The sequence below is a fragment of the Centropristis striata genome, chromosome 13, assembly GCF_030273125.1.
Source record: "Centropristis striata isolate RG_2023a ecotype Rhode Island chromosome 13, C.striata_1.0, whole genome shotgun sequence".
NCBI classification, from domain to species: Eukaryota; Metazoa; Chordata; class Actinopteri; order Perciformes; family Serranidae; genus Centropristis; species Centropristis striata.
This window is the reverse complement of record NC_081529.1, coordinates 37,915,504-37,987,592: the sequence shown is the minus strand read 5'-3', so window position 1 is coordinate 37,987,592 and position 72,089 is coordinate 37,915,504. Positions and strand designations below refer to the sequence as shown.

The following is a 72,089-nucleotide window of genomic DNA, read 5'->3' as shown; positions in this document are numbered from 1 at the left end:
TCATACAAGTCTCTAGGACAAACGGTTCATTGGTTATGAAAGGGGGCGTGGCTAATCAAAAAGGGCGGGAATTTATGAAATATTGTTATGTATAAGTGGTCAGTGATGAACCATCATCATGCTTGACAAGTTTGAGGAAGATTGGACAATGTATGGTCAAGTTATAAGGTCTCATGTTTTATGAAGAACAACATGTCTGTTTACTTAGAGTAAACTGACAGTTATCAGTTAGAATGTCTGTGTTGGAGGAGGGGAGGGGGGAGGCTTTGGTAGCTAAGCAACCACGTGGCCAGGTGGAGTCGACCAATAAGAGCAGAGCAATCAACTGAAATTAACTGCTGTTGGAGAAAGTTCCGCAGACAGAGGTGGACAAACTGAAATTTCTGGCCTCGAACAGAAAGCATTTTTGGCAAAACCATAATACCTATCATTGATCCGACTTCACTTTGAGCGTCCTGAGTTCTTCCTGAACATCTACATATGTTTTTTTTTAAGAAAAATGGAAAAATAGCTTTGTTAGAGCGATTTTAAAAAACTGTTAAATTTTTTTTTTGAGAAATCTTCCTTCATTTTTAATATGGGAGCCGATGCGGCAGTTGGTGCATTTTGTTTGAGCATCTGTGCGTCCTGCGCCAAAACTATAACTCTGACAGCTTTACCAGAGGATTGTGAGTGAGAGGACAAATTTTCCTACGTTTCTATGTATAAATTATTTCTGTAGAGTGAAATTTGCGGCCTGGAGCGCAGTTTTCAAATTTATTTTTTGACAATTCTTTCTCTCCCTCTACACTCTGTTTGATAACTTCCCCACTCTAGACTCTCCATAGGGTTACATTGGGGGGATTTTTTGACGTGTTTTTTCCCAATAATTTGAAAACCGTTTGTCGAAACCCTTATAAAAGTCATAGCACACTTGTCATGGGCGAGCCGGTCGATTTGATACCTTTTTTGTGTAAGTGCGACCAAAACTCTGGGAGGAGTAGTCGACCGAAAAATGACACGGAAGAAACGGAAGAATAATAAAAAGAAGAATAAACTCGGTGAATAGTAGTTAGTGTGCTTTTGCAAGCAAGCACACAAAATAACTAGAAACAAAATTCCAGGGAAATTTTGGAGTGCCACGGGACTACTGCCGGATGATTCTCGTGGATTAAATCAGCAGTTAAACCGAGACTCTGTCCTGAGTTCACAGACACCTCATACAAGTCTGTAGGATAAACGGTTCATTAGTTAGTAAAAAGGGGCGTGGCTACTCAAAGGGGGCGTGGCTTCAATCACCAGTCAAACAGGGACTCTGTCCTGAGTTCACAGACACCTCATACAAGTCTGTAGGACAAACGGTTCACTAGTTAGTAAAAGGGGCGGGGTTATCAATCAACAGTTAGACAGGGACACCATGCTGAGTAATCTGACACCTCATACAAATTTTTAGGACAAACGGTTCATTAGTTAAGAAAGGGGGCGTGGCTAATCAAAAAGGGCGGGAATTTATGAAATATTGTTATGTAGACAATCAGTGATGAGCCATCATCATGTATGACAAGTTTGAGGCAGATTGGACAATGTATGGTCAAGTTAAAAGAGTTAACTGTTTTCAGTTAAAATGTCTGTGTTGGAGGAGGGGAGAGGGGGGGGGGGGGGGGGAGCTTTGGTAGCTAAGCAACCACGTGGCCAGGTGGAGTGGACCAATCATAGCAGAGCAATCAACAGAAACTAACTGTCACTGACAATGCTTTGCTAAAGTGAGCAGCCAGAGGTGGCCAAACTGAAAATTCTGGCCTCGAACAGAAAGCATTTTTGGCAAAACCATAATACCTATCACTAATCTGACTTCACTTTGAGCGTCCTGAGTTCTTCCTGAACGTCTACATATATTTTTTTTTAAGAAAAATGAAAAAATAGCTTTGTTAGAGCGACTTAAAAAAACTCTTACATCTGATTTTTTCAAAAATCCTCACGTGTTTTTAATATGGGACTCAATGGGGCAGTTGATGCGTTTTGGTGGCACTTCTCTGTGTCCTGCGCCCAAACTATAACTCTGACAGCTTTACCAGAGGATTGTGAGTGAGAAGACAAATTTTCCTCCGTTTCTATGTATAAATTATTTCTGTAGAGTGGAATTTGCGGCCTGGAGCGCAGTTTTCAAATTTATTTTTTGACAATCCCTTCTCTCCCTCTCCACTCTGCTTGATGACATCACCGCTCTAGAGTCTGAACATTCCGCGCAATACACACACATGGGAAAATCGGCCTCCCCATTAGTTTGGAAAAATGGAAATGTTTTCGCACTTCGTGCGAAAACTATACGTGCAATCACTTTGAAATTTCACAGTACTCGAGTTAAATTCAGGCCCTACAACTTTCTAAATCGGTTCGGAATTTTACGAGCAACGGTTTGCGAATGGTGAGGCCCCAAAGTTTGCGCAATGCGTTCCGGATGGGCCAAAAAGTGCACGTTTGTGCACGTTGTGCGAAAACGTACGCGCCGATCGCTAAAAAAAGTCATTCCACACGATTCCCGATTAGGGCGCAACTTTTGACGTTTTTACTTTTCGCGATTTCTCAAAGCTGTGAGACTAGTTACGCGCCAAAGTTTTTACGGAAGAATAATCTATAATAATAATAATAAACATGAGCAATAATAAGAGATGCCTCGAGCTTCGCTCGAGGCACTCATCCTCACTGCTTGCAGTGAAGATGAGTGCCTCGCTGCTCAGCCGTGGCACTAATAATAAAAATAGTCCCGGTGAATAGTAGTTAGTGTGCTTTTGCAAGCAAGCACACAAAACTAGAAAATTTCTAAAGAAATTTTGATTGTGTGCTTGCCTCTGGACCATCATTCTCGTGGCTCAAATCAACAGTCAAACAGGGACTCTGTCCTGAGTTCACAGACACCTCATACAAGTCTGTAGGACAAACGGTTCACATGTTAGTAAAAGGGGGCGTGGTCACTCAAAGGGAGCGTGGCTTGAATCAGCAGTTAAACAGGGACTCTGTCCTGAGTTCACAGACACCTCATACAAGTCTCTAGGACAAACGGTTCATAAGTTATGAAAGGGGGCGTGGCTAATCAAAAGGGGCGGGGTTATCAATCACCAGTTAAACAGGGACTTCATGCCGAGTAATCAGACACCTTATACAAGTTTCTAGGACAAACGGTTCATTAGTTATGAAAGGGGGCGTGGCTAATCAAAAAGGGCGGGAATTTATGAAACATTATTATGTATAAGTGGTCAGTGATGAACCATCATCATGCTTGGCAAGTTTGAGGAAGATTGGACAATGTATGGTCAAGTTATAAGGTCTCATGTTTTATAAAGTCTGTTTACTTAGAGTAAACTGACAGTTATCAGTTAGAATGTCTGTGTTGGAGGAGGGAGGGGGGAGGGGGGGAGGCTTTGGTAGCTAAGCAACCAGGTGGCCAGGTGGAGTCGACCAATAAGAGCAGAGCAATCGAACTGAAATTAACTGACAATTCCGTCACAGTGAGCAGACAGAGGTCGACAAACTGAAAATTCTGGCCTCGAACAGAAAGCATTTTTGGCAAAACCATAATAGCTATCATTGATCCGACTTCACTTTGAGCGTCCTGAGTTCTTCCTGAACGTTTACATATATTTTTTTTTAAAAAAGGTGAAAAAATAGCTTTGTTAGAGCGATTTTAAAAAACTGTAAAAAAAATTTTGGGGAGAAATCTTCCTGCATTTTTAATATGGGAGCCAATGAGGCAGTTGATGTGTTTTGTTTGTGCATCTGTGCGTCCTGCGCCAAAACTATAACTCTGACAGCTTTACCAGAGGATTGTGAGTGAGAGGACAAATTTTCCTACGTTTCTATGTATAAATCATTTCTGTAGAGTGAAATTTGCAGCCTGGAGCGCAGTTTTCAAATTTATTTTTTGACAATTCGTTCTCTCCCTCTACACTCTGTTTGATGACATCACCGCTCTAGACTCTCCATAGGGTTACATTGGGGGGATTTTTTGACGTGTTTTTGCCCAATAATTTGAAAACCGTTTGTCGAAATCCTTATAAAAGTCATAGCACACTTGTCATGGGCGAGCCGGTCGATTTGATACCTTTTTTGTGTATGTGCGGCCAAAACTGTGGGAGGAGTAGTCGACCGAAAAAACACCACGGAAGAAACGGAAGAATAAAAATAAGCCCGGTGAAGAGTAGTTAGTGTGCTTTTGCAAGCACACAAAACTAGAAAATTCCTAAAGAAATTTTGATTGTGTGCTTGCCTCTGGACCATCATTCTCGTGGCTCAAATCAACAGTCAAACAGTGACTCTGTCCTGAGTTCACAGACACCTCATACAAGTCTGTAGGACAAACGGTTCACATGTAAGTAAAAGGGGGCGTGGTCACTCAAAGGGGGCGTGGCTTGAATCAGCAGTTAAACAGGGACTCTGTCCTGAGTTCACAGACACCTCATACAAGTCTCTAGGAGAAACGGTTCATTAGTTATGAAAGGGGGCGTGGCTAATCAAAAGGGGCGGGGTTATCAATCACCAGTTAAACAGGGACTTCATGCCGAGTAATCTGACACTTTATACAAGTTTCTAGGACAAACGGTTCATTAGTTATGAAAGGGGGCGTGGCTAATCAAAAAGGGCGGGAATTTATGAAACATTGTTATGTATAAGTGGTCAGTGATGAACCATCATCATGCATGACAAGTTTGAGGCAGATTGGACAATGTATGGTCAAGTTATAAGGTCTCGTGTTTTATGAAGAAAGCCATGTCTGTTTACTTAGAGTAAACTGACAGTTATCAGTTAGAATGTCTGTGTTGGAGGAGGGGGGGGCTTTGGTAGCTAAGCAACCACGTGGCCAGGTGGAGTCGACCAATCAGAGCAGAGCAATCAACTGAAATTAACTGACGATGGAGACAGTTCCATCAAAGTGAGCAGACAGAGGTGGACAAACTTGAAATTCTGGCCTCGAACAGAAAGCATTTTCGGCAAAACCATAATACCTATCATTGATCCGACTTTACTTTGAGCGTCCTGAGTTCTTCCTGAAGATCTCCATATGTTTTTTTTTAAGAAAAATTAAAAAATAGCTTAGTTAGAGCGATTTTAAAAAACTGTTATTTTTTTTTTTTGAGAAATCTTCCTTCATTTTTAATATGGGAGCCGATGCGGCAGTTGGTGCATTTTGTTTGAGCATCTGTGCGTCCTGCGCCCAAACTATAACTCTGACAGCTTTACCAGAGGATTGTGAGTGAGAGGACAAATTTTCCTACGTTTCTATGTATAAATTATTTCTGTAGAGTGAAATTTGCGGCCTGGAGCGCAGTTTTCAAATTTATTTTTTGACAATTCTTTCTCTCCCTCTACACTCTGTTTGATGACTTCCCCACTCTAGACTCTCCATAGGGTTACATTGGGGGCATTTTTTGACGTGTTTTTGCCCAATAATTTGAAAACCGTTTGTCGAAACCCTTATATAAGTCATAGCACACTTGTCATGGGCGAGCCCGTCGGTTTGATACCTTTTTTGTGTATGTGCGGCCAAAACTCTGGGAGGAGTAGTCGACCGAAAAAATGACGGAAGAAACGGAAGAATAACTAGAAAATTTCTAAAGAAATTTTGATTGTGTGCTTGCCTCTGGACCGTGACTCTCGTGGCTTATCAAAAGGGGCAGGGATTAAACAGGGACTTTCTGCTGAGTGCACTGACACCTCGTACAAGTCTCTAGGACAAACGGTTCACTAGTTAGTAAAAGGGGGCGTGGCTAATAAAAAGGGGCGGGGTAATCAATCACCAGTTAAACAGGGACTCTATGCCGAGTAATCTGACACCTTATACAAGTTTCTAGGACAAACGGTTCATTGGTTATGAAAGGGGGCGTGGCTAATCAAAAAGGGCGGGAATTTATGAAATATTGTTATGTATAAGTGGTCAGTGATGAACCATCATCATGCTTGACAAGTTTGAGGAAGATTGGACAATGTATGGTCAAGTTATAAGGTCTCATGTTTTATGAAGAACAACATGTCTGTTTACTTAGAGTAAACTGACAGTTATCAGTTAGAATGTCTGTGTTGGAGGAGGGAGGGGGGAGGGGGGAGGCTTTGGTAGCTAAGCAACCACGTGGCCAGGTGGAGTCGACCAATAAGAGCAGAGCAATCAACTGAAATTAACTGACGATGGAGACAGTTCCGCAGACAGAGGTGGACAAACTGAAAATTCTGGCCTCGAACAGAAAGCATTTTTGGCAAAACCATAATACCTATCATTGATCCGACTTCACTTTGAGCGTCCTGAGTTCTTCCTCAACGTCTACATATATTTTTTTTTAAGAAAAGTGAAAAAATAGCTTTGTTAGAGCGATTTTAAAAAACTGTTAAATTTTTTTTTTGAGAAATCTTCCTTCATTTTTAATATGGGAGCCGATGCGGCAGTTGGCGCATTTTGTTTGAGCATCTGTGCGTCCTGTGCCCAAACTATAACTCTGACAGCTTTACCAGAGGATTGTGAGTGAGAGGACAAATTTTCCTACGTTTTTATGTATAAATTATTTCTGTAGAGTGAAATTTGCGGCCTGGAGCGCAGTTTTCAAATGTATTTTTTGACAATTCTTTCTCTCCCTCTACACTCTGTTTGATGACATCACCGCTCTAGACTCTCCATAGGGTTACATTGGGGGGATTTTTTGACGTGTTTTTGCCCAATAATTTGAAAACCGTTCGTCGAAACCCTTAGAAAAGTCATAGCACACTTGTCATGGGCGAGCCGGTCGGTTTGATACCTTTTTTGTGTATGTGGGGCCAAAACTCTGGGAGGAGTAGTCGACCGAAAAACAACACGGAAGAAACGGAAGAATAATAAAAAGAAGTAGAATAAGCCTGGTGAATAGTAGTTAGTGTGCTTTTGCAAGCAAGCACACAAAACTAGAAAATTTCTAAAGAAATTTTGATTGTGTGCTTGCCTCTGGACCGTGACTCTCGTGGCTTATCAAAAGGGGCGGGGATTAAACAGGGACTTTCTGCTGAGTACACTCACACCTCATACAAGTCTCTAGGACAAACGGTTCATTGGTTATGAAAGGGGGCGTGGCTAATCAAAAAGGGCGGGAATTTATGAAATATTGTTATGTATAAGTGGTCAGTGATGAACCATCATCATGCTTGACAAGTTTGAGGAAGATTGGACAATGTATGGTCAAGTTATAAGGTCTCATGTTTTATGAAGAACAACATGTCTGTTCACTTAGAGTAAACTGACAGTTATCAGTTAGAATGTCTGTGTTGGAGGAGGGAGGAGGGAGGGGGGAGGGGGGGAGGCTTTGGTAGCTAAGCAACCACGTGGCCAGGTGGAGTCGACCAATAAGAGCAGAGCAATCAACTGAAATTAACTGCTGTTGGAGAAAGTTCCGCAGACTGAGGTGGACAAACTGAAATTTCTGGCCTCGAACAGAAAGCATTTTTGGCAAAACCATAATACCTATCATTGATCCGACTTCACTTTGAGCGTCCTGAGTTCTTCCTGAACATCTACATATGTTTTTTTTTAAGAAAGATGAAAAAATAGCTTTGTTAGAGCGATTTAAAAAAACGGTTAAATTTTTTTGGGGGAGAAATCTTCCTGCATTTTTAATATTGGAGCCAATGAGGCAGTTGGTGCATTTTGTTTGTGCATCTGTGCATCCTGCGCCCAAACTATAACTCTGACAGCTTTACCAGAGGATTGTGAGTGAGAGGACAAATTTTCCTACGTTTCTATGTATAAATTATTTCTGTAGAGTGAAATTTGCGGCCTGGAGTGCAGTTTTCAAATTAATTTTTTGACAATTCGTTCTCTCCCTCTACACTCTGTTTGATGACATCACCGCTCTAGACTCTCCATAGGGTTACATTGGGGGGATTTTTTGACGTGTTTTTGCCCAATAATTTGAAAACCGTTCGTCGAAACCCTTAGAAAAGTCATAGCACACTTGTCATGGGCGAGCCGGTCGGTTTGATACCTTTTTTGTGTATGTGGGGCCAAAACTCTGGGAGGAGTAGTCGACCGAAAAACAACACGGAAGAAACGGAAGAATAATAAAAAGAAGTAGAATAAGCCTGGTGAATAGTAGTTAGTGTGCTTTTGCAAGCAAGCACACAAAACTAGAAAATTTCTAAAGAAATTTTGATTGTGTGCTTGCCTCTGGACCGTGACTCTCGTGGCTTATCAAAAGGGGCGGGGATTAAACAGGGACTTTCTGCTGAGTACACTCACACCTCATACAAGTCTCTAGGACAAACGGTTCATTGGTTATGAAAGGGGGCGTGGCTAATCAAAAAGGGCGGGAATTTATGAAATATTGTTATGTATAAGTGGTCAGTGATGAACCATCATCATGCTTGACAAGTTTGAGGAAGATTGGACAATGTATGGTCAAGTTATAAGGTCTCATGTTTTATGAAGAACAACATGTCTGTTCACTTAGAGTAAACTGACAGTTATCAGTTAGAATGTCTGTGTTGGAGGAGGGAGGAGGGAGGGGGGAGGGGGGGAGGCTTTGGTAGCTAAGCAACCACGTGGCCAGGTGGAGTCGACCAATAAGAGCAGAGCAATCAACTGAAATTAACTGCTGTTGGAGAAAGTTCCGCAGACTGAGGTGGACAAACTGAAATTTCTGGCCTCGAACAGAAAGCATTTTTGGCAAAACCATAATACCTATCATTGATCCGACTTCACTTTGAGCGTCCTGAGTTCTTCCTGAACATCTACATATGTTTTTTTTTAAGAAAGATGAAAAAATAGCTTTGTTAGAGCGATTTAAAAAAACGGTTAAATTTTTTTGGGGGAGAAATTTTCCTGCATTTTTAATATTGGAGCCAATGAGGCAGTTGGTGCATTTTGTTTGTGCATCTGTGCATCCTGCGCCCAAACTATAACTCTGACAGCTTTACCAGAGGATTGTGAGTGAGAGGACAAATTTTCCTACGTTTCTATGTATAAATTATTTCTGTAGAGTGAAATTTGCGGCCTGGAGTGCAGTTTTCAAATTAATTTTTTGACAATTCGTTCTCTCCCTCTACACTCTGTTTGATGACATCACCGCTCTAGACTCTCCATAGGGTTACATTGGGGGGATTTTTTGACGTGTTTTTGCCCAATAATTTGAAAACCGTTTGTCGAAACCCTTAGAAAAGTCATAGCACACTTGTCATGGCCGAGCCGGTCGATTTGATACCTTTTTTGTGAATGTGCGACCAAAACTCTGGGAGGAGTAGTCGACCGAAAAATGACACGGAAGAAACGGAAGATAAAAAATAACTAGAAAATTTCTAAAGAAATTTTGATTGTGTGCTTGCCTCTGGACCGTGACTCTCGTGGCTTATCAAAAGGGGCGGGGATTAAACAGGGACTTTCTGCTGAGTACACTGACACCTCATACAAGTCTCTAGGACAAACAGTTCACTAGTTAGTAAAAGGGGCGTGGCTTATCAAAAGGGGCGGGGTTTTCAATCACCAGTTAAACAGGGACTCTATGCTGAGTAATCGGACATCTTATACAAGTTTCTAGGACAAACGGTTCATTAGTTAGTAAAAGGGGGCGTGGCTAATAAAAAGGGCGGGAATTTATGAATTATTGTTATGTAGAACTGCAAAGTGATGAACCATCATCATGCATGACAAGTTTGAGGCAGATTGGACAATGTATGGTCAAGTTATAAGGTCTCGTGTTTTATGAAGAAAGCCATGTCTGTTTACTTAGAGTAAACTGACAGTTATCAGTTAGAATGTCTGTGTTGGAGGAGGGGGGGCTTTGGTAGCTAAGCAACCACGTGGCCAGGTGGAGTCGACCAATCAGAGCAGAGCAATCAACTGAAATTAACTGACGATGGAGACAGTTCCGCAGACAGAGGTGGACAAACTTGAAATTCTGGCCTCGAACAGAAAGCATTTTTGGCAAAACCATAATACCTATCATTGATCCGACTTCACTTTGAGCGTCCTGAGTTCTTCCTGAACATCTACATATGTTTTTTTTAAGAAAAATGAAAAAATAGCTTTGTTAGAGCGATTTTAAAAAACGGTTAAATTTTTTTTTTGAGAAATCTTCCTTCATTTTTAATATGGGAGCCGATGCGGCAGTTGGCGCATTTTGTTTGAGCATCTGTGCGTCCTGCGCCCAAACTATAACTCTGACAGCTTTACCAGAGGATTGTGAGTGAGAGGACAAATTTTCCTACGTTTCTATGTATAAATTATTTCTGTAGAGTGAAATTTGCGGCCTGGAGCGCAGTTTTCAAATTTATTTTTTGACAATTCTTTCTCTCCCTCTACACTCTGTTTGATTTCATCACCACTCTAGACTCTCCATAGGGTTACATTGGGGGGATTTTTTGATGTGTTTTTGCCCAATAATTTGAAAACCGTTTGTCGAAACCCTTAGAAAAGTCATAGCACACTTGTCATGGCCGAGCCGGTCGATTTGATACCTTTTTTGTGTATGTGCGACCAAAACTCTGGGAGGAGTAGTCGACCGAAAAATGACACGGAAGAAACGGAAGAATAACTAGAAAATTTCTAAAGAAATTTTGATTGTGTGCTTGCCTCTGGACCGTGACTCTCGTGGCTTATCAAAAGGGGCAGGGATTAAACAGGGACTTTCTGCTGAGTGTACTGACACCTCGTACAAGTCTCTAGGACAAACGGTTCACTAGTTAGCAAAAGGGGGCGTGGCTAATAAAAAGGGGCGGGGTAATCAATCACCAGTTAAACAGGGACTCTATGCCGAGTAATCTGACACCTTATACAAGTTTCTAGGACAAACGGTTCATTGGTTATGAAAGGGGGCGTGGCTAATCAAAAAGGGCGGGAATTTATGAAATATTGTTATGTATAAGTGGTCAGTGATGAACCATCATCATGCTTGACAAGTTTGAGGAAGATTGGACAATGTATGGTCAAGTTATAAGGTCTCATGTTTTATAAAGTCTGTTTACTTAGAGTAAACTGACAATTATCAGTTAGAATGTCTGTGTTGGAGGAGGGAGGGGGGAGGGGGGAGGCTTTGGTAGCTAAGCAACCAGGTGGCCAGGTGGAGTCGACCAATAAGAGCAGAGCAATCAACTGAAATTAACTGCTGTTGGAGACAGTCCCGCAGACAGAGGTGGACAAACTGAAAATTCTGGCCTCGAACAGAAAGCATTTTTGGCAAAACCATAATACCTATCATTGATCCGACTTCACTTTGAGCGTCCTGAGTTCTTCCTGAACATCTCCATATGTTTTTTTTTAAGAAAAATGAAAAAATAGCTTTGTTAGAGCGATTTTAAAAAACTGTTAAATTTTTTTTTTGAGAAATCTTCCTTCATTTTTAATATGGGAGCCGATGCGGCAGTTGGTGCATTTTGTTTGAGCATCTGTGCGTCCTGCGCCCAAACTATAACTCTGACAGCTTTACCAGAGGATTGTGAGTGAGAGGACAAATTTTCCTACGTTTCTATGTATAAATTATTTCTGTAGAGTGAAATTTGCGGCCTGGAGCGCAGTTTTCAAATTTATTTTTTGACAATTCTTTCTCTCCCTCTACACTCTGTTTGATGACTTCCCCACTCTAGACTCTCCATAGGGTTACATTGGGGGGATTTTTTGACGTGTTTTTGCCCAATAATTTGAAAACCGTTTGTCGAAACCCTTAGAAAAGTCATAGCACACTTGTCATGGGCGAGCCGGTCGATTTGATACCTTTTTTGTGTATGTGCGACCAAAACTCTGGGAGGAGTAGTCGACCGAAAAATGACACGGAAGAAACGGAAGATTAAAAATAATAAAAATAGTCCCGGTGAATAGTAGTTAGTGTGCTTTTGCAAGCAAGCACACAAAACTAGAAAATTCCTAAAGAAATTTTGATTGTGTGCTTGCCTCTGGACCGTGACTCTCGTGGCTTATCAAAAGGGGCACGGATTAAACAGGGACTTTCTGCTGAGTGCACTCACACCTCATACAAGTCTCTAGGACAAACGGTTCACTAGTTAGTAAAATGGGCGTGGCTTATCAAAAGGGGCGGGGTTATCAATCACCAGTTAAACGGACTCTATGCTGAGTAATCTGACATCTTATACAAGTTTCTAGGACAAACGGTTCATTAGTTAGTAAAAGGGGGCGTGGCTAATAAAAAGGGCGGGAATTTATGAATTATTGTTATGTAGAACTGAAAAGTGATGAACCATCATCATGCCTGACAAGTTTGAGGCAGATTGGACAATGTATGGTCAAGTTATAAGGTCTCGTGTTTTATGAAGTCTGTTTACTTAGAGTAAACTGACAGTTATCAGTTAGAATGTCTGTGTTGGAGGAGGGGGGGGCTTTGGTAGCTAAGCAACCACGTGGCCAGGTGGAGTCGACCAATCAGAGCAGAGCAATCAACTGAAATTAACTGACGATGGAGACAGTTCCATCAAAGTGAGCAGACAGAGGTCGACAAACTTGAAATTCTGGCCTCGAACAGAAAGCATTTTCGGCAAAACCATAATACCTATCATTGATCCGACTTCACTTTGAGCGTACTGAGTTCTTCCTGAACATCTACATATGTTTTTTTTTAAGAAAAATGAAAAAATAGCTTTGTTAGAGCGATTCTAAAAAACTGTTAAATTTTTTTTTTGAGAAATCTTCCTTCATTTTTAATATGGGAGCCGATGCGGCAGTTGGTGCATTTTGTTTGAGCATCTGTGCGTCCTGCGCCCAAACTATAACTCTGACAGCTTTACCAGAGGATTGTGAGTGAGAGGACAAATTTTCCTACGTTTCTATGTATAAATTATTTCTGTAGAGTGAAATTTGCGGCCTGGAGCGCAGTTTTCAAATTTATTTTTTGAGAATTCTTTCTCTCCCTCTACACTCTGTTTGATGACTTCTCCACTCTAGACTCTCCATAGGGTTACATTGGGGGGATTTTTTGACGTGTTTTTGCCCAATAATTTGAAAACCGTTTGTCGAAACCCTTAGAAAAGACATAGCACACTTGTCATGGGCGAGCCGATCGGTTTGATACCTTTTTTGTGTATGTGCGGCCAAAACTCTGGGAGGAGTAGTCGACCGAAAAAAACACGGAAGAAACGGAAGAATAAAAATAAGCCCACGGAATAACAATTAGTGTGCTTTTGCAAGCACACAAAACTAGAAAATTTCTAAAGAAATTTTGATTGTGTGCTTGCCTCTGGCCCATCATTCTCGTGGCTCAAATCAACAGTCAAACAGGGACTCTGTCCTGAGTTCACAGACACCTCATACAAGTTTCTAGGACAAACGGTTCATTAGTTATGAAAGGGGGCGTGGCTAATCAAAAAGGGCGGGAATTTATGAAACATTATTATGTATAAGTGGTCAGTGATGAACCATCATCATGCTTGGCAAGTTTGAGGAAGATTGGACAATGTATGGTCAAGTTATAAGGTCTCATGTTTTATGAAGTCTGTTTACTTAGAGTAAACTGACAGTTATCAGTTAGAATGTCTGTGTTGGAGGGAGGGGGGAGGCTTTGGTAGCTAAGCAACCAGGTGGCCAGGTGGAGTCGACCAATAAGAGCAGAGCAATCAACTGAAATTAACTGCTGTTGGAGAAAGTTCCGCAGACAGAGGTGGACAAACTGAAAATTCTGGCCTCGAACAGAAAGCATTTTTGGCAAAACCATAATACCTATCATTGATCCGACTTCACTTTGAGCGTCCTGAGTTCTTCCTCAACGTCTACATATATTTTTTTTTAAGAAAAATGAAAAAATAGCTTTGTTAGAGCGATTTAAAAAAACAATTACATCTACTTTTTTATGAAATCTTCCTGCGTTTTTAATATGGGAGCCAATGAGGCAGTTGGTGCGTTTTGTTTGTGCATCTGTGAGTCCTGCGCCAAAACTATAACTCTGACAGCTTTACCAGAGGATTGTGAGTGAGAGGACAAATTTTCCTACGTTTCTATGTATAAATTATTTCTGTAGAGTGAAATTTGCGGCCTGGAGCGCAGTTTTCAAATTTATTTTTTGACAATTCCTTCTCTCCCTCTACACTCTGTTTGATGACATCCCCACTCTAGACTCTCCATAGGGTTACATTGGGGGGATTTTTTGACGTGTTTTTGCCCAATAATTTGAAAACCGTTTGTCGGAACCCTTATAAAAGTCATAGCACACTTGTCATGGGCGAGCCGGTCGATTTGATACCTTTTTTGTGTATGTGCGAGCAAAACTCTGGGAGGAGTAGTCGACCGAAAAATGACACGGAAGAAACGGAAGAATAATAAAAATAGTCCCGGTGAATAGTAGTTAGTGTGCTTTTGCAAGCAAGCACACAAAATAAAAATAGTCCCGGTGAATAGTAGTTAGTGTGCTTTTGCAAGCAAGCACACAAAACTAGAAAATTCCTAAAGAAATTTTGATTGTGTGCTTGCCTCTGGACCGTGACTCTCGTGGCTTATCAAAAGGGGCACGGATTAAACAGGGACTTTCTGCTGAGTACACTCACACCTCATACAAGTCTCTAGGACAAACGGTTCACTAGTTAGTAAAAGGGGCGTGGCTTATCAAAAGGGGCGGGGTTATCAATCACCAGTTAAACAGGGACTCTATGCTGAGTAATCTGACATCTTATACAAGTTTCTAGGACGAACGGTTCATGAGTTAGTAAAAGGGGGCGTGGCTAATAAAAAGGGCGGGAATTTATGAATTATTGTTATGTAGAACTGAAAAGTGATGAACCATCATCATGCATGACAAGTTTGAGGCAGATTGGACAATGTATGGTCAAGTTATAAGGTCTGGTGTTTTATGAAGAAAGCCATGTCTGTTTACTTAGAGTAAACTGACAGTTATCAGTTAGAATGTCTGTGTTGGAGGAGGGGGGGGCTTTGGTAGCTAAGCAACCACGTGGCCAGGTGGAGTCGACCAATCAGAGCAGAGCAATCAACTGAAATTAACTGACGATGGAGACAGTTCCATCAAAGTGAGCAGACAGAGGTCGACAAACTTGAAATTCTGGCCTCGAACAGAAAGCATTTTCGGCAAAACCATAATACCTATCATTGATCCGACTTCACTTTGAGCGTCCTGAGTTCTTCCTGAACATCTACATATGTTTTTTTTTAAGAAAAATGAAAAAATAGCTTTGTTAGAGCGATTTTAAAAAACTGTTAAATTTTTTTTTTGAGAAATCTTCCTTCATTTTTAATATGGGAGCCGATGCGGCAGTTGGTGCATTTTGTTTGAGCATCTGTGCGTCCTGCGTCCAAACTATAACTCTGACAGCTTTACCAGAGGATTGTGAGTGAGAGGACAAATTTTCCTACGTTTCTATGTATAAATTATTTCTGTAGAGTGAAATTTGCGGCCTGGAGCGCAGTTTACAAATTTATTTTTTGACAATTCTTTCTCTCCCTCTACACTCTGTTTGATGACTTCCCCACTCTAGACTCTCCATAGGGTTACATTGGGGGGATTTTTTTACGTGTTTTTGCCCAATAATTTGAAAACCGTTTGTCGAAACCCTTAGAAAAGTCATAGCACACTTGTCATGGGCGAGCCGGTCGATTTCATACCTTTTTTGTGTATGTGCGACCAAAACTCTGGGAGGAGTAGTCGACCGAAAAATGACACGGAAGAAACGGAAGATTAAAAATAATAATAACTAGAAACAAAATTCCAGGGAAATTTTGGAGTGCCACGGGACTACTGCCGGATGATTCTCGTGGTTTAAATCAGCAGTTAAACAGGGACTCTGTCCTGAGTTCACAGACACCTCATACAAGTCTGTAGGACAAACGGTTCACTAGTTAGTAAAAAGGGGCGTGGCTACTCAAAGGGGGCGTGGCTCCAATCACCAGTCAAACAGGGAGTTCTGTCCTGAGTTCACAGACACCTCATACAAGTCTGTGGCACAAATGGTTCACTAGTTAGTAAAAAGGGGCGTGGCTACTCAAAGGGGGCGTGGCTTCAATCACCAGTCAAACAGGGACTCTGTCCTGAGTTCACAGACACCTCATACAAGTCTGTAGGACAAACGGTTCACTAGTTAGTAAAAGGGGCGTGGCTTATCAAAAGGGGCGGGGTTATCAATCAACAGTTAGACAGGGACGCCATGCTGAGTAATCTGACACCTCATACAAGTCTGTAGGACAAACGGTTCACTAGTTAGTAAAAAGGGGCGTGGCTACTCAAAGGGGGCGTGGCTTCAATCACCAGTAAAACAGGGGCTCTGTCCTGAGTTAGCAGACACCTCATACAAGTTTCTAGGACAAACGGTTCATTAGTTAGTAAAAGGGGCGTGGCTAATCAAAAGGGGCGGGGTTATCAATCAACAGTTAGACAGGGACGCTATGCTGAGTAATCTGACACCTCATACAAGTTTCTAGGACAAACGGTTCATTAGTTAAGAAAGGGGGCGTGGCTAATCAAAAAGGGCGGGAATTTATGAAATATTGTTATGTACAACTGGTCAGTGATGAGCCATCATCATGCATGACAAGTTTGAAGCAGATTGGACAATGTATGGTCAAGTTATAAGGTCTCGTGTTTAATGAAAGAACGCCATGTCTGTTCAGTGAGAATGTCTGTGTTGGAGGAGGGGGGGGGGGGGGGGAGTAGGAGGTTGGGGGAGGCTTTGGTAGCTAAGCAACCACGTGGCCAGGTGGAGTCGACCAATCAGAGCAGAGCAATCAACTGAAATTAACTGAAGGTGGAGATAGTTCTGCCACACTGAGCAGCCAGAGGTGGACAAACTGAAAATTCTGGCCTCGAACAGAAAGCATTTTCGGCAAAACCATAATACCTATCATTGATCCGACTTCACTTTGAGCGTCCTGAGTTCTTCCTGAACGTCTACATATATTTTTTTTTAAGAAAAATGAAAAAATAGCTTTGTTAGAGCGATCTAAAAAAACGGTAAAATCTGATTATTTCAAAAATCCTCCTGTGTTTTTAATATGGGACTCAATGGGGCAGTTGTTGCGTTTTGGTGGCACTTCTCTGTGTCCTGCGCCCAAACTAAAACTCTGACAGCTTTACCAGAGGATTGTGAGTGAGACCACAAATTTTCCTACGTTTCTATGTATAAATTATTACTGTAGAGTGAAATTTGCGGCCTGGAGCGCAGTTTTCAAATTTATTTTGTGACAACTCCTTCTCTGCCTCTACACTCTGCTTGATGACATCACCAGTCTAGATTCTGAACATTCCGCGCAATACACACACATGGGAAAATCACCGTCCCCATTAGTTTGGAAAAATGGAAATGTTTTCGCACTTCGTGCGAAAACTATACGTGCAATCGCTCTGAAATTTCACAGGACTAGAGTTAAATTCAGGCCCTACAACTTTCTAAATCGGTTCGGAATTTTATGAGCAACGGTTTGCGAATGGTGAGGCCCCAAAGTTTGCGCAATGCGTTCCGGATGGGCCAAAAAGTGCACGTTTGTGCACGTTGTGCGAAAACGTGCACGCCGATCGCTAATAAAAGTCATTCCACACGATTCCCGATTAGGGCGCAACTTTTGACGTTTTTACTTTTTGCGATTTCTCAAAGCTGTGGGACTAGTTACGCGCCAAAGTTTTTACGGAAGAATAATCTATAATATATAATAACTAGAAACAAAATTCCAGGGAAATTTTGGAGTGCCACGGGACTACTGCCGGATGATTCTCGTGGATTAAACCAGCAGTTAAACCGGGACTGTGTCCTGAGTTCACAGACACCTCATACAAGTCTGTAGGACAAACGGTTCACTAGTTAGTAAAAAAGGGCGTGGCTACGCAAAGAGGGCGTGGCTTCAATAACCAGTCAAACAGGGGCTCTGTCCTGAGTTCACAGACACCTCATACAAGTCTCTAGGACGAACGGTTCACAAGTTAGTAAAAGGGGCGTGGCTAATCAAAAGGGGCGTGGCTACTCAAAAGGGGCAGGGTAATAAACCACCAGTTAAACAGGGACTCTGTCCTGAGTACACAGACACCTCATACAAGTCTGTAGGACAAACGGTTCACTAGTTAGTAAAAAGGGGCGTGGCTACTCAAAGGGGGCGTGGCTTCAAACACCAGTCAAACAGGGACTCTGTCCTGAGTTCAGAGATACCTCATACAAGTCTGTAGGACAAACGGTTCACTAGTTAGTAAAAGGGGGCGTGGCTACTAAAAGGGGCGTGGCTACTCAAAAGGGGCGGGGTAATCAACCACCAGTTAAACAGGGAGTCTGTCCTGAGTCCACAGACACCTCATACAAGTCTGTAGGACAAACGGTTCACTAGTTAGTAAAAGGGGGCGTGGCTAGTCAAAAGGGGCGGGGTTATCAATCACCAGTTAAACAGGGACTCTATGCTGAGTAATCTGACACCTTATACCAGTTTCTAGGACAAACGGTTCATAAGTTATGAAAGGGGGCGTGGCTAATCAAAAAGGGCGGGAATTTATGAAATATTGTTATGTAGACAATCAGTGATGAGCCATCATCATGTATGACAAGTTTGAGGCAGATTGGACAATGTATGGTCAAGTTAAAAGAGTTAACTGTTTTCAGTTAAAATGTCTGTGTTGGAGGAGGGGAGAGGGGGGGGGGGGGGGGGGGGCTTTGGTAGCTAAGCAACCACGTGGCCAGGTGGAGTCGACCAATCAGAGCAGAGCAATCAACAGAAACTAACTGTCACTGACAATCCTTTGCTAAAGTGAGCAGCCAGAGGTGGACAAACTGAAAATTCTGGCCTCGAACAGAAAGCATTTTCGGCAAAACCATAATACCTGTCATTGATCCGACTTCACTTTGAGCATCCTGAGTTCTTCCTGAACGTCTACATATATTTTTTTTTAACAAAAATGAAAAAATAGCTTTGTTAGAGCGATCTAAAAAAACGGTAAAATCTGATTATTTCAAAAATCCTCGTGTGTTTTTAATATGGGACTCAATGGGGCAGTTGATGCGTTTTGGTGGCACTTCTCTGTGTCCTGCGCCCAAACTAAAACTCTGACAGCTTTACCAGAGGATTGTGAGTGAGACCACAAATTTTCCTACGTTTCTATGTACAAATTATTACTGTAGAGTGAAATTTGCGGCCTGGAGCGCAGTTTTCAACTTTATTTTTTGACAATTCCTTCTCTCCCTCTACACTCTGCTTGATGACATCACCAGTCTAGAGTCTGAACATTCCGCGCAATACACACACATGGGAAAATCTCCCTCCCCATTAGTTTGGAAAAATGGAAATGTTTTCGCACTTCGTGCGAAAACTATTCGTGCAATCGCTTTGAAATTTCACAGGACTAGAGTTAAATTCAGGCCCTACAACTTTCTAAATCGGTTCGGAATTTTACGAGCAACGGTTTGCGAATGGTGAGGCCCCAAAGTTTGCGCAATGCGTTCCGGATGGGCCGAAAAGTGCACGTTTGTGCAAGCTGTGCGAAAACGTGCACGCCGATCGCTAATAAAAGTCATTCCACACGATTCCCGAATAGGGCGCAACTTTTGACGTTTTTACTTTTCGCGATTTCTCAAAGCTGTGGGACTAGTTACGCGCCAAAGTTTTTACGGAAGAATAATCTATATATAATAATAATAATAATAAACATGAGCAATAATAAGAGATGCCTCGTGCTTTGCACGAGGCACTCATCCTCACTGCTTGCAGTGAAGATGAGTGCCTCGCTGCTCAGCCGTGGCACTAATAAACATGAGCAATAATAAGAGATGCCTCGTGCTTCGCACGAGGCACTCATCCTCACTGCTTGCAGTGAAGATGAGTGCCTCGCTGCTCAGCCGTGGCACTAATAATAAAAATAGTCCCGGTGAATAGTAGTTAGTGTGCTTTTGCAAGCAAGCACACAAAACTAGAAAATTCCTAAAGAAATTTTGATTGTGTGCTTGCCTCTGGACCGTGACTCTCGTTGCTTATCAAAAGGGGCAGGGATTAAACAGGGACTTTCTGCTGAGTGCACTCACACCTCATACAAGTCTCTAGGACAAACGGTTCACTAGTTAGTAAAATGGGCGTGGCTTATCAAAAGGGGCGGGGTTATCAATCACCAGTTAAACAGGGACTCTATGCTGAGTAATCTGACATCTTATACAAGTTTCTAGGACAAACGGTTCATTAGTTAGTAAAAGGGGGCGTGGCTAATAAAAAGGGCGGGAATTTATGAATTATTGTTATGTAGAACTGAAAAGTGATGAACCATCATCATGCATGACAAGTTTGAGGCAGATTGGACAATGTATGGTCAAGTTATAAGGTCTCGTGTTTTATGAAGAAAGCCATGTCTGTTTACTGAGAGTAAACTGACAGTTATCAGTTAGAATGTCTGTGTTGGAGGGGGGCTTTGGTTGCTAAGCAACCACGTGGCCAGGTGGAGTCGACCAATCAGAGCAGAGCAATCAACTGAAATTAACTGACGATGGAGACAGTTCCATCAAAGTGAGCAGACAGAGGTCGACAAACTTGAAATTCTGGCCTCGAACAGAAAGCATTTTCGGCAAAACCATAATACCTATCATTGATCCGACTTTACTTTGAGCGTCCTGAGTTCTTCCTGAACATCTCCATGTGTTTTTTTTTAAGAAAAATGAAAAAATAGCTTTGTTAGAGCGATTTTAAAAAACTGTTAAATTTTTTTTTTGAGAAATCTTCCTTCATTTTTAATATGGGAGCCGATGCGGCAGTTGGTGCATTTTGTTTGAGCATCTGTGCGTCCTGCGCCAAAACTATAACTCTGACAGCTTTACCAGAGGATTGTGAGTGAGAGGACAAATTTTCCTACGTTTCTATGTATAAATTATTTCTGTAGAGTGAAATTTGCGGCCTGGAGTGCAGTTTTCAAATTAATTTTTTGACAATTCGTTCTCTCCCTCTACACTCTGTTTGATGACATCACCGCTCTAGAGCCTCCATAGGGTTACATTGGGGGGATTTTTTGACGTGTTTTTTCCCAATAATTTGAAAACCGTTTGTCGAAACCCTTATAAAAGTCATAGCACACTTGTCATGGGTGAGCCGGTCGATTTGATACCTTTTTTGTGTATGTGCGACCAAAACTCTGGGAGGAGTAGTCGACGGAAAAATGACACGGAAGAAACGGAAGAAGAATAAGCCCGGTGAATAGTAGTTAGTGTGCTTTTCCAAGCAAGCACACAAAATAAAAATAGTCCCGGTGAATCGTAGTTAGTGTGCTTTTGCAAGCAAGCACACAAAATAATAAAAATAGTCCCGGTGAAGAGTAGTTAGTGTGCTTTTGCAAGCAAGCACACAAAATAAAAATAGTCCCGGTGAAGAGTAGTTAGTGTGCTTTTGCAAGCAAGCACACAAAATAAAAAGAAGTAGAATAAGCCCGGTGAATAGTAGTTAGTGTGCTTTTGCAAGCAAGCACACAAAATAAGCCCGAGGAATAACAATTAGTGTGCTTTTGCAAGCAAGCACACAAAATAATAATAATAAAAATAGTCCCGGTGAATAGTAGTTAGTGTGCTTTTGCAAGCAAGCACACAAAATTATCAGTGAGACATTGATGTGTTTGTGTTGAGAAATGTTGACGATGTCATTAAAAGAAATCCTTAAAATAGGGAGAAAAATACTTCCGTGCACAGGGTCCTCGGTTCTCCATTCAGATTGTCGCTGGCAGCGTAATGGAGGGCCGTGGTCGGGATATTATTGGAGTGAATAGACGGCTGTAAGCCTCTGCTCTAAGCGTTTCTCAGCGCCGCGAGCGGGTTTATATTGGAGTCAATTGAGAACCCAGAGCGTTTCACACAGACGTGGAAGGGTACCCTTTGCGCCAGTATGATACGTCTAGGGGTGTGACAAATCGTTGGTATATTACGCTTTGGGAATGAGAACGGGTTGCTATTCCACACAGAGTAATAACCACTGTGATGTCTGCTCATACCCATGTCAATGGCTGCGAGTCTGACTTCTCTCATCTTCTTCAGAACTTCTTCACTTAATACAGATACTGAGTCGGCAGGAAGCACAGAGATCAGAACGTGAACTCTGTCGTCCAGAGTGGGAGACGACCTGTAACCTCGATTACCCTCCATCAGTTTCTGGCTGGGAGAAAACTAGAAAGCAACGGAAATACAGACAAATTATGTTTTTCTTATTTTTAATAATCATAATCTGTAATAGTTTTCAACAGTGTGGCGTAGTGTCTCTAGGTGGCAGTACTGCATCAGAAATGCAGCAATGCAAAGGCAGGAGAGAAGAAAAGTGATTACTGCAGCAGTAAGAGAAAGAGGAGGGAAATGCATTAATTTCATCAGTTTAAACTTCAGAGATAAACATAATACCCTGAATCCAGAGAGAAAACGATGATGTCAGAGTTTTACCTTGTAACCGTCTTCCACATGTCCTCTCAGGGCCAGTTTGATGTCTTCCACAAGAACACCAGCGTTGGTTTCTCTCTCATAGCCCATGGTGTCATTAAAGACAAAAGAACAAAAGCCATCTGGACCATTTTGGAATTTGTAAGTTTTGTACTGTAAAACAGAGACAACTCTTACACCAACAAATATCTACAATCTACAATCACTTGATTTCATTAAGTAATTGAATCCAAATGAACAGAAATGTAGATTTGTCCAGTGTATTGATCATGTTTAGTGTCAGAACAACACAGAAGTAAGACAGGAACCTAAAAAAAAACTTTTGGTTTATGCACTTTTACACAACGAGCCCCATCTTTCAGTCAGGTATCCAGTCTTAAAACTCATCCATGGTGGCATCAGATTAAACCCTAGAATATATTTCCTAGCTACACTCTAACCAATAGTTTAATGTATACTTGAATTAAATGAATAAATAAATAAATACAGTTCAGAGGGTTTACTTACTTACTTCAGTTGAGTATAATTTCTACCTCCTAATGCAGATTTGTTTAACTGTAGATTATCTTTAGAGTTGCTGAATATTTTTGTATGACAACAATCAACAGGTATTCATACCTTTGTGGTGTAGCTGGTCCCAGATATAAAATCTGTTGGAGCTCGACCCATAATTCTGTCTTGTAAGACAGTGTCCACAGAGTTGATGAAACTGGACTTGCCGGCACCAATTGGTCCATGAAGCAGAATCCTGACATTATTGACTTCTTGGTTTCGTGGTTGATAGTTTTTCACAAAAGTGAGGTCTCTCTGCTTGTCCCTGTTACATGACAGAACAATATTAGATTACAATACTGCATTAATATGATACTGTATTGTATTATTGACTGCACAGTAGGAACATTGTGATTCACTACACTGACTTCATGTGTGCTCATACTCACGCTGGTAGATTCCTCCATGGCCGACTGAGAAGTGCTGAAGAACATATAACATGTGTTTACATTGTAAGGACCAAGCCAGCTGTTTAAGGCCTTAAACCAGGTTTTACTGCCCTTTGTCTCAAACACGAGGGATTATGTTAATTGACGGCCATTTTGAAAGTGCGCAACCTGTGCAAAGCCCCGCCCTGGGGCTCCTCTCCTCAACACTCATTGGCCAACTGACCACTGACCGTCGATGCTCGCAAGAGCTGAGCGCGGTTTACAAAAACCATCGCACCTCCACTGCTCGTTCGTTCTCAAGCTTTCCATTGACCTAAAGAGACGTGCTCCAGGTACCAGGATTATTGTTTTCCCTCCTTTTTTTGAACAAGACAAAGGGACCATAGTTTTTCTAAAGTTTGCTTTTTGGCCAGAGTAAACTCGGATCAATTACCTTTGTGCAACGTTTTTAAAGGACTCAGAAAACCCACCGGTTTATTTATTCACTAAGGGACAGTGAATATAACTTCAAAGGAAAAAGGCGACCAGATTCCCTTTTTCTCTTTCTTTGTCGACACTTTTTCCCTGCATCCTTCATCCGAGGATAATAGACTGTTTATTACTGACGAGTATTAAACACCGCCGTGACAGAAGCCTGCCGCTCATTGCAAGGGACTCTCCGAGGCCGACGAACAGCTGATCGGCTCCACGTGTTTCCACGCCGCCGCCGCCTGACCGAATCAGCTGAGAAATCACGGATCGATTTCTCTCAAGTAAGGGCTTAATATATCTGGGCAGATCTTAGTTAAGAAAGGTTTTTCTTTTAAATCTGTATTGTGAATTTTACTGTTTGTGTTACTATTGTTGTTTTACTGTGATGCGCTGTTTTTCCATCTCTCTCTCTCTCTCTCTCTCTCTCTCTCTCTCTCTCCTTATTCCTATTTTGCTGCTGGTGTTATTACTGCATTGTAGAGGTGTTATTTGTGTTTGACCGGCACGGTCAGTTTAACTGTGAGCGACCTCCGACCGGCTTATTCGCCGTCTCTCTCTCGCTTTCTCTCCCTCTCTCTGCCTCTCTTTTACGCGCGCCATGCGTAAAGAACCCAAGTTGCTGTTCTGTGGTTGGTTTGGTCGTTGTGTTCAAACTCCAACGATAATTCGCCCACGTTACGGTGCGCTTTTTTTGGGCACTCAACCCCCATTGTTGGCGTGTTTATTCCACCTGGGTAGTACACTGCAGCCATCTTGCACATAAACACCCAAAAGGAGGGGGCGTTTGCAAACTCCTCTCTCTCTCTTTCTCTCTCTCTCTCTCACACACACACACTCACCTCAGTACACATAGACGCCTATATACATACACACGTATATAGTCATACACACGCATACATAGCTTCATACATAAAGCCCCATTATTAACTATTACTGTGTGCCTTACTTGTAATTTACAGTATTTTACTTGATATTATTGATTGATGTTATTACTGTAAATAAATATTTTTCCTATTTTAACAAGAAGTTTCCTGGTATTGTTTATGAATTATTGTGTGAAAGCCAACCTCTGACACGTCAAGGATTCATTGACTTTTAAGATTTGAGACTGTGATTTTTGCTATCTTTCGTCTTCCTAAGTGAAGAGGTGGTGCCCCGAGGATAACTTTAATTCATTTAAAGTATTAAATATTAATTTATTCAATTTCTGATAGCAAAATTGACCTAAATTAGCTTTTACCCCTACAACATACAGTTAGTCAAAGCTATATTTTAAAACATGCATTATTTTCCATGAATGCAGTTATTAGTAAAAAAAAAAAAAAAATTTAACTTTTACAACATTTGGAACATCTTACTAGGAGGTTGAGACTGGCCTCCTCCCATAGCTGTAAAGTAAGACATTAACATGTTAAATATGCAGGAATTTATAGAATCTGAAGAATTTCTGCATTTTGAGATTCATATCTTAGTAGTAAACAAAGATAATGTTTGTTTTCTTATAAAACAGTTCATACATACAATAATGTAATGTTACATTTAATTTTTACATGTATTACAACAGGTGCTTTGACTTTGTCAGGAATTTATAGACACCCTGCAGCCAATCAGAATTGAGTATTTACCCAGAGCATGGTATAACAATAATTCAAGTCCAAGCATTTCAAGGCATACTAAATTTAAATAAGTCAAGACAAATTTTTACCTTAAACTTCAGTAAACAGTGAACAAAACAATGAAAGAGGCAGATATTAAATCAAACCAAGTAAACATAAATTGCCCTTCATAAGAGTAACTCGCACATATCAAATCACAATCACACTAGTATATTAATATTTATACCACATCTGAGGACAGCCATAATAGAAAATCCTTACCTTTGCTTATGTGGCTCTGGACAGAGTGAACCTGCAATGTTGAAAAGGAGAGAGGGTTTTTATATTGTCTCCTTCTGCTTTCAGTTACTTTTTTCTATTTACCTAAACCACATGACTAAATGAAAGCCACGCTTTTCTTGACCGGAGGCCAATTTAAACTTTTACCAATGTAAACTCTCACTTAGTTCCTGCAAGACGTGGCTGACTGTTTCCAGTAGAATGGGGCCTATTTCCCTTCTACATTCAGAGGTGGTGAACTTCTATGGAGTTAATATTTAGTCAGTGGTGTGGACGTTTCATTAGTGTCAAAATTTCAAAATGTCAGCAAAAAAACACGATAATTTAAGAAATCTGTAGAGCAATCTTTCACTGAGGAGAAAAAGCATTACAATAACAATATTTACAATTGAATTTCCACATGTTGAACATCATGATTGTTACCAGTGGAAATAATAATTCATCTCTAAAATTTCATTCTGACTAGTAATGAAAAGAGCTGTAGATATCTAAGGTATAATTAGGGCCACGGGGCAATCGCACTGAGCACTGGTCCCTACAGCAATATCTGTAGGGACCAGTGCTGCACTACTGTTATACTGTGGATTTCTTCTTCTTCCTCTTCCGGACGCAATTTCGTCCCGCTACTAGTCCTACAACTTGAAGAGTTGCAGGACAAATTATATATCAAAACGTGCGGTTTGATCGGGATCGGTGGGTGTGCTATTACTTTTCTCTACAGAATACAAATTTTTCGTGACATAAGTAAAAAAAAAACTCCCCAAAATTTTGCATTGAAATGAATCGGATGGCCGGGAAAAAATGAGCGAAAAAGAACAATAATTGTAGATTTTTAAACGTCTACTTCTCCGGCATAATTTCACCTAGAGACTCCATTTAAACTTTAAACAGTAGACACAAGTCTTGTGTATCGGTGTATTAATCCACGTTTCGATAGGTCATATAGTTTTTTATCAATCCCTGTTCAATGACCATGATCATTTTTGGAGAAATTCTGAGATTATAATGGGTGTGTATTGCACGGAATGTTCGTGTCACAGTGTGTGACGTCATCACCAGAGTGTAGAGGGAGAGAAAAAACTGTCAAAAAATACATTTGTAAACTGCTTCTACAGAAATAATTTATACATAGAAACTTAGGAAAATTAGTCTTCTCCCTCACAATCCTCTGGTAAAGCTGTCAGAGTTATAGTTTGGGCGTAGGACACACAGATGATCCACCAACACCACCAACAGCCTCATTGGCTCCCGTATTAAAAACGCAGGAAGATTTCTAAAAAAGGGAGATGTAACAGTTTTTTTAGATCACTCTAACAAAGCTATTTTTTTTTTTTTTTCATTTTTCTTAAAAAAAACATATGTAGACACTCAGGAAGAACTCAGGACGCTCAAAGTGAAGTCGGATCAATGATAGGTATTATGGTTTTGCCAAAAATGCTTTCTGTTCGAGGCCAGAAATTCCAGTCCACCTCTGGCTGCTGTCACTGTGCCAGAAGATTCCACAGCTGTTAGTTCTGTTTGCTTTGGTGTGATTACAGTTACAGATACACACACACACAGGTAACTTTATGTGATTTTAGTTACACACACACACGTAAGCGCGCAATCTCCTCCAGATAGACGCTTCACACACACACACACACATTTTGAGGTTAAAGGTCATAGGTTGCTGTATAAATAAATATGCTAATTAAATTGTAATATAAATATTACTAATAAAAATGCTTGTTGTAGGTGTGCTCCTTGTATATTATATAGTATCATAACATTACTAGTATTAATTGTTTGAAATCTCTGAAGAATCTCATCAGAGTGTACACACACCGGCAGTAGCCCCCGTGGCCCTTTCAGAATTTCCCCAGAGGAAATTTTCTAGTTGTTACAATATTGTATGACATTTAAACATTTAGGAGTGAGTTAAAGACAAACAGTGTAGTTATTAAGTTTTAAATAGTCAAACAAACAATGTCTGAAGAGGGTTTAAGACCACCAGCAAAATAAGCAAATAGCATTTCTATTTCCCAATCACAATATTTTACGACATAATTTGGTCCTTACCTTCTCTTATGTGGCTCTGGAGAGACTGACTACAGTGGAATGGAGGAGGGGTATTTATAGTGTCTCTTACTTTCACTTTTGTGTTCACTTTACAGTGCATCATCACATTACATAACCAACGTCCATTTATGAGCAGTTGTTTAACTTTGAAAGTATAACCTCTAACCGGGAACTTTTTACCCCTAACATGAAAGAAGTAGTTTTGTAGTCTCAACAGAACAAATGATGGCATTTTACTCTGCCTCAACTTAACAAACAAATGTGCAGGAAAAACCCTTCACGCCCATAAGTGTGTGCTCATAAACATCCGTTCAACAGTCTAACCAGTCAAACCGGTTGTATCAAGATAACAAGACACAGTATTAAACATGCTTTTTTTTTTACAGCATTACAAAAGAAATGTTTGTGACAAGAGGAGGATGAATTTCACGATTAGAAAATGGTAATAACACATCATTTTTAATGTGATTTTGAAGGTATTATGCTTATAATAGCCTATAATTTTGTGAAAACAACCAATAGCATCTCATTGTCAGGCTATATCGGCACATTAATGTCACCATATTACCATTTTAATCAAATATTTCAGAAATATATCCCTATTTATTGTAAGCAGGTTACACTATATTATATTACTGTATTATTACAAAATAGTTTTGCCTTCTTTAAATGATGTTTTTGGCCCTTTCCATACATTTTCATAAAATATTATCACCATATACCAACATAAAAGCAAAGCTAGAATCAGTCAGCATGATCATTTTGTAAATCTGACCAAGTAGTTTTGTTTGACTTGACGACTTTAACCACGTGTTTATGAGTACCAGGAGAGCAGAAAGCTCCAAATGCTCAACATCACAATCCAAATGTGACATGCTGTTTATACGTCTTCCCTGAAGTCCTGTTGTGGAAAAAAAGGACATGTGTGAATTATGTAAATATATAAATCCCACCACACTAGCAGTTCTGTTTCTTTTAGGGCTAAAAACTTAATGAGAGTGTAGAGTGGGGTGTTTCCACTACAGTCTTATACCAGGAATGAGGGTCTCACTCTCTGAAACGCCCCTAATCTGAATACGAGCCGTCCTAGCGGTCTTTTGACCGGACTTTTTTGACCAGACTCATCTTCTTTCTTTTCTTGTGCAATATTTTATTTAACTGCTAATTTAGGTCTTCTTCTTATTTGGTAATTTATCTACCGTACAAAACACACAATGCCATACATTCCTCTATATTTATTTATCTATATCCATCCTCCATACAGTTCTCTACATTTATTTATCTGATCTTCTTTCACTTATTTACTTTAATAGTGTGTTGTTTTTTGTTTAATGTCGATTGATTATTTTAACTGCATTTGTATGCTACTGGAACTTCAATTTCCTTGAGGGAGTCAGAACAAAGTGCAGTCTAAGTCTTTAGTCCCTGTAGTAGAGCAGGGTCTTTATTCTCCCCTTAAACAGCCTGGTTGCTGATTGGATAGAACACTAAGCAGGATGTGACGTAGTACTGGACGCCACAACAACACGCAACATTTGAAAAAGTGTAGTAGAAAATCTTTAAAGAAAAACAACTGACGACCAGGTCGATTCGAATAGCAGCCTTGTGCAGGATTTATTTAGCAAGTCTCAAAAAACAGATTCAGATGCCAGAGGTGTCAGACGAATCCAAAAGTCAGAACAACACTGAGAGACAACACCTAGTTTCTCTCTTTTTACTTTGCAGGTTGGTGTGTCATTGTTTCTGTGTAACTAAGGTTCAACGTCCTGTAATTTCCTGTTATGAAAAAAACTTGACATAAGAGCACACTTGGGATTTCCCAAATCCGGGCTGTTCATATCTCAATCAAGCAGACGTTTCCTGTAAAGAGACTGAGACTGTTGGTCAGATTTCTGTGTGTTTATCAAAACACGTTTGATGCATATTTAAACCGCTATATGTCTGATATTTAATACATCCTCAGATTAATTCTACGACAAAAGCCGGGGAAGTAGCAAGTCGTCACAATTGACAATAAACATGAGTCCCTTTCATAGTGAGGTCCCACAAATCCTGATATACTGCTGCAAAGATCTGAGCAGCTCTTCTCCTTAGAGCGTTCACAGTGATCCTGTGAAGGTGAACTGAGATTCTGTCCTTTCATAGTTCAGTCCGGAGTCAGGAACGAGGTGCACAGTAGCACAGTGCTAACAGTTAGCTCTGTAGCAGTACAGTGTGTATGTGCTAACAGGCTAACATTTAGCTCTGTAGCAGTACAGTGTGTATGTGCTAACAGGCTAACAGTTAGCTCTGTAGCAGTACAGTGTGTATGTGCTAACAGGCTAACATTTAGCTCTGTAGCAGTACAGTGTGTATGTGCTAACAGGCTAACAGTTAGCTCTGTAGCAGTACAGTGTGTATGTGCTAACAGGCTAACAGTTAGCTCTGTAGCAGTACAGTGTGTATGTGCTAACAGGCTAACAGTTAGCTCTGTAGCAGTACAGTGTGTATGTGCTAACAGGCTAACAGTTAGCTCTGTAGCAGTACAGTGTGTATGTGCTAACAGGCTAACAGTTAGCTCTGTAGCAGTACAGTGTGTATGTGCTAACAGGCTAACAGTTAGCTCTGTAGCAGTACAGTGTGTATGTGCTGCTGCTGCAGGAGGTGTTCACTTAGCGATCTCTGTTTGTCTTCTTCAATATATGATTTATATTTTAGTAGTTTAGCATGCTGTAATTTCAATGATGTTAAAGTCGTCCTGAACCTGGATCACAGTTCATATCACAGGTTGGATTGGACAGAGACTTCAGGCTTATTAAGGAATTATCTTCACCATTTTTCTTTCATGTTCAGGTACAAAACTGTTGCTTGTTTGTTTGTTCATCCATATGAGAAATAAAGAGAAGTTGATGATAGTAATAAACCTGCCTGTCTTTACTGAAGCATTGTGTTATTAATAGGTGGAGATGACTAAGACCTTCAGCTTTAGTCTGGTGGGACTGACTGGAGACAACACAATCACTTCACACATTTCACTGCAACAGGTGAAAGCTATGGAAGCTTCCATACAATTATGACTTTTTATCTCATCATTTTGACTTTTTATCTCATATTCATGACACTTTATTTAATAACTATGATTTTTTTTATCTCATTATGACTTTTAATGTCACAATTTTAACTTTTTATCTCATAATTTAGACTTTTTATCTCATAATTTAGACTTTTTATCTCATCATTTTGACTTTTATCTCATATTTCTGACTTTTTATTTCATAATTATGACTTTTTATCTCATTATTATGACTTTATTTCATAATTATGACTTTTTATCTCATTATTATTATGACTTTATGACTTTTGACTTTTACCTCATAATTTCAACTTTTTATTTCATTATTATGACTTTTTATCTCATACTTTTGACTTTTTATCTCATTATTATGACTTTTTATCTCATTATTATGACTTTTTATCTCATAATTTGACTTTTTATCTCATTATTGACTTTTATCTCATAATTTGACTTTTTTCCTCATAATTTCGACTTTTTATCTCATAATTATGACTTTTTATCTCATATTTATGACTTTTTATTTAATAATTATGACTTTTTATCTCATTATTATGACTTTTTATCTCATACTTTCGACTTTTTATCTCATTATTATGACTTTTTATGTCATTATTATTATTATTATTATTATTATTATGACTTTACGACTTTTCCCTTTTACCTCATAATTTTCACTTTTATCTCATAATATTTACTTTTTATCTGATAATTTCAACTTTTTATCTCATAATTTAGACTTTTTATCTCATAATAATAACTTTTTATCTCATAATTTAGACTTTTTATCTCATAATAATAACTTTTTATCTCATAATTTCTACCGTTTATCTCATTATTTCCCCTCTGAGGATATTTTTATTATCAAGGCTAAGTTTTATCTTTTTTTTTCTTTTTTCTGGCGGGAATGGGCTTCCACAGAAAACAAATCTCTGATTATTGATTATTATTGTTATTAATATACTCGGCTTGTATTATAGTGGAGCAGAGTGTGGTGATGCTGTGATGACGTACACATCCTGCGTGTGAGGATCCTCACGTACACACTACAGAGGTTCAGGCTCTGAGCCCTCAGCTGAGTCTGACAGGCAACAAACACTTTGTAACTTGAAATGCATCAACAACAAACACGTAGCAGAAGTTAAACCAACAACCAGCAGGATGTAGCTCAAAACCTTTCACATCATCTTTAAAACAGATATCATACCAACCTGAACAGGTATCAGACAGACATTTTTGTTAACTCAAATAAAATGAAAATGAGAGTTTTTTTAAAACGATAACTAACTGAAACTGTATTTTGTGGTTACAAAACTAACTAAAACTAACTAAAATTATAGTGGAAAATGTCCTTCGTTGTCGTCTTTGATTTCAACTTTCATTCATACGTAAACCTTTTTGGTTGATATGAAATCTATTTCATCTATCTGGTTTTATGACTTAATAAACTTATTGGGGCTGAGATGGATCAGACAAAGGAAATAAAGGAAACATTTATTGTGACCTTATTGAATCTGGACCCAACAAATACCCCATTACAACACAACTACAACTAATAAAAACTAAACTACAACTAATAAAAACTACACTACAACTAATAAAAACTAAACTACAACTAATAAAAACTAAACTACAACTAGTAAAAACTAAACTACAACTAATAAAAACTAAACTACAACTAATAAAAACTAAACTAAAACTAATAAAAACTAAACTACAACTAATAAAAACTAAACTAAAACTAATAAAAACTAAAATAAAACTAATAAAAACTAAAATAAAATAAAAAATTAACTAAAACTAATAAAAACTAAACTAAAACTAATGAAAAATAAAAGAAAAAATAATAAAAAAGAAAAGAAAATAAAAATAAACTAAAACTAATAAAAATAAACTAAAACTAATAAAAAAAACTAAACTAAAACTAATTAAAAAAAAACTAAAACTAAATATTTTCCAAAAAATAAAAACTAATTAAAACTAGTAAATTCACTCTAAAAACTCATTAATATTAACTGAATTTGGACAAAAAATCACAACAAAATTAAAACTAAAACTGATGAAAAATCCAAAACTATTAATAAGCATTATCATTGAACAGGAAGCAGTTTTTGAATAAAAAAAAGGGGGAGTTATTTTACTGTGTAACACAATTAATTCACCAGTGTATAAAACATTTTATTTCCTTACATTTAGACTTTACTCTCTTTGGAAGAACGATAGTAAAAGTCTATTTGCTCTCAAATGTTCCTGATTAGCAGAGTCGTAGCTTGTTGCTATTGCTAAAAATAGTCAAACTAGTACAGAATATCAGACAACAAGCAATATTAAGAACAAATGAACACATTTTATAACCATTAAATCTGATCAGCTTTTGTACACTGAAAAAAATTGGAGTGACATTTACTTTATAAAAAAGCTCGGCAAGTTTTTCCACACAGAAAGTGTTTACTTAGTGTGTTCTAAGTAATGTTTATTTAATAGAACCACTTTTTTTTTTAATGAAAATACACAAGTAAATATCAGATTAACTGATGTCCCTCAATTACATTTGACTTGTAAATATAAACTAATGAAGCCAGTGAACTGGTTTAGAGAATATTACTGGAACGATGATTCAATTTACATTAAAACTGAGACACATAATAACAAACAATCACTAAGTAATGCACCACATTAAAAACTGATGTTTTAAAGTAAAAGCACTGAATTCATATTTCGTTGTAGAATTTATATAGATGATTGAAATAATAATTACAGGGACAAAAAAATCTCTTTTTCTCAGTGCACCTAGTCCTCTTCTGTTTGATGATAAGCTAGATAGATAGATAGATAGATAGATAGATAGATAGATAGATAGATAGATAGATAGATAGATGGATAGATAGATAGATAGATAGATAGATAGATAGATAGATAGATAGATAGATAGACTTTATTTATCCCAAGCTGGGAAATTACAGTGTAGCAGCAGCATTACACACAGAGACAATGACAATTAAATAAAAGAACAACCTAGGCATACTTCAAGCAATAAAATATAAAAATACAATAAAAATACAATAAAGTATAAAGTGTCCAAAGAAGGAGTATGTATTAAGGAGTAGAATAATAATAATAATAATAATAATAATAATAATAATAATAATAAGCTGCTGATTGACTTTACCAAGATCCTGCCATGTCATTTTTATACTGATTGATGTATTTTGCTTTTTCTGGAGTGTTTACTACTGAGAACAACAGGTTATAGTTTAGCAGAATAAAGTAGAAGCTCCAGAAAACCAAGAATTTACTGTAACTAAGGAGTTTAAACGGAAGCTCAGAGGGGACAGATCTTTTTCTGTTGCAGCCCCCAAACTGTGGAGTGAGCTGCCTCTGCACATCAGACAAGCCTCCTCACTGTCCATTTTTAAAACTCATCTTAAAACCTATTTTTATTCCTTGGCTTTTAACCAGCATGAGACTCTGTTCTTGTTTTAGTGTTTTATGGTTTGCTTTTATTTATTGTTTTTTATATTGTTTTAAAAAGCAATGAATCTATGTATTTTAGTGTTTATTCCTGTTTTATTTATTTGATTGTCTCTTGTTCTGTTTGTTTATGTACAGCACCTTGTTGCGGCTGTGGTTGTTTTAAAGTGCTTTACAAATAAAGTTGAGTTGAGTTGAGTTTAAACCTGTCAGACAACACTGAGGGCTGGCTGACTCCTGGTCCTTCAGCATCCCGTCACAGCCTGACGACACATGAACAGCCTCCTCCTATTGGACGGAGCTGGCTGAAAGCTGAGCTGTGATTGGCCGGTCCCCGCTGAGGCCCCGCCCCCTGGGGTCTCTGCTGTCTCCGTGTCCATGTGTGATTCTTTCCGCCGCAGCAGCTTCCTGCATCACTCACCTGTTCTCCCCATAGACTGTATAAATAACCAGGTGAGTTTCATTTATTCATCCATTAACTCTCCATATACAGGTTATTATTTCACTCTTTATGAAAACTAAAACATGTCAAAGTCATTCAGACTTCATGTCAAGGACGCGGAAGTTACAGAATACTACAGAATTAATCACTAATAATTAATAAATATTCTTCTCCGGTAAACTTTCAGACTTTCTGTCAGGATGCAACAGTTATTGTAACAATAAAAACTTCTGTTCGCTGTTAAATATGCACATCACTAGTTCTCTGGTGGTTTCTGGTCCGGATAGGCCTACTATAGTATAATAAAGTATAATAAAGTATAATAAAGTATAATCCCCTTTTCTGTCAAAACTAAAATACCAAAAACCCGAAAAAGGAGCTTCTTTTTCCATAAACAGATTTTTCTCTCAGCATCAAAAAACAAAATGAAATAACGGCCCAAATGTTCATTTTTTGTTTCTCATTTATTAATATGACGGCGGGCAGACCGGAAACGGGAAAATAAAAGTCCCGTCAAAATAAAAGTAGCGTGCTCACTTATTATCAAGCATTAAAAAGTTTTTTTTAAGTTCTCCCAAACAACCAGCTGTTATAGTTTCACTGACTAAAATAAATGTGAACCATGTAAAAGTGTATGATGATAAGTTTGGTTTTTATAAACAAAAGATGGAAAATGGAGAAAAAAAAAAAGTTCCTTTGAAGACTTGTTGACACGGAACAAAACAAATCTGTGAAAATCTTTCCAACAAACTCAAAAAGGTGACTTTATTCCCAACATTTGGACTTTTTTTCTAAGTGCATAATGGAAAACAAATGTCCTCCTCGTTATTTCTTTCTCCTACTAAAAGTACTAATACACACTGTGAAAAGACTCTACTACAGTAAAAGTACTAATACACACTGTGAAATGACTCTACTACAGTAAAAGTACTAATACACACTGTGAAATGACTCTACTACAGTAAAAGTACTAATACACACTGTGAAATGACTCCACTACAGTAAAAGTACTAATACACACTGTGAAATGACTCCACTACAGTAAAAGTACTAATACACACTGTGAAATGACTCCACTACAGTAAAAGTACTAATACACACTGTGAAATGACTCCACTACAGTAAAAGTACTAATACACACTGTGAAATGACTCCACTACAGTAAAAGTACTAATACACACTGTGAAAAGACTCTACTACAGTAAAAGTACTAATACACACTGTGAAATGACTCTACTACAGTAAAAGTACTAATACACACTGTGAAATGACTCTACTACAGTAAAAGTACTAATACACACTGTGAAATGACTCTACTACAGTAAAAGTACTAATACACACTGTGAAATGACTCCACTACAGTAAAAGTACTAATACACACTGTGAAATGACTCCACTACAGTAAAAGTACTAATACACACTGTGAAATGACTCCACTACAGTAAAAGTACTAATACACACTGTGAAATGACTCCACTACAGTAAAAGTACTAATACACACTGTGAAAAGACTCCACTACAGTAAAAGTACTAATACACACTGTGAAATGACTCCACTACAGTAAAAGTACTAATACACACTGTGAAATGACTCCACTACAGTAAAAGTACTAATACACACTGTGAAATGACTCCACTACAGTAAAAGTACTAATACACACTGTGAAAAGACTCCACTACAGTAAAAGTACTAATACACACTGTGAAATGACTCCACTGCAGTAAAAGTACTAATACACACTGTGACATGACTCCACTACAGTAAAAGTACTAATACACACTGTGAAATGACTCTACTGCAGTAAAAGTCCTGCATTCAAAACTTACTGAAGTAAAAGTACAAAAGTATCAGCATCAAAATGTACTTAAAGTACCAAAAGTAAAAGTATTCGTTATGCAGAATGAACCCACTCAGATTGTTAGTTGTAATGTTATTTTAATAAATTATTTGATTATAATTAATGATGCATTTATGTCATTTTATTGTATAAAGATAGAGCTCGTTTTAACGACTTAATGTACTGTTATATAAGGAAGCCCTGAAAGGAAAGGGGAACTTTATTTTTGTTTTCCGGGCAGAGATAATATCTTGTGTTTATCTCTTAAATCAGGTGAAAACAGCAGCAGTCTGCTCCAGTTAAACACACAGAGTTCCTGTTACAGCCACGTACAGGAAAACCAGCTGTAATATACAAACAGTCAGGTGAGAACCAGGTAACTCTGATAATACCTGAAACATGTTCAACGTGACTTTCAGGGCTTCCCTAGTATGAGGTTTCATTAAAAAACAGTCTAATCACTTTAAATGTATCATGTTTTTTATGTTAAATCTCCAAGTCAAGTCAAAGTTTCTTTATAGACATTTAAAAACAACCTCAGTTGACCAAAGTGCTGTACAGTTATTAAAATACTGTAAAAAACATACACAAATATAGTTATAAATAAAAACAATGAAAACAATAAAATACTAAGAACAGTAAAACAATAAAATAGTAATAAGAGTAAAAAAGAGTAAGAAAGTAAAAAAGGACATGAAAGTAACTAAAGTTGTCAGATAAATGTAGTGGAGTAAAAAGTTCAATATTTGCCTCTAAATGTAGTGAAGTAGAAGTATAAAGTTACAGAAAATGTACAAATACCTCAAAATTATACTTAAGTACAGTACTTGAGTATATATATATATATATATATATATATATATATATATATATATATATATATATATATACATATATATATATATATGTACATTGTTTAGCAGGTGTTAAATGACAAACAAAAATAAATATAGTTGTTTGGTGGCTTCTGGTTTGGGTACCAGAGTAAAATCCCTTTTTCTGTCAAAACTAAAATACCAAAAACCGGAAACAGTTCTCCCCTTTTCCTTTTTATCTTTTAAACCAAAGACGGAAAAACTGATTTTTCTCTCAGCATTAAAAAACTTTAACATTTTAATTTTTAATTTGTTATTATCAAGCATAAAATAGTAAAAGAAAAGTTCTCCCAAACAACAAGCAGCTGTTCTAGTTCCACTGACTCAATGTGAACCATGCATAGAAAGAACAGCAGCCTGTAATAGTGTATGGTGATACGTTTATTTTAGTTTTTTTAACTAATTGACAGAATGTGAGCTGGTGCTGCTTTTCTGTTTTGGGTTTATATCTTTTTATATGTGAAGAGTGAAATATAGTGTACCCATGAATAAACTAAAGAAATACACTATATAAATGAATAAACAGAGTAATTCACCCAGCCTGAAGAAATCAGTCAGAATCTGTCACGTAGAGTCTGTGATCTGATTTTAGCCTCTATTAATAAAACTGACTTGTCTTGACTTGTCCATCTGTCTCTTGTTGTCTCTTGTTGTCTCTTGTTGTCTCTGTCTTGTTGTCTCTTGTTGTCTCCGTCTTGTTGTCTCTTGTTGTCTCTTGTTGTCTCCGTCTTGTTGTCTCTTGTTGTCTCTGTCTTGTTGTCTCTGTCTTGTTGTCTCCGTCTTGTTGTCTCATGTTGTCTCTGTCTTGTTGTCTCTTGTTGTCTCTGTCTTGTTGTCTCTGTCTTGTTGTCTCTTGTTGTCTCTGTCTTGTTGTCTCTTGTTGTCTCCGTCTTGTTGTCTCTTGTTGTCTCCGTCTTGTTGTCTCTTGTTGTCTCTGTCTTGTTGTCTCTTGTTGTCTCTGTCTTGTTGTCTCTTGTTGTCTCCGTCTTGTTGTCTCTTGTTGTCTCCGTCTTGTTGTCTCTTGTTGTCTCTTGTTGTCTCCGTCTTGTTGTCTCTTGTTGTCTCTTGTTGTCTCTGTCTTGTTGTCTCTTGTTGTCTCCGTCTTGTTGTGTCCGTCTTGTTGTCTCCGTCTTGTTGTCTCTTGTTGTCTCTTGTTGTCTCCGTCTTGTTGTGTCCGTCTTGTTGTGTCCGTCTTGTTGTGTCCGTCTTGTTGTGTCCGTCTTGTTGTCTCCGTCTTGTTGTGTCTTGTTGTCTCCGTCTTGTTGTCTCTTGTTGTCTCTGTCTTGTTGTCTCTTGTTGTCTCTTGTTGTCTCTGTCTTGTTGTCTCTTGTTGTCTCTGTCTTGTTGTCTCTTGTTGTCTCTTGTTGTCTCCGTCTTGTTGTGTCTTGTTGTCTCCGTCTTGTTGTCTCTTGTTGTCTCTTGTTGTCTCTGTCTTGTTGTCTCTTGTTGTCTCCGTCTTGTTGTCTCCTTCCAGCCACCATGACTCATGCGTTTCCCTTCCTGAGTGCTGAGCAGAAGAAGGAGCTCAGCAGCATTGCTCAGAGGATCGTAGCTGCAGGGAAAGGAATCCTGGCAGCTGATGAATCCACAGGTACAAACACACCGACTGGATAGATAATAATAATAATAACTAGAACATTTCTAAAGAAATTTTGATTGTGTGCTTGCCTCTGGACCGTCATTCTCGTGTTTTCAATCAGCAGTTAAACAGGGACTCTGTCCTGAGTTCACAGACACCTCATACAAGTCTGTAGGACAAACGGTTCAAAAGTTATGAAAGGGGGCGTGGCTAATCAAAGGGGCGGGACTTTATGAAACATTGTTATGTAGAACTGGTCAGTGATGAACCATCATCATGCATGACAAGTTTGAGGCAGATTGGACAATGTATGGTCAAGTTATAAGGTTTCATGTTTTATGACGAAACGCCATGTCTGTTCACTTAGAATGTCTGTGTTGGAGGAGGGGGGGAGGGGGGGGAGGCTTTGGTTGCTAAGCAACCAGGTGGCCAGGTGGAGTCGACCAATCAGAGAAGAGCAATCAACTGAATTAACTGTAGAGAATGTACCGGAACAGTGACAGCAGAGGTGGACAGACTGGAGTTTCTGGCCTCGAACAGAAAGCATTTTTGGCAAAACCATAATACCTATCATTGATCCAACTTCACTTTGAGCATCCTGAGTTCTTCCTGAACAGCTGCTTATGTTTTTTTTTAAAGAAAAATGAAAAAAAATTGTCAATGTTTTCTTGTAAATTTTAGATTTTTTTCCCGTAAATTTGTCACTTTTTTGTCATTAATTTGTCACTTTTTTCATGTAAATTTGTTTCGTTTTTATTAGTTGTAGTTGTTTTGTAATGGGGTATTTGTTGGGTCCAGATTCAATAAGGTCACAATAAATATTTCCTTTATTTCCTTTGTCTGATCCATCTCAGCCCCAATAAGTTTATTAAGTCATAAAACCAGATAGATGAAATAGATTTCATATCAACCAAAAAGGTTTACGGATGAAAAAAGTTGACAAAGACCAAAACGAAGGACATTTTCACTATAATTTAGTTAGTTTTAGTTTTATTCCAGTTAAGGAAAAAGTTTTTTCAGTTCTAGTTTTGGTTACTTGGTTAGTTTTGGTTACTATAATAACCCTGGTGTTGTGTGCTCCTCCTCCAGGCAGCATGGCCAAACGGTTCCAGGGCATCAACACGGAGAACACGGAGGAGAACCGGAGGTTCTACCGCCAGCTGCTCTTCACGGCAGACGAGCGGGTCAACCCCTGCATCGGAGGAGTCATCTTCTTCCACGAGACGCTCTACCAGAAGACAGACGACGGCAAGCCCTTCCCCCAGCTGGTCAAAGAGAAGGGCATGGTGGTGGGCATCAAGGTGGACAAGGGGGTCGTCCCCCTGGCCGGGACCAACGGAGAGACCACCACTCAAGGTACACAAACAAAAACAAACAGGGTCACAAGGTACATAAACAAAAACAAACAGGGTCACAAGGTACCCAGGGGCTCTTTACAACCAAAAACACGGTCACGAGGTACACAGGGGCTCTTTACAACCAAAAACAGGGTCACGAGGTACACAGGGGCTCTTTACAACCAAAAACAGGGTCACGAGGTACACAGGGGCTCTTTACAACCAAAAACAGGGTCACGAGGTACACAGGGGCTCTTTACAACCAAAAACAGGGTCACGAGGTACACAGGGGCTCTTTACAACCAAAAACAGGGTCACAAGGTACACAGGGGCTCTTTACAGCCAAAAACAGGGTCACGAGGTACACAGGGGCTCTTTACAACCAAAAACAGGGTCACGAGGTACACAGGGGCTCTTTACAACCAAAAACAGGGTCACGAGGTACACAGGGGCTCTTTACAACCAAAAACAGGGTCACGAGGTACACAGGGGCTCTTTACAACCAAAAACAGGGTCACAGCTGGATTACTGCCTACTGACAGTGAAGGTATTTGTGCCAGTGAGGGTATTTGTGTGTTTTCAGGTCTGGACGGCCTCTACGATCGTTGCTCTCAGTACAAGAAGGACGGAGCCGACTTCGCCAAGTGGAGATGTGTGTTAAAGATCAGCGACACCACGCCGTCAGAGCTCGCCATCATGGAGAACGCCAACGTGTTAGCTCGCTATGCTAGCATCTGTCAGATGGTGAGACACACACACACACACACACTCTGAAACATGACACACGTTTACATCCAACCAGAGCTGGGCGATGTGGACCAAAAGTATATATTAAATTTTAAATATATCTATAAATATAAAAATAATAAATATATCAAATGAAATATGAAATTAAAAATATCTATTATTTAATAATATTATTATTATTATTTTATTTTTAATAATAATAATATTTATAAATAATGTAAAATTATATATATATATTAGTACTAAATATATCCATCCATCCATCCATCCATTCTCGTCCGCTTATCCGGGGCCGGGTCGCGGGGGCAGCAGGCTAAGCAGGGCGTTCCAGGCGTCCCTCTCCCAGCCACAACGTCCAGCTCCTCCTGGACCCCGAGGCGTTCCCAGGCCAGGAGAGAGATATAATCCCTCCACCGTGTTCTGGGTCTTCCCCGGGGCCTCCTACCAGTTGGACCTGGAACTCCTCTAACGGGAGGCGCCCGGGAGGATCCTTACCAGGTGCCCAAACCACCTCAGCTGGCTCCTTTAGAGGAGAAGGAGCAGCGGCTCTTCTCCGAGCTCCCTCCGGATGTCTGAGCTCCTCCCCCTATCTCTAAGGCTGAGCCCAGCCACCCTACGGAGGAAACTCATTTCAGCCGCTTGTATCCGAGATCTTGTTCTTTGGTCACTACCCAAAGCTCATGACCATAGGTGAGGGTTGGAAGGTAGATGGAGCGGTAAATCGAGAGCTTTGCCTTCAGGCTCAGCTCCTTCTTCACCACGACGGTCCGGTACAACGCCCGCATCACTGCTGACGCTGCACCAAACCGCCTGTCCATCTCACGCTCCGTTCTACCCTCACTGCTGAACAAGACCCCCAGATACTGGAGCTCCTTCTCTAGAGGCAGTACCTGTCCCCACCCAGAGGGGGCAGTACCTCTCCCCACCCAGAGGGGGCAGTACCTGTCCCCACCCAGAGGGGGCAGTACCTCTCCCCACCCAGAGGGGGCAGTACCTGTCCCCACCCAGAGGGGGCAGTACCTCTCTCCACCCAGAGGGGGCAGTACCTCTCTCCACCCAGAGGGGCAGTCCACCGTTTTCACCCAGAGAACCATGGCCTCAGACTTGGAGGTGCTAACTCTCATCCCAACCACTTCACACTCGGCTGCAAACCGCCCCAGTGAGTGCTGGAGGTCCCGGTCTGATGAAGCCAAAAGAACCACATCATCTGCAAAAAGCAGAGATGTTTTTCTAAGGTCACCAAACCGGATCCCTTCCTCCCCCCGGCTGAGCCTTGAGATCCATGGAGACCACCAACAGAATCGGAGACAAGGGGCAACCCTGGTGGAGGCCAACACCCACCGGGAACGTGTTTGACGTTGTGCTGAGTATGTGGACACAGCTCTCACTTTGGTTATATAGGGACCGGATAGCTCATAGCAACCAGCCCGGTACCCCATATTCCCCCAGTACCCCCCACAAGACTCCCCGAGGGACACGGTCGTAGGCCTTCTCCAAGTCCACAAAACACATGTAGACTGGATGGGCAAACTCTCATGACCCCTCCAGAAGTCTGGGAGGGTAAAGAGCTGGTCCGTTGTTCCACGGCCAGGACGGAAGCCGCATTGTTCCTCCTGAATCTGAGGTTCAACAATCGGCCGGAGCCTCCTTTCCAGCACCCTGGAGTAGACTTTCCCTGGAGGCTGAGCAGTGTGATTCCACTGTCCCAGACCTCCACGAGACACTGAAGAGGCGTGTCAACCATGACAGCCCAACAGTGTCCAGAGCCTTCAGCATCTCAGGGAGAATCTCATCCAACCCTGGCGCCTTGCCGCCGGGTAGCTTTTTGACCACCTCGGTGACTTCTGCCAGGGTTACTGGTGAGTCTTCCCCTGAGTCTTCAGACTCTGCCTCCTCCACAGAGGACGTGTTGGCTGGATTAAGGAGTTCCTCAAAGTGTTCTTTCCACCGTCTGAGGACATCCCCAGGTCGGGTCAGCAGGTCTCCTCCCCCGCTGAACACAGCTTGGGCCAAGCCCTGCTTTCCCTTCCGGAGGTGTGAGTTGAAGACCCTGCAGACAGGGGCCTCCGCTAGACGTTCCCAGTTCACCCTCACTACATGTTTGGGTTGCCAGGTCTGTCCAGCATCCTCCCCCACCACCTGATCCACCTCACCACCAGGTGGTGATCAGCTGACAGCTCTGCTGTATAAACATATACATATTAAATATATTCCGATATATTTAGGCTGAATATCGATATACGATATATATCCTGATATTTTTATCTCAAAGTGAGAGCAAATGTTCAGTCAAAGTCAAATATGACATGTCACAAGTAGTTTTATTGAAACCGTTTATTTAAGTGAACATAAATACTGTAGAACAGGAGAACATTACAAAAGAACTAAATATGACAAACCCTAGTAAGGGCAGCATTTATATAGAAAGAAAGAAAAATAATTAAACTATATCAATATATGTGATATAGTCTAATTCCATATAACATTTAAAAATATATATACTATAGTATGTCAATTTTTGTCAAATTTTGAAATGCCTAAAAATGCTTAAAATGTGTCAACTATCATCTGTTAAAACATATTAGAACATAATATGGCCGGAAATATTTATATTTATATGAGAAAAGAATAATGAACATTACAAAATAACTAAAAATGACAAACCCTTTCACATTTAAAAATAAATAGATATATTTTTATATATGGATATATGAGGACAGAATGATGATGGTTTCCTTCACTAACGTCCTCCTCCTCCCCTCCTCCTCCTGCTCCTCCTCCCCCTCCTCCTCCTGCTCCTCCTCCTCCCCCTCCTCTTCCTGCTTCTCCTCCTGCTCCTCCTCCTCCTGCTCCTCCTCCTCCTGCTCCTCCTCCCCCTCCTCTTCCTGCTCCTCCTCCTCCTTCTGCTTCTCCTCCTGCTCCTCCTTCTCCTCCTGCTCCTCCTCCTCCTGCTCCTCCTCCTCCTGCTCCTCCTCCTCCTGCTCCTCCTCCTCCAGCATGGCATCGTTCCCATCGTGGAGCCAGAGATTCTCCCTGATGGGGACCACGACCTGCAGCGCTGCCAGTACGTCACTGAGAAGGTGAGTTCATCTCTTCTTCTTTGTTTTTTTTTTATTTATGTTTTCAAAACAAAAGTTTGACTAAAAGTTGACATAACCTACTCTGTTCATTCCCATCAAGAAATTATTATTTCACTATAACTATTGAAAAAAATATTCCGTTTTATTTTTTTAAACTTTTTTTTCTCTTGAAAGAAGGCCCTAATTTTGTATATTTGACTCAAATTTACCAATATGAAAAAATATGAAAATTATATATCAATGTGTTGGTCATGAGTTGCCTTAAAAGGTGAAAAAAAAACATTTTTCTTGTAAATTTGTCACTTTTTTTCTTTAAATTTGTCACTTTTTTCTTTAAATTTGTCACTTTTTCCTCGTAAATTTGTCACTTTTTTCTCGTAAATTTGTCACTTTTTTCCTCGTCAATTTGTCACTTTTTTCTTGTCAAGTTGTCACTTTTTTCTCATAAAGTTGTCACTTTTTTCTTGAAAATTTGTGAATCTTTTCCCGTAAGTTTGTTACTTTTTCTTGTAAATTTGTCAATTTTTTTTCTCATAAATTTGTCAATTTTTTCCCGTAAATTTGTCACTTTTTTCCTCGTCAATTTGTCACTTTTTTCTTGTCAAATTGTCACTTTTTTCTCATAAAGTTGTCACTTTTTTCTTGAAAATTCGTGCATTTTATTCGCATAAATTTGTCACTTTTTTCTTGTCAATTTGTGAATCTTTTCCCGTAAGTTTGTTACTTTTTCTTGTAAATTTGTCAATTTTTTTCCTCATAAATTTGTCAATTTTTTCCCGTAAATTTGTCACTTTTTTCTTGTAAATTTGTCACTTTTTTCTCATAAAGTTGTCACTTTTTTCTTGAAAATTTGTGAATTTTATTCGCATAAATTTGTCACTTTTTTTCTTGTCAATTTGTGAATTTTTTCCCGTAAGTTTGTTACTTTTTCTTGTAAATTTGTCAATTTTTTTTCTCATAAATTTGTCAATTTTTTCCCGTAAATTTGTCACTTTTTTCTTGTAAATTTGTCACTTTTTTCTCATAAAGTTGTCACTTTTTTCTTGAAAATTTGTGAATTTTATTCGCATAAATTTGTCACTTTTTTCTTGTCAATTTGTGAATTTTTTCCCGTAAGTTTGTTACTTTTTCTTGTAAATTTGTCAATTTTTTTTCTCATAAATTTGTCAATTTTTTCCCGTAAATTTGTCACTTTTTTCTTGTAAATTTGTCACTTTTTTCTCATAAAGTTGTCACTTTTTTCTTGAAAATTTGTGAATTTTATTCGCATAAATTTGTCACTTTTTTTCTTGTCAATTTGTGAATTTTTTCCCGTAAGTTTGTTACTTTTTCTTGTAAATTTGTCAATTTTTTTTCTCATAAATTTGTCAATTTTTTCCCGTAAATTTGTCACTTTTTTCTTGTAAATTTGTCACATTTTTCTCATAAAGTTGTCACTTTTTTCTTGAAAATTTGTGAATTTTATTCGCATAAATTTGTCACTTTTTTCTTGTCAATTTGTGAATTTTTTCCCGTAAGTTTGTTACTTTTTCTTGTAAATTTGTCAATTTTTTTTCTCATAAATTTGTCAATTTTTTCCCGTAAATTTGTCACTTTTTTCTTGTAAATTTGTCACTTTTTTCTCATAAAGTTGTCACTTTTTTCTTGAAAATTTGTGAATTTTATTCGCATAAATTTGTCACTTTTTTCTTGTCAATTTGTGAATTTTTTCCCGTAAGTTTGTTACTTTTTCTTGTAAATTTGTCAATTTTTTTTCTCATAAATTTGTCAATTTTTTCCCGTAAATTTGTCACTTTTTTCTTGTGTGAGGCCTATTTTTGTATATTTGAGTAAAATTGACCAATAATAATGAAAGAAATATGAAAATTATAATTATTTTCTACATGTCCTAAAGCAGTGTGATGTCATGAGGAGGACTTTAAAGGGTTAAACGTCATCAGAACTCTAACTGTGTTGATGAAACAGGAGGTTTTATTTGTTACCTGTCCAGGTGTTGGCGGCCGTCTACAAGGCTCTGTCTGTCCACCACGTCTACCTGGAGGGGACGCTGCTCAAACCCAACATGGTGACCGCCGGACACTCCTGCCCTAAGAAGTACAGCCCTCAAGAGGTCGCCATGGCAACCGTCACCGCCCTGCGCCGCACCGTGCCGCCCGCCGTGCCAGGTGAGATATACAGTCAGACAGACAGGTGTCACTAGCCAAACAGGAGAATAAATCATCGTCTTTGTTATGTTGTGTCTCTTTTTATGTCTTTTTTTGGGCATTTTGTGTCTTTTAGATCATTTTGTTTCATTTTTGGTCATTTTGTATCTTATTTTGTAATGTTTGCATCTTTTTGGTCATTTTGTGTCTTTGGGTCATTTTTACATCTATTTTCGGTAATTTTGCATCTATTTTCGGTAATTTTGCATCTATTTTTGGTCATTTTGTGTCTTTTTGGTCATTTTATGTATTGTCTTTGTTATGTTGTGTCTCTTTTGGTCATTTTATGTCTTTTTTTGGTCATTTTTGTGTCTTTGTGGCCATTTTTGTGTCTTCTTGGTCATTTTTGGTCATTTTTTAATCTATTTTTGGTCATTTTGTTTCATTTTTCGTCATTTTGTATCTTATTTTGTAATGTTTGCATCTTTTTGGTCATTTTGTGTCTTTGGGTCATTTTTACATCCATTTTTGGTCATTTTGCATCTATTTTTGGTCATTTTGTGTCTTTTTGGTCATTTTATGTATTGTCTTTGTTATTTTGTGTCTCTTTTGGTCATTTTATGTCTTTTTTTGGTCATTTTTGTGTCTTTGTGGCCATTTTTGTGTCTTCTTGGTCATTTTTGGTCATTTTTACATCTATTTTTGGTCATTTTGCATCTATTTTTGGTCATTTTATGTCTTTTTTGGGGCATTTTTGCATCTATTTTTGGTCATTTTGTTTAATTTTTGGTCATTTTGTATCTTTTTTTGTAATGTTTGCATCTTTTTGGTCATTTTGTGTCTTTTTGGTCATTTTATGTATTGTCTTTGTTATGTTGTGTCTCTTTTGGTAATTTTGTCTTTTTTTGGTCATTTTTGTGTCTTTTTGGTCATTTTGTTTCATTTTGGGTCATTTTGGGTCATTTTTTAATCTATTTTTGGTCATTTTGTTTCATTTTGGGTCATTTTTGGTCATTTTTTAATCTATTTTTGGTCATTTTGTTTCATTTTGGGTCATTTTGTATCTTATTTTGTAATGTTTGCATCTTTTTGGTCATTTTGTGTCTTTGGGTCATTTTTACATCCATTTTTGGTCATTTTGCATCTATTTTTGGTCATTTTGTGTCTTTTTGGTCATTTTATGTATTGTCTTTGTTATTTTGTGTCTCTTTTGGTCATTTTATGTCTTTTTTTGGTCATTTTTGTGTCTTTGTGGCCATTTTTGTGTCTTCTTGGTCATTTTTGGTCATTTTTACATCTATTTTTGGTCATTTTGCATCTATTTTTGGTCATTTTATGTCTTTTTTGGGGCATTTTTGCATCTATTTTTGGTCATTTTGTTTCATTTTTGGTCATTTTGTATCTTTTTTTGTAATGTTTGCATCTTTTTGGTCATTTTGTGTCTTTTTGGTCATTTTATGTATTGTCTTTGTTATGTTGTGTCTCTTTTGGTAATTTTATGTCTTTTTTTGGTCATTTTTGTGTCTTTGTGGCCATTTTTGTGTCTTCTTGGTCATTTTTGGTCATTTTTTAATCTATTTTTGGTCATTTTGTTTCATTTTTGGTCATTTTGTATCTTATTTTGTAATGTTTGCATCTTTTTGGTCATTTTGTGTCTTTGGGTCATTTTTACATCTATTTTCGGTAATTTTGCATCTATTTTTGGTCATTTTGTGTCTTTTTGGTCATTTTATGTCTTTTTGGTCATTTTATGTATTGTCTTTGTTATTTTGTGTCTCTTTTGGTCATTTTGTTTCATTTTTGGTCATTTTGTATCTTATTTTGTAATGTTTGCATCTATTTTTGGTCATTTTGTTTCATTTTTGGTCATTTTGTATCTTATTTTGTAATGTTTGCATCTTTTTGGTCATTTTGTGTCTTTTTGGTCATTTTATGTCTTTTTTTGGTCATTTTTGTGTCTTTGTGTCTGTTAGTTTTTGTTAAGTATAATAACCTGGTTTCCACCTCCTCCTGTGTCTCCTCCTCAGGTGTGACGTTCCTGTCAGGAGGTCAGAGTGAGGAGGAGGCCACCATCCATCTGAACGCCATCAACCAGTGCCTCCTCCACCGGCCCTGGGCCCTCACCTTCTCCTACGGCCGGGCCCTGCAGGCCTCCGCCCTGAAGGCCTGGGGGGGCAAGAAGGAGAACGCCAAGGCCTGCCAGGAGGAGTACATCAACAGAGCCCTGGTGAGGAGGACCAGGAGGAGCAGGAGTTCCAACCCAGTAATGTAAAGTCAAGTAATATTTTGGTCAGGTTTTACAATATTAATCCTTTTCTTTGTTTCTCCAGAATAACAGCAAGGCAGCTCTGGGGAAGTACGAGTCCTCTGGGAAAGGAGCAGCAGCGCAGGAGTCCCTGTTCGTCCAGGACCACGCCTACTGACTCCTCCTGCTCCTCCTGACTCCTCCTGACTCCTCCTGCTCCTCCTGACGCCTACTGACTCCTCCTGCTCCTCCTGCTCCTCCTGACTCCTCCTGAGTCCTCCTGACTCCTCCTGGCTCCTACTAACTCCTCCTGACTCCTCCTGACTCCTCCTGACTCCTCCTGGCTCCTCCTGACTCCTCCTGACTCCTCCTGGCTCCTACTAACTCCTCCTAACTCCTCCTGACTCCTCCTAAGTCCTCCTGACTCCTCCTAACTCCTACTAACTCCTCCTGACCAAGGTTATTATAGTTAACCAAAGCTAACGAAATAATGAAAACTAGAATTGAAAAAACATTTTCGTCAACTGAAATAAAAATAAAAACTAGAGTTTTTAAAAAACGATAACTAACTGAAACTGTATTTTGTGGTTACAAAACTAACTAAAACTAACTAAAATTATAGTGAAAATGTCCTTAGTTTTTGTTTTTGTCAACTTTTTTCATTCATAATTCAGTGTTTCTATTTGAACATGCAACACATGGTGAATATGTTTACTGAGACTGGGATGTTTACACTAGAACCAAAATACAAAACAGTTAATAACCTTATTGGGGCTGAGATGATAAACCAAAGGAAATAAAGGAAACATTTATTATGACCTCTTTGAATCACGCACCCAACACATAGCCCATTACAATAAAACTAAAACTAACACTAAAACTAATAAAAACTAAACTAAAACTAAGCATTTTTTAAAAACTATAAAACTAAACTAAAACTAGAAAACTCACTCTAAAAACTAACTAAAACTAACTGAATTTGAAAACAAAAATTCACAACGAAATTAAAACTAAAACTAATGAAAAATCCAAAACTATTATAACCTTGCTCCTGACTCCTCCTAACTCCTCCTAACTCCTCCTGACTCCTCCTGACTCCTCCTAACTCCTCCTGACTCCTCCACTCCTCCAGTCAACAGATGAACCAACCAGTTATTCCTGTAGTGCTGAGAGCTAAATGACTTCCTGGACAGAAACACATTATGATCTGAGAAGACGACTACATCTCCATAAATTATAAAAAAAAAACCACTAATTGACCACAAAAAGACACAAAATGACAAAAAAAGACACAAATTGACCGCTAAAAGATATAAATTGACCACAAAAAGACACAAATTGACTAAAAAAAAGACACAAAATGACCGCAAATAGACACAAAATTACAAAAAAAGACATAAATTGACCACAAAATGACAAAAAAAAAAACACTAATTGACCACAAAAAGACACAAAATGACAAAAAAAGACACAAATTGACCGCTAAAAGATATAAATTGACCACAAAAAGACACAAATTGACAAAAAAAAAAGACACAAAATGACCGCAAATAGACCCAAAATTACGAAAAAAGACATAAATTGACCACAAAATGACAAAAAAAAAACACTAATTGACCACAAAAAGACACAAAATGACAAAAAAAGACACAAATTGACCGCTAAAAGATATAAATTGACCACAAAAAGACACAAATTGACTAAAAAAAAGACACAAAATGACCGCAAATAGACACAAAATTACAAAAAAAGACATAAATTGACCGCTAAAAGACATAAATTGACCACAAAAACCTTAAAATTCCCGAGGACTTCTCTCCATGTTCTCTCTTTCTGTTATTGTGTCCATCTATGTGACTCAACACTTGTTTGACTTGAACTACTGGAATGGACTTGTCATCATATTCTGGTTTATAGAGAAGCAGCTGTATAAAACCCATCAGAGAAGTATAAATACTCCAATCGTCCCTTTGAGTTGGACTTTGACCTGTAAAGCCATTATTAGTATTTAATTAGTGCACTTGAAGCCAGAGAGACAGAAAGAGTTCCTCTAAACCAGCTGTTCTCAACCTTGGGGTCGGGACCCCAATTGGGGTCGTGAGATGATTTCTGGGGGTCGCCAAATCATTTAGGAAGTCAGCTCTGTCTCCACTGTGTTAAAGTGTTCATGTGTTTTAGTCTTTTGGGTCACTTAACGTCTTTTTTTTTTGTCATTTCGTATGTTTTTTGGTCAATTTGTGTCTTTTTTGGTCATTTTGTGTCTTTTTTTGATCATTTTGTGGTCAATTTGTGTCTTTTTTTTGCCATTTTGTGTCTTTTTTTGATCATTTTGTGGTCAATTTGTGTCTTTTTTTTGCCATTTTGTGTCTTTTTTTTGTCATTTTGTTTATTTTTTTTGGTTATTTTGTGTCTTTTTTTTGACAATTTGTGTCTTTTTGGTCATTTTGTGTCTTTTTTTGATCATTTTGTGGTCAATTTGTGTCTTTTTTTTGCCATTTTGTGTCTTTTTTTTGTCATTTTGTTTATTTTTTTTGGTTATTTTGTGTCTTTTTTTTGACAATTTGTGTCTTTTTGGTCATTTTGTGTCTTTTTTGGGGTCATTTTGTGCCTTTTTTTGGTCAATTTGTGTCTTTTTTTGGACAATTTATGTCTTTTTGGTCATTTTGGGTCTTTTTTTGGGTCATTTTGTGCCTTTTTTTGGTCAATTTGTGTCTTTTTTTGGACAATTTGTGTCTTTTTGGTCATTTTGTGTCTTTTTTTGGGTCATTTTGTGCCTTTTTTTGGTCAATTTGTGTCTTTTTTGGACAATTTGTGTCTTTTTGGTCATTTTGTGTGTTTTTTCATAAGTTTGTGTCCTTTTTCATCATTTTGTGGTCAATTTGTGTCTTTTTTGGTCATTTTGTTTCTTATTTGGTCATTTTGTTTCTTTTTTGGGTGATCTGAACTGTGTGTGTGAGATTGTGTTCAGTGAGTGGGGGTCACGGACAACATGCATGTTAAATTGGGGGTCGCGACTCAAAAAGGTTGAGAACTACTGCATTAGAGAGCTGAGGTCAGTTTATGTTCCATCTGCAGATTAATGATTCATTATGTAGCTGGACCAACAGCTGGAGAGACGTATGATTCATAAACATTATTAGTGTAAACACTGGAAAGAGATTCAAATTAAAATATTCCACAACTAACGATGTCCTGTGATGTTTGTTACACTCTAAAGCTCCCTAGACATGAGAAGAGTTTGGAAAAGACTGGTGTAAACTCTGGTGTCCCACCTGGTCCCATCTAAAGACACCTAGAGTTTAGAGTGTCTAGTCTCACACTGAGAGACTAGAAACTATTTACAAGACTACAACTAGATTCTTTTAGCAGGTTTTTAGTAAAAAAGGGACTAAATGGAGGAGAAGCAGCTTTTGGCTCCAGCTGCTCTAGTGTGTGACTCAGTGGTTTGTGTTGAAAACAACAACAACAACAACAACAACAAAAAGAAGAGAAGACGCCACAAAATGCTCCTCACAAAGCTGAAGAAGGGTTTCTGGTTTTATTAACTATGTTACAGTAAAACTAGATATAAGGAAGAATAAAGGAAAGGAACATTTAGAAATGAATTCATCATAAACATTTATGTCCTATTTAATTATAATAATTATATTTATCAGCTCTATCAACTTTCATTTAGTTAATCAGACATTAATCATGGATTATTGATGACTTATTGATGTCTATATTTATTGATACATTTTAACTCCTTACTGTTCTCTTTACTAAGAAACATCTCAATATATGACATCACCATGTTTTTATTGAGGCATTATTGTGATCTTCCTTTTTCCTGTGGAAGTGGTTTTACTGGTTTTACTGGCCGGTCTGGAACCAGTCTGGAACTGGTCTGGAACCAGTCAGGAACCGGTCTGGAACCAGTCAGGAACCAGTCTGGAACCAGTCAGGAACCAGTCAGGAACCGGTCTGGAACCAGTCTGGATTACTACTTTAAACTGAACCAGTAAAACTCCTAGATTTACTAAAGAGTTTCAGCTTCTAGTCTGGGACTGACTGGGACCAGTCTGGAACCAGTCTGGGACCGACTGGAACCAGTCTTGGACTGACTGGAACCAGTCTGGGACCAGTCTGGAACCAGTCTGGGACTGACTGGGACCAGTCTGGGACCAGTCTGGAACCAGTCTGGGACTGACTGGGACCAGTCTGGGACCGACTGGATCCAGTCTGGGACTGACTGGGACCAGTGAGGAACCAGTCTGGGACTGACTGGGACCAGTCTGGAACCAGTCTGGGACCGACTGGGACCAGTCAGGAACCAGTCTGGAACCAGTCTGGGACCAGTGAGGAACCAGTCTGGGACTGACTGGGACCAGTCTGGAACCAGTCTGGGACCGACTGGAACCAGTCTGGGACTGACTGGAACCAGTCTGGGACCAGTCTGGAACCAGTCTGGGACTGACTGGGACCAGTGAGGAACCAGTCTGGGACTGACTGGGACCAGTCTGGAACCAGTCTGGGACCAGTGTTGGTGGAAGAGCAGCATTAGTAACATACTGAGGAAAAACTGAATCACAGCTAAAGTGTTTACATCAAAGTCAATAAGTGGCTTTTCTTGTTTATTATTTTATTCTTGAGTTCTTCAAGTTATTCCTCTGTTTGTTTTTGTGTCTTGTGATGAGACTAAGCTACAGTCTCATCCCGTAGCTGCCTCTTGTTCACACACTAAACTAAATATTTAGAGGTAAACATGCATGTTATTCATCATCAAAATGATAAATAGTGCAGCAGCAACATTGTAAAAAATATGCAGAATTGGAATTAGAATCCAAGTGTAAACCTTTTTAGAAGCAGCAGTAGATCAGCTCTGTTGTCACTGGTACAATTATGATTGGGAAACAAATATGGATGAAAACTAAACAAATAATAATAATCCTTACATCAGCTGAAGTCTGTCGTACAGTGTAATTCTAATAATAATAATAACTTTCTTTATATAGCAGTTTACAGAGTGCTTGGACAGAGAGAGTTAATCACAAGGAGAATGAAACATTAAACCTGTGTTTATAGAATATAATATTGTTAATCCACAGTATATTAAACCTTTATCTCTAACAAACAAATGATTTGACTTTTCTAATGACTTTGAACACTATAAAGTTGCTAACATGGGAACCTTTTCCTCAGCCATTCATGTCATATGAGATGGATGGCAAACTGTTAGCATGGCTGTATACTCTAAAGTCATTTCTATATCATCTTTGAATGAAAAGCCAACAAACCTGTGGGTCCACCTCAGGGGAGGCTACATGCCTCCATACGGACAGGCTCCTCCTGTGGCCCCCCAGGGTACCAGGGAGCCCCTCCACGGCCGCCCGGGAGACCCTGTTAGAAAAATAGCTTGAGGAAGCCTTGAAAAATTGAATAATCTGACACCAACAGTAAATCCTCCCCTATTTCTCTGCGCAGATCGTTTGATGGGGAATGATGAGCAGGAGACGTCCAAGTTCTCAGTTTAACATCATTTTATTACAATACGTCAAGAAATGTGCGGTTACAGCGATCCACGGGTCCAAAACTCACTTTCCTGATACACACAGACAGGTTTCAGTTCATGAAGTCTGAACCTCGTCTCTTTCCCTCAGACCCATTAAATACTAACAATGTTCACTAAACATGAAGGTAGATTTCTTCCAGGAAGTCCCGCCTTCTTGATCCGCTGATTGGTCAGTTTTAATCAATACAGGAACACGTCATGTCAGCGGGCAACAATCTTCTGCTGCCGGCACATCAAGTCCTGACCTGAACTCTTCTCCACAGCATCCAAAACAACCTCCTGCCTCGTTATGACTTACAGAGATATAATATTTATCATTTGGAGCCACTTATTTTTCAAATGTCTAAATGTATTCTAAAGTCTAAAAAATATGAACCATACAATATATTCTTTGTGATTATAGAATCTTAATCAGTTTAAGCAAATGGAATATATGTAATTAAAGTAATCACAGTTTCTAAACCAACATTAACACACAAACATAATCATTGCATCAAAATCATATTGCCTGATTAATATATAAATGCATAGAGAGAGAGATAGTAGCAAGGCTGAGCTTTGATAGTGACCTGCGTCACGCACAGAGACAGGCAACAGAGAGACACAGAAAAGAAGCAGAATAATCAAATTATTTTAACAACCCCCTGCTGTGTCTCCTGGAGCCCGCTACTGAAGCCTGCCATCCTCTCTTCAATAGGTTTGGACACTCTTTTCTAATGTCCTCAGCTGCTAGTAGACAAATGAGTATCGGTATTATAGAACCACAACGTACTGTTTATTCTACTACTGAGCTATGAGGAAGAGACACTGAATAAACAGCCAACAAAAGAGCTGTAACAGCATCACAGAGCACATAGGGAAATATTTACACTGTACCTAACTATGAACTGTTGTTTCAAACCAACTCTGTTCCGTGGCTTTTTTTCCTTCTCATGTTTCATTCAGGTGTATAGAAGTGTAGTAGGTATGGTTCATAGTGTTGTGAAGGCGCTGGAGTTACCTGGGCAGTACTAACCCTTTATCAAGGCATGTTTTTATGTAAATACATTTCTGTTCTAAGCTAAATAGTGAGGCCTTCACAGCTCATAGTGCTGTTGGACCTCGTGTCCCTAAGTGTTTGGTGAGGGCTTCAGAAAACTGTTCATGCTTTCATTCTGTTTAATGTTCATAGTTTTAATGAGGAGATACTCCCATAACCTTAAGTAGTTGAAGTACTTAATTAAGTGGTATGTGTAATGTTGTAAAACTGTATTGTAATAAAATGTGGCAAAAATGTAAGACTCTTCTTTGCGGGACGTTAGTGGGAAAAGAGACGTCACAGCAGGTTTGTGCTCCAAACTTTAGATTTAGAAGTGTTAGATCATTGATCTTGTTTTAAGCTGCCAACACTAAAAGATAAGCCTGTTGTGTTGCTTTGATGTTATGATAAAATGTTATGTTGTGATGTTGTATTTTTTCTTAATTCTATCATAAGTGTTTGTATATGTATTTTGTATATTGTACGTGGTTTTTTTTGTTTTTTGTTTTTGTTCTTTGTTTTCATAATTCTCTGCTTTTTTTACATCATGGCCAGGGGACTACAGATGAAAACTAGCCTTCTGGCTAACTCTGGCTTTTTTTAACCATGTGTAATCATGTGTTTTATGAAATTGCACTCTCCCCTTTTAAATAAACTAATAATAATTTATTATTTTAAGTGTTTAACATGCTTGTTTCTAGATTTAATAATCTTAATTTAAGAAATCTTGCCAAGGTAAATTATCTGTCCATGCAGCAAGATCATTTCCCTCAGATTTACTGTTTGATCTGGTTTTAGACCTTTAGATTTACTGTTTGATCTGGTTTTAGACCTTTAGATTTACTGTTTGATCTGGTTTTAGACCTTTAGATTTACTGTTTGATCTGGTTTTAGACCTTTAGATTTACTGTTTGATCTGGTTTTAGACCTTTAGATTTACTGTTTGATCTGGTTTTAGACCTTTAGATTTACTGTTTGATCTGGTTTTAGACCTTTAGATTTACTGTTTGATCTGGTTTTAGACCTTTAGATTTACTGTTTGATCTGGTTTTAGACCTTTAGATTTACTGTTTGATCTGGTTTTAGACCTTTAGATTTACTGTTTGATCTGGTTTTAGACCTTTAGATTTACTGTTTGATCTTTTTTGCAGTGTAGACGTTTGACTTTTGATGAACAATATTGTCAGAAAACGTGCGTCTGTGCTGAAATTAAAAATGTTGCTAAATGTTCTTTTTTGGCTATGAGCAGTATATTGTTTTTTGTTTTTTTAAATGATGCTCTGTACATGGCGAGTACATTGTACAGGTGCATAACTTGGGGGTCGCTGCTGCTGTAGTGTAAATCCCAGATTTCTCTTCTCCCTGTAGCGATGCCATGGGGGGCTGGCTGAGGCCCTGTTTCAGACTGAGGCAAGTCTCACCATTTCTGTCTTCTCATTCACCACCAGGGGCCCTCGCAGCTTACGCTGTTGGATCTTTATGTCATCAAACTTGCAGCAAGTTTGGTAAAGGCCCTTGTTTGTTTTCATTTTCTTCAATCATGTGAATTATGTTTCTGATTGTCAAGCTCTTAGGTGCCATTCAACCTTTTTTTCCTCTTTTATTGGTTAGTAAAAACATCAGGAAGCTCTGTTTTCATGTAGTAACTTTATACTTACAGTATGAAGCTTTTAAATGAAGCTTTTGATGTTAACTAGTCCTGAAGCCCACAGCAGCTTAATGTCTGAAATATTAATGGACACCTTTAACAGCCTGTCACATAAAGCAATATGTACATAAAATGTTGTTTGGGATGTTTGGGATGAACAAATGACATTTCATATGCTTGTAAAAATGGCTTTACTACTAAATCCTGTTTGTTTCATCAGCTTTCCTCACTTGATCATTTGAATTTAACTTCTTCCATTGAAGGAGAATCCCTACCAGTAACAGGTTAGTTAAAGCTCTAAGTACCACTGCTGTCATTTTAATGTGTTTTGTGTGCACACATAATCATATCAGATCTTAATGTTTGTTACTTTTTTGAAAAAACAAAATGAACCCACACCAATTCTTCAGCAACTTACAATAATGGCAGCCAATCGTACAAAACGGTGTGATCTCAAGACATAACTCGGGGCAGAAATGTCCATTAAGTTAACACTTGAGTGTGCAGCACATTTCTTTCCACTAGTTTTTGATGGTAAGAATAACCTCCATTTAAACTAATGATGTATTGCTTTACATAGGTAATACAGGCAGAGTCTTCGCTGGTATGTATGGATGCACTACTTCTAGATGAGCTAACGGGAGCATAACGGATGCTGCCCTGTTATCTGAAAATATGATTGGCTATCCTGTTGCTGTTGCATTGTCGACAAGTTTTGCACAATGTAATCAACACAGGCTCATTTAATAATTTTGTTGGCACTATTACTATACTACTATGTTGTATTTTTGAATGTGCTGTGGTTTCTTTAATCTGAAGCCTATTTTGGGGGGTAAAATGTATTTTCGAGGACTTAAAAAATACAGTATTGAAGCTTTATATTACATTTGTATGGTTTATCTTATCTGTTTTTCTTTTAAATAAAAAATGGAACAGGAATGTAAAAACTAAGCTACTGTAATTAAAGATGTGCAGTGGCGATAGAAATGGTCAGTTAATGCTACTCTGATGATGTTTCTCTTGGGCCACCACAGTTAATGTTCATCATTTTTCTTCCTCCAACTCTCTTCTATGTAAAACATGAACAAATAGAGAAAAAATGTTTGTTTGATTTCACAAAAAAAATCTATAAAGTTTGCTGAAGAATAGAGTTCAGTCCAAATCTAAATTTTTTTCCATTAGCTTGTTTGGCTAGTTAGTTATTTCATACCTTGTGTGAAATTATGATGATTTCAAATCAAAAGCTTAATTGTGACTATTTGATTTAGGATCTGTCCCTTGAAGTACTCTCCTAATTATTATTCTGAATGTATACTGTTTTTCTCTGAATAATCCAGATTATAAACTTGTGCTGTCTCCCCTCTACATTCTCATTAATTTATTCTACTTCAAGAATTCTTTATTTCATATTTTTCTTATCATGCTGTACCTTTTTTTGACACTCAACTCCTTCCACATTATTCAACATAGCAATTTCATTCAATATATTCAATTTTAACATACAAGCTTCTATTTTTCTCACACAAAACATTTTTCTGATATATTCAACATTTTCCAGAATTTTTTCCCCTATTTTAGTGGAAGCATGTCATTTTTCATTTTCAGAGGCTCATGTAGTAGGAGTGTCCATTATTAAAGTTGATTGAATCAAACTTGGGCTGTTCATGAACGGCAGATGAGAAATATTTTTTTAATGCTTGAAGAAAAAATGCACACATACTTTTCTTTTTTGTCACTAGTATCTTATTAAAGTTTTCAAGTCAGTACAGATGATTTAAAAATACATTTTACAAAAAGAAAAGGAAATAAGGAGAACATGTTGCCAGACATCATCTCATGTAACAGTTACATTGTTTGGAGAAGGCACAATGATTTTCAAGTGTAAAAAAGTTTTGCTGTCAATATCTTGTTAATGTGAGAAAATATATACAGGAACATTGTGAAACATCACTGTTGAAAAAGTCTAAAAGATGGACACACACATTTACTGTCAAGATGCGAGTAGCAAGCACACATTTTGACAGTTCTTACACAAACTTCAGATAAATTCAAAATATAAATGATAAGAACTCAGCTTCATATGATATGATATGATTTTTTTCAGATGTTATCACAAGAGAAATGACAAGGCAATAAGGGAAATCAACAAAAAAAAGTAATAACAAAAACAACACAAATGTTTATGAAAATAAGAGTATTGAATATATTTACATTAAAATGAATGTGACATATATTTTGCCCAACAACTGTAAACTGTAAACTGTACAACTGAAAATGTCTGCTTAGTTACACACCAACATGAGACAGACTCTCTGTTTACTGGTACAAATCAATGGCACCTTTGAGATCAATAAAAAAAAATGTACCAACCGCTATATAACTGAAAATATGTTCGCAATGTTATAAATTTTTGTAATGTTACACAAAAAAATGATTTAAAAGAAACCTTGTATAAAAAACTGGCCTACACGGTGGTGTAGTGGCTAGCAGTTTTGCATCAAAAGAGGGTTAAGGGTTTAAGTCTGGCCTGCAGCTCTTCTGGGTGGAGTTCTCATGTTCCCCCCGTGTCAGCGTGGGTTCTCTCTGGTTCTCTCAGAGTTCTCCAGCTTCCTCCCACAGTCCAAAGACATGCACTGAGGTTTAATTGGTGACTCCAAATTGTCCGTAGGAGTGAATGAGAGTGTGATTGTCTGTCTATGTGTCAGCCCTGTGATAGTCTGAGACCCGTCCAGGGTTTACCTCTACGCTCGATGTCAGCTGGGATCGGCTCCACGACCTGAGGTAAGATCAGCGGTTAAGGAGAATGAATGAACTGAATAACTGATTTTCAATCAGGTCAAGGCTTGAGCTTTGTTTACAGAGTTTGAGAAAATAATTTGCTGCTTGCCTTCACCATCTTTTTAATACCACTAGATCCACAAGTCTCATTTGTTGAGAATCATACCCCAGTAAATGATTTGTCACTGGACTGGGCTGATATTTACCATTTATTTGATGTCACATGCAACCACTCCATCAAATGAAAAGCCCAAGTAGAAGGTAACTTTTTTATCTCCGTCTGGCAAGGAGGCAGAATGTAGAAGATTGACTCTGATCTTGGAGTCTTTGGTTCCACCATTCACAAACAACTTTCCATCCTCTGTCCATCCTTCAACACGCTCCAGCAGTAACTCCTTAACTTCCTTGTTTCTCCACATTTCCCCCTCAGGCCATCTTTGTTTTCTTTCACTTGGACGGCATTGAACTGGCTTTTCAATTGCACTTTTGTGGACAATCTTATTAAGCCCTCTTGCCTTTGTCAGAAAGAAGTGGGTCACGGTTCTACTTTTAGTAAGATGTAGCCTTTTTTGCTCATAGAGTCTCCGAAGGTCATCAATGGCTGATAAAAGGATGTCACTGTCAGCAGAATCGAGTGTAGTGCCAGTTTCAGGCCAAAACAGCAGGGAGAGAAGGAAGAGGGCACTCGCCTCTGGCATGTTTCTCCCCTTTGTAGTAAATCTTTTGCTCAGATTTTTAAGCTCTTCAAGGGAGAGGAGCTTTGATGACCCAGGTAGTGTACAGTTGAGAGCTATCTGGCAAATTATGAAGTTTGCAAGTTCGATTGGGTCCAAGATATTCCTGGTCAGGTTTTCTGAGTACATGCCGATGATTGTCTCAAGTTCTTCTCCTGCCTTTGGTTGGTCCTTGTCAAAAAGTAATGCAAGGATGGATGTAAAATTTCCTCCCCCAAGCCTGTACATTCTCATTTGTTTTTGGAATGGAGAAAGCGTTTCAGGTGGAACAGCATTGTCAGTACTGTGGCGTTCAGCTGCTTGGACAATCTCTGGTATCATGAAAAATTCAGCATAGACCGTACTCTTCTTTCTCAGCCATGTTCTAGGATCATAGATTTGTTCTGGATCCCTTTCATCAAACTCTTCATCCTCTTCACTAATGTCAGTTTGAAAGTAGCAGAGGTCTTCAGAAATGCACTCAAGTGCATGGTCCAAGCTTTTCTGTAATCCTTTCAAACGAGTGTGAAATCTCTCCCAGGGTTGCTCGATCTCTGCTGGTATGTACTCTGTTGTCAAATACTGGATCAATTCTGATTTCCCAGTTTGGTTTGAAAAAACGTCTTTTTCTGACAGGAATTTCAGCAGCCTGCAGCCAACATCTACGTCCTGGTAGTATGAACTGTTAAGGCTGACAGTCTCTTTCTTTGGTGTGTTCTCAGAAGCATGAAAGAAAAAAGTAATTCCTTTGAGTGCAGTGTCTATGATTTCAATATCCCTTTGAGGGGATTTTTTTTCCTGAAGGCTGTCATGCAAGTGGTAAAACCATGTCTTGTAAACTTGTCCCAAAGTGTCAATGTCAAATGCATCAGATGACAGTAGAGATTTTGCTTTATTTGCCCATTCTACGTCCTCCTCAAATCTCATATCAGTGAAAAGGAGCCTGGCAAGCTGTTGTGCCACGTATGGATCTTTTCCAAAAGCGAGGTAAACAGCTATCATGAGATCAGCAGCTTTCTGAATGCCATCTTTTTCGGTGCGGACATGCTCAATAAAGGGTGAAAAAGCTGTGTCTTTTAGATCTCCTCTGCTCTTTTTGTTGCGTCTGAAGAAAAGAGCTCTGATGAACTTCAGAAAGTCTTCTTTGCCAAACCTGTGATTGATAAGGACCTCGTCCTTTATGAGATCCATGGCGATATCACTCTGAGGCTTCTTTTCAGATAGCTGACGCAGAATTTCCTTTGCCACCTTTGGATTAATAATCCGTATCGATGAGATGTGTGTTGAATGATCTTTAAGGTGGATGAAGATAAGCCTAGCTACATCATTGAGTTGTTCCACGAATACGTGGTGCTGAGTTTTTTCCATACGGGTAGCTATGCCAAGAGATGCCTTACAGTGTGAAACAGATATGTATGATTTGTCAACATAGCAATTCATGAGAGCCACAAATCTGATGAGGCGAGTGATCGGCGATGAGTGATCAATTTCAAGTAGAAGGTTTCTCACAAAATTCTCAATGTATGTACGCTGATCCTCTTCATTCTCTTCATTCATCAGCACAAATGTGAGGATGAACTCTGGTCGAAACTTCTGTGTAAGTTGCTCAAGCTTTTTGGAGAACAAGGGCTTCTCTGCATTTGAAAGCTTATGTATGACTGCCACTGTTTGAGTTGGTGATGCTCTGCACATTTTTGCTGGATCATTGGACATGTTGCAGATGAGGAGGATAAAGCACAACACAGAGGGGCTTATCTTTTTGGTTGTAATGACATTTCCAAGCTCCTGTCTGAGACCATCTATAAAATCTGCATTGCAGTCCTCCAAGAGCAAGATCACTGGCAGACAGTAGTTTTGGTCTCTCTTTTCATGTTCTCTCAGTCTCACTGCATGCTCACACACAGTTGTAATGTCCTTAAACTGTTTAACAACAGCACATCGCACTTTTTTCCTCCAGCTCCAGAGGATCTGTCTTGCCACAGTACTACCACCACTGGCAGGTTGATGGTATATGTTCACACTCTCGATGGGACGTATGGCTTTGGTACGGTGTGTTATGTTGTCCAGGATTGTGTTTGCGTCGTTATAGGCATCCCTCTTGATGATATCTCCACACTTGTGTTCGTCAGCAAGCCAGAAATTAATCCAGTCTATCTTTCCACCTCGGTAGAAGTATCCCTCAGTTTGTTTGATATCGTCATCACTCATGATCTCCAACTTTGTGTCATCACACTGGTCAACACTGATGATTTCCAAAGAATCTATCTTAGCCTCTTCAACTGACTTTAAGAAGCACAGTCCTCCATTTAAGACCGGTAATGTCCTTGTAGGTTGATTCTTTGTGAGTTGAATGCTTTGAACTGTGGCATCCACATGACTCAGTGGCATTTCAACAATGCTGATGTCTTTGAGTGAAGACATGGGACAAGACACCTGGGCAAGACTTGACCACTTTTTGAAGTTTTCCTTTGACTCTGATATGACCGCCAAATATTCATGTCCTTCCATCTCTGCATAGAATTCATGAAATGTCTCAACAAGAGGCTGCTCAACATCAGACATGAGCAGGAAGAGGACTACAAATGAACGCCTGGGAAGGATGTCATTGCAGATGACAGACACTGTCTTTTTCATTTTCTTCTTTCTTGTTTTGATCCAGTTTTTTTCATCACACGTCTCTCCACTAGGGTTCTGTTCTTTCTCTACTGAGTCTGTTCTGCCGTTGCAGAAAATCCAGCTTGTTTTCTCAAAAAGCTGCAAAGAATCAACAAAGTCTTCTGCATTATTTGCGTAGTCGTCAAGAAAGTGAAGGTTTACAGCCTTCTGCTCCTCATATTTACTACAAAGACCAGATGTCTCTGAATCAGGGTCAAAATCAAACACACAGAACGGATTCATGTTAAGCAGGAAGGTTATGCTGCTGAGATGCTCGGGCTGACATTTGTTGGTCACTATTATGTAAAACAGAGAGTTGTCCATATGCTTGTTCCCACCTGTTAAGAGGATGGCAAGTCTCCTGTTTCGATCCTCTCTCCAGTCAACAGTCATTTCATTGCTTGAAGATTCTGCCTCTTCTCTCTGTTGGTCTTTCTCTCTCAGTTGTTGAATGAAAGGAACGAGGTCATCGTCTGTATGTATGTATGTATTAGCTCCTACTCTCTGATAGGAAGACATTTCTTTTTGTTTGACTTTTTTGTCGATTTCATTGAAATATGGGATACTGACAGAGTAAAGCTTATCTTTCACAATGCTCGCTTTTGGGACAACATCATATTCAATGACCCATGTTGTCTCAGTAGTTCCCTTTTCAACGACCTCAATGAATCGGGGGTTCCTTATGCAGCTCCTTGCATCAGTTTGTTGATTTGGTCCTTTGAAGTTTTTAATGTAGTCCAGCGCATCAACAAAATCGCTTTGTCTCTCTCTGATAGGAATCCCTATGATTTCACCATGCTTATGTGTACCTCTGCATTTATCCATAATCCCAAAATGAATTGTCCCATTGGTTCGCATATTCATGCATGCACATGCAAATCTTAACACCTCATTTGCAACTTTTGATTTCAGCCTTAGTGAGTCCAGTTTGTGTGCTATCTCCAGGGACTTATATTCGTGACACGGAACAATCATGTTTTCAACTCCTGTCTCTGGAGGTAGCAGATTGTGCTTGATGTATCTACAGTTTTTTTCATCCTTATCAAAGGGCCGATAGTCACAAAATGATACTTCTGTTGGAGCAGGGTTGTCATTGCATGATTCTAACTCTAAGAGTTCGTCTCTTTTCATCAGTAGGAGTTCAATTTGGCCACTTTTCATTCCAATTTTAGTACAGAGGTAATCCTGTTTTAGACTTGTGAGGACTGGCCCCGTCACCTCCTCTTCCTGCATTTTTTCTACGTAGTTATCTTTTATTTTAATGTATTTCAACCAGGAGCTCACATGAGATTCTTTCCATTTGTCAAGGGACAGATCACGCCAATCTGTTGAACAAAATGTTACAATCAAGTGATTAGTTCAATGAATCTTTTAGTGTGAATAACTTCTATAGGAACAAGTCATACTGTTGCCTTACACTGTGATAAACTGCTGGCTTCCAATAAGGACTAAACAGCAGAACTGTTCAGACTAGTTCCAAGCCTCTGAGTACAGCTGTGTGATCATGTGAATAGTCATAATGTGGCCCATTGTTTGGGACTACAACATTTTGTTCCTCTTTACGCTGGAAAACTATGAAGTTTGAGAAGCTAAATGTAATGTTCGACAGGTTTTTACCTAAAGCACAACGCTAAACGCTCACAACACAACGGACGTGAGTAAGATACTGAACGGATGTAGACGTTGACTTATTCGTCATTGATGTTGTGGACAATGAAAAAACGGTAAAGGAAAGTTGGCTGCTTTAGCAGTAAGTTAAACCTTGAGTAATGAGTGTCTTTATATTTACATATAAGAGTCTGCTGGTATGAATCACAGTTACACACGCCAGGAATTTTATTCAGTCATACTCTTTCTTTAATCATTTTGTAGCAGATACATAAATTACATGTTGCTATAGCCTATAAAGAAAACCTAGTTAAGGTGTGCTGTGCCAGGTTGTGCCTGCCTGCCAGCCCTGATTTGCATTCACCTCGCGGGAGTGCACACAGCGTGAATTATCAGCGGAAACTATCAGACATTGTCAGGACTCACACGCACTTCAACATGCCACACCTTGTATTTCGCACGCAGTGAATTTACTAGGACAACGCCCAACAAGTTGTGCTGCTATTTTTTAATGGTGGAACAGGGAGGAATCAAGTGGGTTTCCTTTAGAGTTCAGAAGGAGTGTAACGCCTGCGAATGTAATAATGTCCACAAACGTAATAAAAATCTACAGCTTTAAATGCAATAATCCCACAAACGTAATTATCTCCCTGTTGTTGTTTATATGTCTGTCTCTCTGCCTATCTCCCACATCACTACCTGCCAAGTCTGTTGATGTTCCCCCTTCCTGATTGTTCCTACACTTGAATGTTTGAGTTTCAAACTTTTGGATTTCTTGATTCTGGATTTTAATCAGGGAAAATAATTTTAACAAGATAACAAACAATTTAACAATTTAACTTTTTTGGGGTGAAAACTAATGTATATCAGTCACATTAGCCTATTATTCAAATAAAGGTATTTTATATAGGCTACACCTTGAAACATGTCTAGAAGGAGTCTTTAATGATTGAATTGTGTTATTTATTTGCAACACAAAATGATAACTTAATTGTGATAATGATCACAGTTATTATTTATATACAGGTAACACATTGAAATCAGATGCTGTTGTTTCAGCTGTTATGGGGTTTATTTTTGATGCGCGAGATTGCGATTCCTCTGGACTACAGTGGTCGCCATGACAACCAGCAACCGTGGCAGCGACCGTGAAACAAAACAAAATCCAAACATTATAACAGTATCATACTAACAAGTTAAGACTATAAAGCAACAGTGTCGACATACTAACAGTCGCTAACTGCCGATACCTAACTTAACATCTTCACATTTAATGAGTAGAAACATCAACGAACACAACCGCAAGGAAACAGAAAATATCTCTAGGATACATATTGATACTTGTGTAGACATATTAAACTCACCTGTAAACACACAAACATAGCTAAACACACCACACACACACACGCTTTGGCAATATTGGTGTAGTGACCCTTATTGTGATATTTACGGTAAATTCACTGAAACCGCTCCAAGCGAGCTGACATGAAGAATAAACACTTTACTGTCATTCTTTATCACTTTCTTCGGTATATAACTCTGACCAGCAGAGAGGAGTTGAAGTATTAACTTTACATCAACACAACACGTGAAATAATTAAATTGCGTTGCGCCGAAAATGTATTTGTTGTGTCAACGTGCGGTTTTCAGTGTTACACAACCAGGGCCAAATACCAGACACATATTAAAATAAGATTAATTGCATGATATTCATAGAACGTTTCACTGTGGATTTTTTTATTTTGTAAAACGCCTTTAAATATAGACTGTACAGTAAAATATTACTTTTTTTTTTTTTTTTAATTAATTAAAATTAAACTGTCTGTTTCCAGTCACTAATTTCACTGCAGGTTCATTCTAGAGGACCTCAGGTACCTTCTCACAAACTTACAGGCTTTTTCACTGTAGAAATTCATAATAAAATGCACTAGAATATGTACAGTAAATATTCAAGTGCCTTTTATTATGGAAACAGACAGTTTAATTTTAATATTTTTTTATAAAAATATAATGTAATATTTTACTGTACAGTAAATATTCAAGTGCAGGTCGGTCAAACAAACAATTTTGCGTTATTACATTTGTAATAACCTGCTCACCTTAATCTTACCATGATGAAACAATGTTATTTTTTGATTAAAATGTAAAATAAGGTTAGGTTAGGTTAGGCTATTAATCCCACAATTGGGAAATTCAACATCTGCATTTTACCCTGTTTGACATACGAGTGAACACAGGCCATGCTTAGGGGGTTAGGTGCAAAGCACTTCAGTCCTAGAGTCCAGTCCTGGGATTCGAACCTCTGGTTACAAGCCCAATTGCTAACCTGTGATCATGTGAATAGTCATAATGTGGCCCATTGTTTGGAACTACAACATTTTGTTCCTCTTTACGCTGGAAAACTATGAAGTTTGAGAAGCTAAATGTAATGTTCGACAGGTTTTTACCTAAAGCACAACGCTTTATTTACATATAAGAGTCTGCTGGTATGAATCACAGTTACACACGCCAGGAATTTTATTCAGTCATACTCTTTCTTTAATCATTTTGTAGCAGATACATAAATTACATGTTGCTATAGCCTATAAAGAAAACCTAGTTAAGGTGTGCTGTGCCAGGTTGTGCCTGCCTGCCAGCCCTGATTTGCATTCACCTCGCGGGAGTGCACACAGCGTGAATTATCAGCGGAAACTATCAGACATTGTCAGGACTCACACGCACTTCAACATGCCACACCTTGTATTTCGCACGCAGTGAATTTACTAGGACAACGCCCAACAAGTTGTGCTGCTATTTTTTAATGGTGGAACAGGGAGGAATCAAGTGGGTTTCCCTTAGAGTTCAGAAGGAGTGTAACGCCTGCGAATGCAATAATGTCCACAAACGTAATAAAAATCTACAGCTTTAAATGCAATAATCCCACAAACGTAATTATCTCCCTGTTGTTGTTTATATGTCTCTCTCTCTGCCTATCTCCCACATCACTACCTGCCAAGTCTGTTGATGTTCCCCCTTCCTGATTGTTCCTACACTTGAATGTTTGATTTTCAAACTTTTGGATTTCTTGATTCTGGATTTTAATCAGGGAAAATAATTTTAACAAGATAACAAACAATTTAACAATTTAACTTTTTTGGTGTGAAAACTAATGTATATCAGTCACATTAGCCTATTATTCAAATAAAGGTATTTTATACAGGCTACACCTTGAAACATGTCTAGAAGGAGTCTTTAATGATTGAATTGTGTTATTTATTTGCAACACAAAATGATAACTTAATTGTGATAATGTTCACAGTTATTATTTATATACAGGTAACACATTGAAATTAGATGCTGTTGTTTCAGCTGTTATGGGGTTTATTTTTGATGCGACAGATTGCGATTCCTCTGGACTACAGTGGTCGCCATGACAACCAGCAACCGTGGCAGCGACCGTGAAACAAAACAAAATCCAAACATTATAACAGTATCATACTAACAAGTTAAGACTATAAAGCAACAGTGTCGACATACTAACAGTCGCTAACTGCCGATACCTAACTTAACATCTTCACATTTAATGAGTAGAAACATCAACGAACACAACCGCAAGGAAACAGAAAATATCTCTAGGATACATATTGATACTTGTGTAGACATATTAAACTCACCTGTAAACACACAAACATAGCTAAACACACCACACACACACACGCTTTGGCAATATTGGTGTAGTGACCCTTATTGTGATATTTACGGTAAATTCACTGAAACCGCTCCAAGCGAGCTGACATGAAGAATAAACACTTTACTGTCATTCTTTATCACTTTCTTCGGTATATAACTCTGACCAGCAGAGAGGAGTTGAAGTATTAACTTTACATCAACACAACACGTGAAATAATTAAATTGCGTTGCGCCGAAAATGTATTTGTTGTGTCAACGTGCGGTTTTCAGTGTTACACAACCAGGGCCAAATACCAGATACATATTAAAATAAGATTAATTGCATGATATTCATAGAACGTTTCACTGTGGATTTTTTTATTTTGTAAAACGCCTTTAAATATAGACTGTACAGTAAAATATTACTTTTTTTTTTTTTTTTAATTAATTAAAATTAAACTGTCCGTTTCCAGTCACTAATTTCACTGCAGGTTCATTCTAGAGGACCTCAGGTACCTTCTCACAAACTTACAGGCTTTTTCACTGTAGAAATTCATAATAAAATGCACTAGAATATGTACAGTAAATATTCAAGTGCCTTTTATTATGGAAACAGACAGTTTAATTTTAATATTTTTTTATAAAAATATAATGTAATATTTTACTGTACAGTAAATATTCAAGTGCAGGTCGGTCAAACAAACAATTTTGCGTTATTACATTTGTAATGTAATAACGCAAAAGTAGGCTCACCTAAATCTTACCAGGATAAAACAATGTTATTTTTTGATTAAAATTTAAAATAAGATTGCTTTAGGCTATTAATCCCACAATTGGGAAATTCAACATCTGCATTTTACCCTGTTTGACATACGAGTGAACACAGGCCATGCTTAGGGGGTTAGGTGCAAAGCACTTCAGTCCTAGAGTCCAGTCCTGGGATTCGAACCTCTGGTTACAAGCCCAATTGCTAACCTGTAGGCCACTGATTGGCTGTTGGGAGACCCACTTGATTCCTACCTGTTCCACAGTAAAAAATAAATAAAAAAATAGTGGCGCAACTTGGTGGGCGTTGTCCTAGTACGTTCTCTGCATGACAAATACATGTGGCTTGTGATCAGGTTGAAATGCGTGTGTCTTATATTTTCACACACTACAAAAACTCACCTGTGTTTTCCACAGCAGTGGTCCTTCTGGGCTCATTACTGGGTCCTGGCACAGCCCCGCACACTAAAACAAATGTGGAAAAAATTGCTGTTACGAGTCACGCTCTGACCATAGCACAAGCTAAAGTCAATCATTAAGATAGTGTAGTTGCTATTTAAAAACTCAAAGTTATGCTGCTGTTCAAGACAATTCATTTGCCAGTGTTAATATCCATGTGGTCCTCATTTTGACTACATGGGCTGCAATTGGAAAAATGGCCATCTGGTGTCATAAATGTTAAATTACTATCCAAGGTTAAAAATATTAATAGACCTGTAAGTACAATGCAAAACCATAAACAAATGCTATTCTGTACTTGTTAAACAGTCTTAAAAATAATCCAATCACAGTCTCATTGTGTATGAAGGAGTGACAGCTTTATGACGGGGGCATATCACAAATATGTTTTGTGATTTACATTGACAAATGAAACTCAAACAATATTAGCAATAGCATATTTGTATATGAGAGCTCCTGAGCAATATTTCTTGAATTGTCATGACAGGTGATGGCATGTAGTAATATGCAACCTTTAATACTCACACATCTCTGAGGAACTGTTTTCCATATTTATGGATGTTTCTAAGAACAATAAAAGAAGCTTTAATATTATTTTACTGTAAATGTAATTTTAAGCAATGACATACAATACAAAAGTTCACTCTTACCATGTGGAGCACAAAGCTGCAGCAATCATTGCTGATCATGTATCCTTCTTTGGCTGCCTGTTGGTAACAAAGCGAGTTAGTACACCTTCACTTCTTAACATTCTTATTTGTTAGAAATATAGGCTACTATTATCCAAAATGGAAATAAAAGCAATTTTAACTTATCAATTTGTTTTGTTTTGTATGTCATTTTTTTCTATATCTGTCACTTCTAAGTGTCAAGAGCAAATTTGTACTTTCTCCTATTGAATTATTTACTCACACTCACATGGTGACAAGCTGTACTGTAGCAGGGAAATGTCAACGGTAATTACACAGGTTGACCAAAGAAAGAAATACATAGCTTCATATTACTATTGTTCATTCATAAATTCATTCAGTATACTTGCTTGTGCCTCTTTTTAACGTTTTGTTCTGAAGTGAAATGACTAAAGTGACTCTAGAAACTACTAATTTATGCATTGAGTTAATTCATTTAAATTAAAAAGTAGCTTTAAGTCCATGAATCAAATTGAAACTACTCAGTGAATTTCTGGGGACTAACTGTGATTCTGTCCTTTTTCACTAAAACTGCACCCTACACTAGTCCTTTAACCCTTTCGGCCAAAGGCATTTTTATGGGGAGTGTCTCTTCCTGGATCATCACAGAACCATTTATGGTAGCGACTGAGGTCTGGTTCTTCCTTGTCCCATTATAAACCCTTTCACCAACTTTATTTTAAAACATCAGGCCAGTAGTTTTTCTGTAACTCACTGACAAACAAACACACTGGATCGAAAACCTAACCTCCCCGGCAGAAATAATTATGGAAAATTAAGCAAATTAGAAGAGGATATAACAATCATATATATAACCAAACATGAGCAACACAAGGAAATTAAGATTTTGGAATCTTTTGTATTGCAGGTAAAACCGAAAATATTTAAAGGTGCAATGACAATGTGCTGATTTCTCATGATTAAGGTATAAAGGTACAAAGACATAAAAAGACACTATTTAGGATGGTTGTGGAAAGCAAAATAAATGCTAAGGCAAACATTCTCCATTCCAATGTAATTTAATCTAAAACCAACAATAGATTAATTATTATTTGTAGTTGAAATTAAAACTTGACATAGAATAGAAATAATGAAAATATTCGCTGACCCACTGCTTTTTCTAAATCTTGTGCTCTACTTGACCGTTTCTTTCCCTGATTTGTACGTTTATTTATAGTTTCTTAATATATATAGACCCGATTTGACAGACCCAATATTGAATATGAATAAATAGGCTGTTTAAGATTCCAAAGCTTATATAACTAATTGTACTTACCAATGCTACCCATTCCCTTGTTAATGCGGCTGTAGAAATGTCATGGCATGTAGCATCTGTTGCAGGTTTTCTGGTTTCAGGTTTCAGGTTTCTGGTTTTCTGTATGGATAACTTCAGCTCTGGCTCAGCTGCCACGGTGACTGATTCTGAGGAACTAATCTGCTCGCAAGCAGTTTTCCTTCAACAAACTCTGGGCGTGTCCCCATCTCCTCCCTCTATCAGCTCTGTCAGAGATGGATGTACGCTGTTTCATTTCCTCGATAATTCAAAGCGCGCACCGAAACACATGTTACTGTATGTCACAGTAACAGCCCTGTTTGATGTTAGTTTGTTTGTAGGTCCCGCTTTTATACCCACCTGTCATGTATTTGAAGCCTCCACTCTGACTCGGGTCCTTTTCACATTGCAACGTAATCTGCAGGTTTTCTATGAAAGTCCTCATCTTTTCCCGTCTCCTAAATCCTGCTGATCCTGAAGCAGCTGTCTGCTGTCATGTGTTGTCTGTTGATGAGGAGTTATTCACAGCATTAAGTCTGGATCTGAGACCCTGAATAATGAGCTTGGTACCCTGAGAGTTTCCCTATGGAACGCTACTGTTTTTTCCACACAAGCCATTATTTATCTCAACAACATTCTCCAGCTTGACATCTGCAACATAACACATCGTTGTTTTTGTTGTTTTTTCACCATTGAGTTGTCTTTATAATAATAATATCGGCGATGTGGAGCATATCAGAAAAGCCAGCCTATAGTTTGCAGAGTGGAAAGAAAGTTACCCTGGCACTGAAACATCCACCGCTCATTGAAATAGCCACA

General features: G+C 38.6%; 1 protein-coding gene across 3 annotated transcripts; it reads left to right on the top strand.

Annotated features, from left to right (window-relative positions):
* Nucleotides 1-34,532: 34,532 nt before the first annotated feature.
* On the top strand, nucleotides 34,533-51,650 carry LOC131983901 (fructose-bisphosphate aldolase A-like). Of its 3 annotated transcripts, XM_059348731.1 has the most exons (10): nucleotides 34,533-34,631; nucleotides 36,732-36,823; nucleotides 38,808-38,924; nucleotides 40,002-40,268; nucleotides 40,833-40,993; nucleotides 43,993-44,076; nucleotides 46,067-46,241; nucleotides 48,248-48,447; nucleotides 48,551-48,681; nucleotides 48,739-51,650. In XM_059348731.1, the coding sequence occupies exons 3-9, from the start codon at nucleotides 38,813-38,815 to the stop codon at nucleotides 48,641-48,643; spliced, it is 1,092 nt and encodes a 363-aa protein (XP_059204714.1). In that variant the 5' UTR covers nucleotides 34,533-34,631; nucleotides 36,732-36,823; nucleotides 38,808-38,812; the 3' UTR covers nucleotides 48,644-48,681; nucleotides 48,739-51,650. The 3 variants fall into 3 exon arrangements, with proteins under 3 accessions (XP_059204714.1, XP_059204713.1, XP_059204712.1); XM_059348730.1 differs by lacking the exon at nucleotides 48,739-51,650 and having other exon boundaries at nucleotides 36,732-36,834; nucleotides 48,551-48,716; XM_059348729.1 differs by lacking the exons at nucleotides 36,732-36,823; nucleotides 48,739-51,650 and having other exon boundaries at nucleotides 34,550-34,631; nucleotides 48,551-48,716.
* Nucleotides 51,651-72,089: the final 20,439 nt, after the last annotated feature.

Bases quoted from the DNA above. Each gene is read 5' to 3' on its own strand.
- LOC131983901 (XM_059348731.1), top strand. From the start codon at position 38,813: ATGACTCATGCGTTTCCCTTCCTGAGTGCTGAGCAGAAGAAGGAGCTC. The intron at 40,994-43,992 runs GTGAGACACACA...CTCCTCCTCCAG, and splicing joins ATGCTAGCATCTGTCAGATG to CATGGCATCGTTCCCATCGT. The intron at 46,242-48,247 runs GTGAGATATACA...TCTCCTCCTCAG, and splicing joins CGTGCCGCCCGCCGTGCCAG to GTGTGACGTTCCTGTCAGGA.